This window comes from Ixodes scapularis, unplaced genomic scaffold (assembly GCF_016920785.2).
Source record: "Ixodes scapularis isolate PalLabHiFi unplaced genomic scaffold, ASM1692078v2 PGA_scaffold2__306_contigs__length_199485367, whole genome shotgun sequence".
NCBI lineage: Eukaryota > Metazoa > Arthropoda > Arachnida > Ixodida > Ixodidae > Ixodes > Ixodes scapularis.
In genome coordinates, this window is record NW_024609857.1 from 179,390,503 (window position 1) to 179,462,591 (window position 72,089).

At 43.5% G+C, this 72,089-nt stretch overlaps 1 protein-coding gene across 1 annotated transcript; it reads right to left on the reverse strand.

The window, feature by feature from the left end:
- Window positions 1-1,349: 1,349 nt before the first annotated feature.
- On the reverse strand, window positions 1,350-45,502 carry LOC115318118. The gene is made up of 11 exons (XM_029977831.4): window positions 45,424-45,502; window positions 42,490-42,555; window positions 31,059-31,168; window positions 24,808-24,879; window positions 21,604-21,755; window positions 21,495-21,541; window positions 19,311-19,419; window positions 18,325-18,477; window positions 13,559-13,691; window positions 7,847-7,975; window positions 1,350-1,473 (listed from the first exon to the last, which is right to left on the reverse strand). The coding sequence occupies exons 1-11, from the start codon at window positions 45,479-45,481 to the stop codon at window positions 1,393-1,395; spliced, it is 1,110 nt and encodes a 369-aa protein (XP_029833691.3). The 5' UTR covers window positions 45,482-45,502; the 3' UTR covers window positions 1,350-1,392.
- Between the last annotated feature and the right edge of the window lie 26,587 nt (window positions 45,503-72,089).

The following is a 72,089-nucleotide window of genomic DNA, read 5'->3' on the forward strand; positions in this document are numbered from 1 at the left end:
CCCATAAAATGTGTAGACAACTCGTCCAGTGCGTCGCTGATTAGAGATTTATGTACGCCTGTTTTTACTGAATTAGCATGACAACCTTTCCTACTGGAAACGGGTTTTTTGGCCACTTTTCCGTACTCTCAACCTAAACTCCCCTCCACGTGAATGCGATAAATTGGACGGCGAGACAACGGTTGATTTCGCACATCGTTACGACCGTGCACCGTGCACAAAAGCGGATAAGGCGACGGCTTTGTTACGTAAACCCAGGCAACTTTGAGAACCCGGCGTCCGCGTCGGCGGGGCCAACGTTTAAAACAGCGCGTTCCTTGGTGAAAACGATAGTTTCTTGACGTCAGTGACGTTAAGAAGCGAGTTGATGCGACCAGCTAGCGGAGTCAAATAAAACTTTCGTGATACCGATTTGCCACTTAATTCTTAACCTATCACTATTACAACTGAAGCGCTGGAAGATCACCACGATCCTTCCAGGCCAACTTGGGACTAACAGTACAATATGTAGAAGGAATTCACGGCCACCCCCGGGCTAATAACTTCTCACCAAAGGGCCAGGTCCCTTCGATATATCCCACATGACCCCAGCTGCTAGAAGCAAAATATATAACACTCACAATGTCCAAACTTGACCTAATGAGGTTTGCAAAAGAATCTTTTTCGGAAACGGGCTGCCAAGCAGTTGTTGCTGTTGTTAGCGATATTGGTGAGATATCGGAAACGAGGCAATTACCTGGGAGCTTCATGGCTGCCTTACGATTGCCTCTTTTACACACCCTTCTTCCGGCGACAGAGTGGCAGGGAGTTCAGCTTCCAAAGATAATCCCGAAAGAGGAGGGAGAACAAATTTAATATCAAAGGGAAACACTTGCGAATAGAGTAAACAAAGAAAGCAACGCAAATAATAAGAAAGTCAACTGAATTTCACGAGAACGAGGAAGGCCCTTCATTTATTCAGCTCCAACTGACGCACGCACACAGGCATGAAAATATTACAGGCACACAAACACATACACACCCACACGCAAGTACCGACGCACGCACGCCCACGCACCCGCACTCACACACACACACGCACGCGCACACGCATGCATGCGCAGACACGCGCGAACACGCAATCACGCAGGACGAAACTGACTTGCACGCATAAACACACACACATACATGCACGCAAATACATGCGCACCCACGAATACACGCCCCCCCCCCCGCACACACACACGCACGCCCACGCGCGCGCCAGTGTGCACACACAGGTTTGAGATTGGCAAGTCCTAGCTAGAACCTGGACATGCCACAGTAATTTCAAGCATGCGAACAGTTTATTGCGCCTAAAAAAAGTGTGCAGGTTGCACTTCTAAGGCTTCATAGTGATTTTTTTATTTGGAGTCACGTGTCACTATCCGTTGGAACTGTGCTAACTTCGCTCTTTTGTTCCGGCAGTTTGATGCACACTTGCTGAAGGCATACCTGTTGAGAAAGCAGAAAACGAGAGGTTTGGCATATTTCATAAACGCAACATCTGTTAACAACACTTACGAAATAACATCGCGAAAAAATAGATTTCTAACATCTCGCCTGAAAATTCTTCGAATTCGTTCGTTACAGGCGTAATCTAGACGTCTCAGATGACAAGATTTTACAAATTAGATGGTACAAGAACACTTTCACAGACTGAGCCCACGGAACTGTGGAAGAGCTAATGGATGATCAGTTTTACCTAAAATTGCAGACATGTTGCAAGGTGCATTGTATTACCGCAGTTTATAACAGATAATTGGGGCGAAACCTTGTGGAAAACTACACATTAAATTGTCCGTTTTCGTAGGATTTTAACGAGACCCACAAGCATAGAGTTAGGATGAATGCAAACATTCAGTGGGCGACCGACAATATTTCTTCCTGTATTGTCTGCAGAAGGCAAACTTCAATTTATTTGCATTTGTTAAGCAGTCCTGTATTACCTTTTGCTGCGAACGCAGCTGATCAAGCAGGGCTGTGCGCTCGTGGCATAACGAGTATCGCGCAAGCCTTCCACCCAGAAAGCCAGGGTTCGATTCCTGGCCACGGTGACGCATTTTTGTTGACTCTGACGTAATGTTCTAGTAAATTCCAGAAACGTGTTTCTGATTCAAGGTTAGAATGTTCTACACGCCGAACCTTCCAAACCGATTGTTCCAGAAGCCCACGCGTGTACAAAAGGGGCTCTGCGTGGCAAGCCGGAGTCAGTTTCGCTCCAGCGCTCAACTCTACTCTTTCGCCGACTTCGACGCCCGCGACGCTGTGCTGTTATCTTCTGTTTCCTTTTTATTTTTTGGCACAAGTTCGCCCCCCTTAAACGTTTCAGTTTCCTCAGTTATTCTTTGTTTCCACGTTTGTTCATTCATGACAATATAATACCACCAGTTCACAAAGCGACTTTGCAGGTAAAACCGGCGTACTTCATACGAAAATACCCTGCTTTTGGGTGGGCATACATCTCAATCCACGAAACTTCAATGTCTAAAGAAGGACAGGTTTTATGTTAAGCTTCTGTTGCATCTTGATTCGGCCCATACGTCCATTTAAAGTTATGTGTTAGATCGGGGCATTGTGGAAATTAGAGTGCGAAATATAAATTATAAAGTATCTTGCACATTAGATCTGCTTGAAGCAGTACTAAACACAAAAAAATAAAGACGCTATGAATATTTCTTTTATCTCACTCCTATATCTTCTTTTTATACAAGAACAATATCACTCTGCACCAAGTGCCATTGCGTCCTTTTCTCGAATATGATAGGGGGGCTCTTGAAGGCTGGTATGGTATTCAATTCTATTAAGCGAAGAATAAACGTGGTAATTGAATCGATGATTGGCGTAGTTGGTTCCTATTTTTGATATTTTCCGGATGTTAAACTTTTACCCATATTCAATCTGAGATAAGACTTTTCAGATTTAGGTGCAGTTTCGCCTTGCATATCAGTAGGAGCAATTAAAATTAATGCGTTTAGTCAGCTTTTAATGACGCCCTTTTTTAAGAGTGTGTTTGTACGTAGGTAATGCCAGTGCCCCGAAAGTAGTTAAAATATACGAAGTAATCTTTTCTAAAGACTATTATTTTGCTGTAGCTCACCTTGCTTGTTGTACCTCACACTATTACGCCATAGGACACTCTTCAATCGCATAACGAATAATAGTGTAATTTGTTTAAACAAGCTGGGAGGCGTTTATGAATTTCGTATACGCATCCTATCGCTTTAGATTATTCAAAGCAGAGTTTGTGTATGCGTCGACAAGTTAAAATTTTCAAAAAAGATATGCCTATAAATACTTGCTCCTTGACGTGTTCTAAAGACACTCCATAAAGTGAATAAGAATGGAATATTTTTTATTGTTATCTGGGCTAAATAGCATGTTTAAAGTGTTCTTTTAGATTTCGGCTTAAAGGATACGTTAGTATTATGTACAGTCCTAATCACACTTGTCTATAACGCGCGAGCGTGCGGCTTTCTCCGGGGAGCGCTAGACTGGTGGCATCCGCGGAACTAAGCTAGTCACGTGGCGCAACATGGAGCTGCCCGCTCGAGGGGTGTCGTCCTGCCCACTCCATCAGCTGGCAGCGAACGCGGAAGGCTGCTCGCACGCTTTTTACAAACATCATTAATTGCTCGAACAATAAACACACTAAAGCATGAAGGCGTATAAACGATTTCGTCATCAATCAAAAAAAAATCATAAAGCACTTTACTTTTATCGCTTATCAAACTGCAAGAGTGGGCAGGACACCCCTCGAGCGGGCCGTTCCATGTTGCGCCACGTAACTAGCTTAGTTCCGCGAATGCCACCAGTCTAGCGCTCCCCGGAGAAAGCCGCACGCTCGCGCGTTATAGACAAGTGTGATTAGCACTGTACGTACATTATTTATTCTAGGGAGTCTCGTATGGTTTGCTTACTACCGCGTGCACGACCGATAATGAGCGCTTCTTCTAGAAGATACGGGGCTACACTTATTCGATCGTAAAAGATAAGGTGGCCGAGATGACCTTGCCGAATCAATCTCGCCTTTGTTCACTCCCGAGCATTCTAGGGCGAATACGCTGCGATGTTCGCTTTTGCTGTTTCAACGATCATTCTTTCTTTTTTTTGGCTGTGGCTTAAGTTTGTCGAATAAACCTTCATTTTAATTTTACGCTTCTCGAGATTCCCTCTTTTGTAAGGAGTCTCGGTACGGCGTCTGGTGAACTGGTGGCGTGAGAAACAGTTCGCCGTCGTCGGGAGAGCCTGAGTGTGTCGGCAAGACCGCGCTGGGCTCCTTATCTACTTACTGCACTCGGTATCTGGAATATTCTACCTAGAATGCTCGGGGGCTAGCTAGCGCGAGACTGACTGGGCAAGGTCATGACGGCCTTCTTATCTTTTACACTCGGAGTAAGAGTAAACTCGAATCTCCTGGAAAGCACGAAGACGCGCTCTTCTCCGTAATGCACTCGGGAGTAGTATGTTGGCATAAAACCTGTCCCTATCTAGTGTATAGAAAGGAAAAACAGCACAAAATTACTTTTTTTATAAAATAAAGTAAGGAAAGTGGGTCTTGATAACACTTTTCATCTAGCCAAGATTGTCGGATCTGGTCTCATTAACTTTCGAAGTTTTTGGACTCATAAGACTTATCAAAGCGGAACAACAAGCAGAGACTCAGAGTTTTTTTTAATCTAAAAACAAGAATCACCTTAATAATTTATTTTTTCACACACTATACAATAGGCACACGAAAAAAGTGAATCCTAAAAATATTTATATATCATAAAAGAACACAATATTATTTCAACAGGGACAATGAATAAGAATAAGTAAGATACTAATCTTGCTTTAGTTAATTACAGTTGAATAATTATTTTTGTATGGTTTAGAAAACGACAGAGCAAACTGAATGAATAAAATGTGCAGAGCCTTCAAACATGATCTCGGAGCCAATGGCGCACAGGATTCTTATCGGCGGGTTCGTCCCACGACGTCCCGGCGCGGACAGCGCGGAGCATGAGCTCTTTTGAGCCTGGGGCATCAAGAATTCTATGAAAGGATTCGTCTCCGTTTGCGGGTGGACTAACGGAAATGAGTTGTGGGAGGTGTATTCCCCATAATAAAGTATTTTTTTATAACATTGGTTGCTTGTTTCAATTGCGTAAACCCCTTCTTTTAATAGCTCTGTTCAATTTCTTTATCCACTTTCTGCTCTTGCAATTTTCTACGATTAACACTTCCTAGCCTCTCTAAACCGCCTTTACCACCACTGTATAGTGTGATCCTCTCCCACACAGTTTCTGCATTTGCCTCGAGGTATTTGTCTTCTTTTCAGGGGGACTGGTGGTCGAGGGTGTCAACGCCCTGCAGATCGGGACGCGTTTAACGAAAGTTCGTGCTCCAGAGCCCAGGAATTATCGGTTCAATCCCGACCCGTGCCTGTTTTGATCCGAATCAGCATCGTACCAGCATGCTGTTCAGTAGGACGGTGGCCGCTGCGGGATGCATGCTAAAGACCACAGTAATAGCTGACGAAATCTGGCAGATCACCACGAGAAGCGGCCGCCGAAATGGAAAAGGTGGAGCGGGAGACGAGGCATGAGAGAAGGGGCACGTGACAGGCGCCCCGTTGCGGTGAGACGCCGAAACACACTTCTTCTTAGCGATCAAGTGTGTTTCGGGTCCTAGTAGCTGTGAAAGCTGTGCGCTGACGTCCAGTTTCCCCGAGAAACGGATCTTTGATGCTCTGTGCTACCAGATCCTCGTGCTCCAAATCTGCGACCGGGCACTCTATGGTTCCATCGTTGAACTGCCAGGCTTTGTGAGTATAGAGGAGGCTATACCACAGTCTAGCAGTGCCACTGCACCGGCTAAGTTCCTTATTTACAACGGAGACACGGAGCCGGCCTGCTAGAGACAGTGTCTCAGCTGAAACTTGGTGAAAAAAAGCAGTGCAAAGGGTGGTGCGCGCGAGCGGCTCGAGACGTGGCTTGTGTCCCGCTCAGGTCGCGCGCTGGCTTTCGCAATGCTTTCGTTCCCCAGTCTCAGCTAAGACTCTGTTTACATCAAGTCGGCCCCGATGCTCATCTTAGCCGTCAAAGTTCCTGCCGTCTAAACATACACGCAAAGCAATTATTACTCGAGGTATTTCTATCTTTTTGGCATTTTGTTATCCGGAATCTCTTTCCCGCACATTTTTCAGGCTCGCTGATGTTCGGTTTCAATGTAACTCGTCTACAGTGGGCTTTTTTTAAAAAGCTACTGGCGCCGGCTATTTTGTGTGCTCTTACAATTGCTTTGAAATGATCTCTAGATATCATCCTCAAAATTCAAAGCTACGTAGGTGCAGATTCAGAAAAAAAAACAATTTCTAGAAACCACAATTTAAAGCTCCATCGTGTGTCAACAAAATTTATGGCAAAAAGGTACCCTCCTTGCCAAAGCGCTTTACTTTACAGGGAGTCACAAAAAAAAAAATAGAAGGTTTTGTTTACCGCAAAAATAAACTAGGCATCGCCGAACGCTCGTTCTGCACCCAAAGGTAGCGCCAGAGGTCACAACCAGATGCCAAAGTTTCAGCCCGATCCAATATCTTATTCAAAAGTTATGTGATTTTCTAACAACTTCAAAGGGAAAATAGTGGCCGACGGAGTTTTCGAATACATGGGGCTCTATGGCTACAAGAAACCGAAAATGGGCGAAAATGGGCTCCATTCTCTCATTCAAGTTATCAAAAAAATCACTGATACCTTTTGAATCAGGTATCGGATCGGGCTGAAACTTTGGCATCTTTTTGTGACCTCTACCGCTACCATTGGACGGAGAATGAGCGTTCGGCCATACCTAGCTTAATTTGGCGGTTAAAAAAAAAACCTGTACTTTTTGTGACACCCTGTATTTATATATATATATTTTTTTTTGGAGCGAGTAAAGGTTTTGTAAGCTGTGATCTGTTGTTAAACTTTCTTGTTACTCATAGATGGCGTAGACGCTCTCCCGTCTACAGCGTGCCTTTTGCTCTTCGCGCCTACCATGTATCCATTTTCCGCAAGCGGAGGGCCCCGCAATATATAGTTATATTTTTTTTAGCAATGTTTTGCAATCGCTTCCGGGATCTAAATTTGTAATTTTATATCTCAACATCTACAGCGTTCTGTGGTTGCCAGCGCTGTAAATATTTGATGACTGCACTAACAATTGTTGCAGACATGATTTATGCGGAAGCTCTAGATTTTTAAAAGATCTACGTCATCATAAAAAAAAAAAGAAGCCAGAAGAAGCACGCCTCGGGACGAGGACACGAATGTTTGACGACCGCGTCCGCGTACTAAACATTTTATTTTTGGCTCTGCACTTTTCCAACTTATTACCTCTCTGAAAACTGCCTAATCACTGGACTGTGAATGTATACGCTGCGTTGATATTCCGGAGAAGACTGTGTACTCTCAAATTGCCTTGAACGGCACGGTTGGCGAAGATGGCAGCACGCAGTAGGCGAATATTGGCATTGCCGATTACGCCATCAAGAAGCGTTCGACAAAATTCTAAGCATCAGTGTTGGGGTTGTCAGTGGCTCTGTAATATCGTCCGGTATTACTCAATTTCTATTATCTTTCAACAGGTTTTCCACAAATGGTTAGTTTGTCTAAAACTTTAGTTCACGCAATAAATAATGATTCTAGTTCAGTTTGACTACTGCAGCTGCACGCTGGAATGCAACTTTATTGAACGTGTATATTATTATATATATTTTTTTCTTTTTCTGGAGTACTATTTACCCACCTTTGGGAGTGTATTGTGCTTGTGTTCAAGGAATACTGAGATGAAAAAAACAGCCCACCTGATGCGATCCACATGGCATTCCATCCGGAGCTCCTTTTGTCGTTTTATGAAACTGTTTGTTGTAATCCGGACAACAACTAGTTTTACAGATATCCAGGGTCTTCGAATCTTCTCTCGCTTCTGATGGCTTGGTAAATCAAATGAGAAAATTGAAATTAGAAAAACTTGGTTACACGTATGTTCTAATTGATATCCTGTGAAAAGCTTTGAGCTGGTTCCACTCGAGCATTTTGAGATATTTCGAAATAATTGCCATAAATAGTAGCTTTAGATTATACGCATATTCAATATATATATAAAAAACAGCTTGGAGAGTAATTTACTTACTCAAACCGATATGTGCACGCATTATCGGTTTATGCGCAGCAGTTATGAGCATCTAATAATCAGTGTATCTGAGCGTATGTTGCGTATACGGGTGTTTCAGCGAAGGCTATTGAAAATCCCTAAAAATAGGGCGGCTAAGAAAAAGATTATATATCTTCGGAGACAAACTGCCAGCGACGGCGGACGCCAGAATTTCAAGAAACAAACTAATTAGCTAAATCATTAGATAAAGTTTACTTATTAACTTTTTAAGTAGTGAGAATAAGCATATGGTTTAAATAAGGTTTATGAGCATATGGTTTAAATATGGTTTATAGGTAAATAAATTTTACTCATAAAATTACAATTTTATGAGTAAAATTAGTTTGCACACAATTTAGTTCAAGATAATGTTTTCCGAAGTAATTAATTGTATGTATATATGCATTATTATGAGATATCCACCAAAATATCACCTATTGTTAGTGGTCGGGAAACTGATACGGCCGTAACTTCATTTTTGATAGAAATAATTCCTCTTTTTCACTGATTTGAAATTTATACGTAGCCCCATTTATTTTACCTAATTTTAAACTTCCTCCGCATCTGAGTATTGCAATTTGATTTTCGCAATTTTTTATAAAATGGGGTAGAGCCTGTTTATGTTAACAAAACTAGGCTACAACCATAGGAGTTTCAAGTCTTGCTATTTTCTTGTAGAACTCTTCAGTAAAAATAACAATTGCAAAAGAGTTGTATTTTTGTAAAGTGAAACTGAGTAAAATAAAGTGACAGCCTAATTATTCATTCCTTACTTTCGGGAATATTGTATTTTATTATGTAGGTAGCTTCGAATGAATAAAGTGGATCATGTTTACGTTGAGACACAACAATCTTCCAAGTGTGAAGACCACAAACTAATAAAGCTATTGAAAAAAGGCTGTTACTGTTTAGCGCTAAACCTTGAGATTAAAATTAAGACACTTTAAAACTTTGATTGTGTACTTTTCAAAACCTCTATTTCCATTTCGCTTGTTCTTTCCCGCCATTTGAGTAATGCAGCTTTACGTAACCGGCGACCCGTCAAGCTACCCTACAGCTTTTCTTCCTGCCTCCTGTTGATCGAATAATTTGAAAACAAGTGCATAATTGTGTTACATTGCTATTTTTGAGCTACTACTGTGTCTGAACAAGACTATGCATTTTTAAAGACTTCTTCTTAATGAAGGTACTAGTTTTAAACTTTTCAGGGATTTTGTTAATTTGCAAAACTGATACTGTCATATCTAAATGCATCGCCTGGAAGAGGAGCACCACACAAAACTGTACACTTTGGTCTGCGTCTGTGCCTGCCGTTGACAGTGTGAGGCACGATCTCTTCGTTTTTCTCAAGAAGGAAGCTATGCCTTCAAAGTTTACAAGTTAACATGCACCACTAAAATTTCTATCAAATAAAAATCGAAATATCTAGTTTTTTTTCTCCTGCATTTCATTTAAACATTATCAATACTTTTGGGATGAAATCTTTAATGCAATCATATACACCAAGCAGTATGAGCCTTTGAGAAAACACTGAAATTACCATAAGGAATGCAAAATAGCAATTGCGCAAACAACAGCAACATTATTTGAGGACCTAAAATATTCTTTCTAACAAACTTATAAAGTTTAGGATAACTATACATTGTAAACGAGCGACACCCGTTTGCTTTCGTTGATGATCACGTTTTAAAAATTGGAGATAAAAGCGCACAATTGTTGAATACATTTATAACTCAGTAGCTGCATACTTACACAATGATATCAAACTGTTCAAATTGACATCATGTTTTTCGCCTTCACAAAAGCGATTGATAGAGCCCCTTATCAGTGCCTCATTGAAAAATTAACAGTTACTATAATTTATCCATCCATAAATTATGAAATCACGAAGTTCCTCAAGAATCGCTCGCACTACACGTTCATTAGCAACAAGATGCCTTCTAAGTTATCTTAAACGTAGTGTAGTCCAGTAGTGAATTGTTTAGGCCTATTATAATTTTAACATATGAATGACTTAGCAAATATACAGTCATCCCTGTGCGTTTATCCGAAGATGACTGCGTCATTTACATATCTATCGGAAGCCCAGGTGATCAAGTTGCGCTTCAAAACGACCAAACCATTACCGAACAGTAGTGTCACGAGTGACAGATGAGCATCAACATGAATCAATTTAAGTTAAATAAAGTGAAAGCCGTTTACAACTCCCTGTAACGCCGAATTGGAGCTCAGCTCTTGAGGAGGAGGAGGGAAGGGTACTGAGGGGAGGGTAGACCCCTCCTCCTTCTCCTCCTCCCCTCATTATTTAATATGCTCCGGGGGGGGGGACCTGACCTTGGGGGAGGGGTCACGTGACCTCGGGGGGAGAGGTGGTAACGTGACCTCGGGGGGGGGGGGGGGGTCACGTGACCTTGGGGGGTCACGTGACCTTGGGGTGATTTTGGGATGTTGAGAATTGTACGCCGTTCTTACGGGCAGATCGAAACGGAACACCGTGATAGGCTTCGCGAAAAGTGCCACTAGCTTTACTAACCCAAGACATGAGAGTGACACAGGCATGGTCCTGCTCGGGAGGGGTTCGGCGTGTAGAAGCGACGACTTTTTGGGCCCGCGGGGGGACGTTGGGATAGGCTTTCACGCACTCCTTGCTCGTGCACATCACTCAAGTACACCGTAGACACGAGAAATATTTTGGTCGGTAAAAACCTGATTGGACGTGCAAGAATTATCGCGGCGTGCTAGACGAGTTTTGACGGGAGATTTTTGACACGGACCCGGAGGAGTACCGGAACTTGCGTCGCGTCAGCCGAAAACGTTTCTGCCGTTTCTCTCACTCGTGTAACTAGGAATCGGGCGACAAAGGAAATCAGAAAAAACAAACAAAGGTGAACGTTGTACCGTTGTCAAACTAAACACTTTTCAATTCAATCTCCGGCAAATGTCCGGGAGTTTAAAGGCGTTCAACTTTATGAGCTCCCGCGTCAGGGGTGGAGCAACACCTCCTAGACAGCTTTAAAGCATGCGCGTTACGTCACATGACGTTCCATTCGGGAGTCCCGCACCGGACCTAATTGGATGCCATTGCCGCGTCAGCGTTCGCGTGGGACTAGGATAAGAAACGAGCCCCACGTGAACGCTGAGGCGGCACTCGCATCCAATCAACGCCCATGCCGGACACCCGGACGTGACTTTACGTCACGTGACGCGCAGGCTTCTCTGTCTAGGAGGTGCTGGGACGAGGCGTGGATCACAGGAATGGGTGACGTGACGGTCACGTGGTACGCGGTCAGCGGAGTGGCGGCGAACGACGAGCGTGGGACCTCTACTTCAGAGCAGTTGTTCGCAGTACCTGCGAATCTGACTAGCTTTGAAAGAAAAATCCTTTGCATATCGAAACAATTAGGGTTTCTTCCGTACGACACGCCCAACGACCAAGCTGATTCCCAGGAAGACGTCGCCGATTCGTCGCCCCTTCTCCTGCCCGAACACACAACGGTTGTCTAACGAACAAGATTTAGCAAGAGCTTGAGAAACGCTGAAGGTCGAACACGAAGTTCCTCACTTTTGCGATTTTTGTGCAAGGTGCGTGTTTTTCGGCTGCTTCGCACGGCCGGAAAAATGAAGAAAAGAAAAAAGAAAAAAGAAAGCGCAGTAACAGCGTGCTGAGATTATTACGTTGAAGATCGATTTGAAGTATTATGGAGGCAAACCAGTTATAGAAGAACTGAAGAAAGTATTTTAACCCGGGCTTAAGGCTTATTCAGCGATGTGTGATTTAGAAAAAAAATCTCTTGAGGTTTAGGGGTAGTTATAGTTTCAACCTCTGAAAGAGTTATGTTAGAATAACTCCCGGAGCAATGACAAAGATTTGAAAAGTCGGTTCAATAATTTTCTTGAAATAACTGGCAAGATAACAAACAGATGCAAAAAAATACCAGCTACTGCAAAATTGACCTACAAAGATATAAGGCTCTTCTAGAGACATGCCTGGGATATAGCCTAGCACTGTAAGGTTAACTACAAATGACGATCTTAAAACTTTATCAAATGTACAAGATACTGAGGGTGATACCGTACTAGACCCAATTGGACACTCAAAACATCGCTAAGAAGATGATATGGAATTTGATTTATTTGGTAATAAATCAAAGTTTGATTCGGACCTAACTTCAGAATCTGAAGAAAACGGTGGTTCGGGAGGGCCTACGACCAGCCTAGGAGTGTGGCTGTAGGTAACGTAAACGGTGATGGTAATCAGATATTAGTTTTGGTTAGTCTTGATTCCAACAGAGTTTCTGTATTGCTTCGCCGAACGTATTGGTAGCTTATTAAGCTTGCGAAATAATATTGCCAGAAAGAACCTGCGAAAAAACTCAGTTCCACTCATTAGATATTACAAGATATGAGATGCAGGTGTATCCACGTGACTTCCAGCAACTCTGTCGTCCTCTACGCTTCCTCTTTCTCCCCAGGCCAGTTTCAATTTCGGTTCCGAGTAGTTGCGTTCTTTAACTTTATTTAAAATATACGTGACGCGGTAGAAAAATACTGATTGGAGAGGTTTGACACCATAAAAAATCCACGGCAAAAAGTAAAAAAAAAAAAAAAAAATTGAGGTTTTAGTGTTTCTTTAAGGTGCGCTTTATATTTTTTCAGATTATTCTTCATATGGCAGCGTCACGTCATTTCGTAATTGCGCAGGCCTCCAGACACTTCCTTTGAGACATAAGCTTTCCTGACTACTCCTTCGTTATAAGATATATTATCACCACCCGAAGGGGAAAATGGTACAATTCCCAACATTCCGAACCGCATTTCCTCCCAAGTTGACAATGTGCGTGAAATTAAAGTTTTTTGTGCTTCTTTTTTTGGGCAAATACAACACTACGGCTGGCTATTACGGCAGGGAAACTCTCGCCAATGAGGGCTGTTACAAAAACGAACAAACTAAATTAAGAAAAAAAAATATGCTCAATCTTTTGTAATCATAGTAGTCGGACCTAAAATTGTAATAAGAGCTCTAATTATGTGTTTGTCTCAGATCTATACCCTTACGTGGATCGTTTTTAGAGATTTTGTTATGTATTAGATAATTTAACAATTGCATGTTCTGAAATTACGCCGGCTTGCCTTGTGGCACAGGTTCAAATCTAATAGTTCGTTACCATTTCCTGGAAGAAGAATTGAAATATTTATTGTGGAATACGCCGAGACGGGGCCCTTGTTAAACATAACAGTATCTCGCGACTATAAACATTATATAAACAATATATGTAAATATAAACACTTTTTTTAGTTCAGAAGTTCTATAAAACGAAGGGTGGAAACTAATAGTTTAAAAATGCGCTAAATACAATCTTACCACATTGAGTAGATTGTTTTCACTTTCTTCAGTAATATTCTTGCATGGCTCCCTGCAGTTAAAAAATGTATACGGTGTTCTGCTCTCTGTAGTGGACATCAGGGACATGTTCAACTTGTAGCATGGCCTTAGGCTGTCGGCAAAAGATAATACGAGTCGCGCACATTAGCAGATGCGATAAGAGAGAAATTTGCGGCAGCAAAGTTTATTAATTACGAACTTAGAACGGTATTATGGAATTAGTATATTATTTGTGGCGCAATATAATTATTTCATTAATGCTCTCTTAAAACCTACGAATAGTTCGAAATTTGGCGACCTCACTAAGCAAGGCAGGTACTTCATTTCCATCAAAATATACAAGCATGCGTGGATATCCTAGAATATCCTATTTATCTAAAGGGTTAAAATCGTCAATGGAAGTCTGCCCGCGAACACCGGGTTTAATTTAAGTTTCGCAGGAACCAAGAGTTGCCGAAGTTCACAAAGACTACAAGGAACACGCTGTTCGGAGTATACATATGTTAAAATTTCGGTTGTCAAATTATCTTAGATAAGTGAAACAATAATTTACATTCGCAATTCATAAGCAAAATTTTAAATAAAGCGTCACGGAAATGCTCAGTCGTATGAAGACGCCTGTGACGTTTTTGCTATCCGTACACAAGGCGGAATATATTCACGCGAATTATGTACTACAAACAAAATATTTGCTTTTTGTGACCCATCAGTTCTTTTTTTTAGCTTTTACTTTAAATTATGACTTTTTTACATCTTATTTCAATGAAACATGTGGGGATCTTATCTACCATTTGAAAACTCTGACGACGTGTTAACTGTTAAGGCTCTGTTAAGGGCTCCCTATAATTCGAGGTAACGCGGCCGCGCGCGTACGCGCAGCATGGTTAGGTCACCCTGTCGAAGAGCCGGCACTCTACAGTCCGGCGCCTCGCCGATAGCCATCGCAAGCGGCGGCGGCTTGGGCGCTTGGGCTGTGCCGTCGCGGAATCGGTCCTTCTCTAATTCGCTTTCTGTATTTCGCGCTCGCATGGCTCGCAGCACTTGCGCAGTAACACCTGGAGTTCCGGAGCAGGGCGGACTGTAGGGAGGAGCATCTCTCACGCGCCGTGGCTAGGGAGGTTCCGTAAGAATGCGCGCAACTGCTAGATCGGGGATCACGGAACATGGACGCCATGTTATTGCTAAATTTTGCTGGGGGTCTACGGGGGAAAGTGTCGTTTTATTTCCTAACTCAGGTCATAAGAGCCCACCAATGTGCTTGAATCGTTTACGTAAGGTAAAAATGATTACTTTTCTATAGCCACCAGTTTCGCTCCGATAGGTGAATTATTTATTTAATGCGAAAAAAGATAAATTCCGTCATATTGGACGTTGCTGCTTGTCTGGCAACCCTGCTGTATCCTCTCGACCTTTGCGATTCCCGGCGCGAGAAGGAAGGGAGAAAGGCTACGTCAAGGCGTTCGTTGATTGCAACGGGATGTAAGAGGAGGAAAGGCACATCGGGCAACAATGCGAGCGTCTGCTCTTGTGCAGGCAACATTGGCGCATATCTTTTCCTAATACTCTCCCTCAGGCGCCGCCGTTGAATTGCAAACGCTATGTAGGATTTGAGTTGCTTCCACCCTAACCAGAGCGTCCCTAACCGTGGCCAGCGCAGCAAGCGCCGAGCACCGCTGGTGGCCACGCCGAATACGTCGTACTATAACAAGCCATTTAAACCCCAACATAAGGCTCGCACGATTGAGCGCGTGGCACAACGAGGGTACATTGACGACGAAAAGCAGACACTCGAGATTAGAGGCCGGCGTCCTGCCGCAGCCGACGCGATCGGCCGCATTCGGAGCGCGCAGTCGTCGTCAGCGCGGAGATGGGTTCGCAGTCATTTCGCGCCGGCTACGTCGAAGCCGCGGGATCAGCACGCATTTCGCGAGGGGTTCCCGGGCAGCAGCTGCATGTGGAAAATGGCGACGCATTATACAGACACGACCGGCGGAAAGCCTTGAAGCGATGCTGGAGCGGACGGCCACCGTGCTGGAGAAGCTGCTCGAAGGCACACGGCAACATCCCTGTGTCTATTGCACGAAGTGTAATGACTATGGAGACCAAGGAAAAAAAGTCAAAGCTGTTTACATCTCCCTGTAACGCCGAATTAGAGCGCAGCTCTTGAGGAGGAGGAGGGAAGGGTACTGAGGGGGGAGGAGGAGGGAAGGGAAGACCCCTCCTCCTTCTCCTTCTCCTCCTCCCCTCATTCTTCAATATCCTACGGGGGGGGGGGTCACGTGACCTCGCGAGGGGAAGTCACGTGAGTTCGGGGGAGGAGGTCACGGGACCCTGGAAGGGAGGGGTTACGTGACCGGCGGGGGAGTCACGTGACCCTGGGGGAGGGGTCACGTTACCTCGGGGGTCACGTTATCTGGGTCACGTGACGTCGGGGGGGGGGTGCTTCACGTGACCCTGGGGGTCACGTGACCTTGAGGTGGTCACGTGACCTCGCGGTTCTGCCGACGCCGACGCCGCTCAAGTCGGAAACTGGCCCCTAAGAGCTGCGCTCTAAAAAAAAACAAGCATCGGAACGATTCGGCAGCAAAATGGCATCGCCACCACAGGTGGGATGTGCGGATCGACTGCGCTTGCGGCGCAGGAGATGCAGACACAGTGCCATCACCATCTTTCTGCGTGCTGGGCACATCCAGCCCCCCCCCCCCCCGCCCCCCCCCCCCCCCCCCCCCACACACACACACACTAAACCCGACGACTACAAAAAAAAAACACTCTAAAAAAAAACAACAAAAAAAAACACCCTAACCACTTCTTTTGAGTTTTGAGTGCGAAAGCATTCTGGCTGCGACCTATTGCTTCAACTTCGCGTTGTAAAACTGCCTCCACCTCTTGCCGTCTGAGGCGGTTTGGATCGCGATCTGCAGGCTCCTCCCGACAGCCGAATGTGCGCTCTCGTGAAGTGGCCGCGCGGTGCTGTGCTCGGCCGTGCGGCCACACCGGTGTCTGCCCGTGCGGGCTCTGCGGGCTTCGCGGCCAGCCGCTTTTTCTTAGGGGCGGCCGGGCCGCAGCGCCGTTATGGAGAGGGCTTCTCGTGGGGCGTTCCAGGGAAATACGCCTTGCGAGAGCCAATGGGAGCCTCATTCCTTGAAACTATGACGCGCGCCAGCCAATGGGAGCCTATCTATCACATTTCTGCTACAGACGACAGGCTTGGCTGCTGCAGGCGACTGGCTTCAAATGCTGATGATGTCGGTGCGCACCTGGGACGGTTAATGCTACCGAATTAAAAAAAACACGAACACACACAAACAAACAATGAATGCATTTGGTTAGAGCGAAGCACGGCACAGAAGATGGCAATACTGGAAATTGCGTGAAGGCGCCTCGGAGAAAAAAGGAAAAGCGCGCGCTCGAGGTAGCGTTCTTCGCATGCGACGCGATGGCAGTGCGCCATCGAAGAAGTTGAAGCAGGTAGAATTGTAGACGGTAACGTTTTTCTGACGGGCCCAGCTTAACCGGCGTGACGCAGCAGACTTCAGTCAGCGCTGGTGTGTGCGTGGGAAACCTCGCACTAGAACAGCTCCTTAACGTTTGTGTAAAAATACGACCCGCCTGAAACTTCAACCCTCTGGAAGATCTCAAACCTTTTTTTAGATTTCAGTCCTTTATTTAGAGCAGTAAGCATAAAAGTTTCGAACCTCTTTGTTTCCAGGTTGCTTCAAATTTTACAATATCGCTTTCCTAGGGCATGAAGTTACATGGATGGTGGAAAATTTGAACCTTTATAAAATAAAAAAAAAACAGAAATTGTTATATTTCTAAAGGGAACATTCTATCAACTCGTTTTCGAAATCGATGTTTTTAACACTTGACAGTGAATTTCAACACTGCTTAATGTTGTTGTTTTGAGAATATAAATTTTTTCATATACTGTGCCATTTCAACTTAACTTGAATTAATATATTGGAGCAGTAATAAACATAAATTGAATTGTAATTTCAGATTGCCATTTTGTGATTTTTTTTTAACCTTTTGATAGTTTATTTCGCAGCAATTGTGCGACTCTGATTCACCAACGCAAAAATGCAAGTATTACATGCGCGAACGAGACGCCCACTTTCATGTATTTGTGAAGAGCAGTTCTTGAGATAGGTCGTTCAATCTGCACCTTTCATTGCACTTGTCTCTTTCAGCGTACTTGATGATTTATAAAGAAATCGAGGAACAGGCGAGCCACTATGAATAATAAACCATGCAAAACAAAGTAGCTTTCTCTGCACTGCAGAAGTTAAACTGATTCGATCTAAAAAATTTCGACTGGGTCAAAATTCAACAAAAGAGCCGAACTGGGTCACGAGGTGATCTTAGGCTTCATAGTGTTCCCGTCGTTGTCAAAAATTATTTAAGATTTAGAACAAGTCACGCAATTTGGATAGCGACAGCTCTGGCAAAATGTCTATAGAATAAAAATATTTCAAGAATTGAATGTAAGATTTATTGGCGGACAAACTTATTAATATATTAAGAAAATATGCACTCTCTTGAACTAGGTTTTTATTTTAAAACCCCAATTATACAAGGAAATGCATGCAATCGGCGTGACACAAGTCCTGTAATTTGAATTGGTTATTTGCTAACACCGCTATTGAAATTTAAATAAACGTAGCTAAACGCAATATTTAGAGCGTTAAAATAGTAACTGGTTAATACATACGAAAACATTGCAAAAAAAAAGAGAATATTACCTTAAAGACATCAGAGTCCGTTCTTCCCACGACTCTTTGCTGCAATTTGAGAAGGTTGGGTGCTGGGTGGGTTCACCATTTCTGCTCATCACATGACCATCCTGAGGAGTACACCCCACTTTTTTCCTATTATCGTCCCAATCAACTCCCAACCTGTAAATAAAACACAGAAAAATACATGTTGCCATGCCGACTTAAAAATAGTCGCGCCTTATCATGAAATTTTTTATATAGTAAAAGTGACCCTTGCAGAGTACAGAAGATGGTACAGGTTACGTTTAAATGACAAGCGAGGCTCACGAGGAGTTTATTGTTTAAACTTGTGAATGAAATGTATCATTTCGCAAGTGGTCATGCATGATATGGGTGCTAAAATATGTACCATTTGAAAAGAGCCAGGAATACTGATGTCAGTTCAGCCCGGTTTTTGTAGAGAGCAGTCGTTTTGACTTGACAAGCAGCTCAACATAATGCAGATTTTGTCTTTTCGAATAAGATATATAAAAAAATATATTTTGGGTTTGTGCCGGTTCAATCCTTAATTACACATTTGCACATAAGGTGAATAATTCATAACGTTGAGCGTGTCTCCTCAGGCATGTGGATTCAATTATTATGTCTCTTCATGTCTAATATCTTAAATCATTTTGTGAAAAACTATTTAGGGCAAAATGAAAGGTTGTAGCTTGCAGTGATCTTAATGGTATTTATTTCATGTTTAGATTTCAAAAACTTCAGTACAAACCTGCAAATATTGTTCCTTGTAGTCAAATTCGTATTTACTTTATTCTTTATGTGAATGGATATTTTTAGAATGTTTTAGAGATTTTTAAGGCGGAGTGACATGGGATTTAATACTTGTAAGAATAATGATAAATTAATAATAAGCTTCATTTAAAGAGCCCAAAAATAAACACAAGGGTATCTTGATTGGTGTACCTCCCCAAAACACTATAATAGCAATCTATAGAAAGATATTGACTCACAAGTTGGCGATTTGTTGAACTGCAGCGGGAACGCCCGAAAATGTCTTGCCGTCATCCGAGCTAAGTGCCACCCGCCACCTCGAACACACCCCGTAGGCGTAGGACGCGGCTGCCGGAAATACGGAGATGCCAGAACATTGTATACATCCCACCACAGAGATTCTAGACTCTGTATAGCAACTTACGCAAATGAACCATTTCAATAACATTTGTTTTTAGAAAAATAATTAAGATTAATCAATCTTCGTAGATTGCTATGCGAATTACGAAAATGCATATTCGTCACTAGTTTCTGCGGTCAAAAGCTATTTTCTATATGACGATTACTGTTTAACATGGGAAGGACAACTCAGGTCCGCTTTCTTATTGTCATGTTCGTGCTACACCTTAATGTTTCACTTCTTTGCCCGTCTGCCCGTAATTAGTTAGACGTCTCACGCAACAGATCTAGATGGACGCTTTGCTAGCGGTATATTTTTGTGAAAGCCCGAATCCGAGAAAATATTTAACTTATATTGCCGCGCGCGCAGCTGGTCAAGTAGGCTGCGCGCTCGTGGCCTAACGGTTATCGCGCCTGCATCCCACACGAAACGCCAGGGTTCGATTCTTGGGAGCAACCTGTCTTTTGTTTATTCCTGCAGTGTAGATCTCTGGAAAATTCGAGAATCCTGTTTCTTGTTCCAGGTCCGAATGTTCTACGCTTCGAACCTTCTACGCCGATTATTCCAGAAGCCCAGGCGTGTACATAAGGGGATTCGCATGGCGAGCCAGGGTCGGTTTTCGCCTCAGCGTTCGATCCTGCTGCTTCGCTGCCTTCGACGCCCGTGGCGCTCTGTTGTTGTCTTTCTTTTTTCACTTTTATTTTTGGGCACAAGTTCGCCCCATTAAACATTCAGTTCACTCAGTCATTCGCCGCTTCATCACTTGTCATTCGTGACATTATTCTGATATCTTGAAGTTATAACTAATGCTATTTTTTATGCATTTATATATTTATATTTTTCCCTATGCGAAATGAGTGCTGTGCACTATATTGTTGCTGATTCAAGATGTTATTTGAATTTCGGTAATATATTGCTGATTGTATATAATACATATCTTTCGAAGATTTGTATGATTTTCTGACCTTTCGTTTACAACCCTGGCGAGTGCAAAACGATGGGTGTAAGGTCAGGCAGTTGCACGCCGACTTTCTCACACCCTTTGTTGATTAAAAAATTTAACAATTTTCTCCTCAACTTTGACCGTGACACACAAATTTACTTCTTTTCTCGGGTAACACCGGAGAGTTGGTGGTCTGATTACTGAAGGTAGAATAAAATGTCGCCGTAAGCGTCAAAAGTTTTTTTTTTCTATTTATAATACGGTGAGATCTCCTTTTCTTCTTAACGCCTCTGTAGGATGCGGGCGTCACCGTTGTTTCCCTCGGGACACAGTGGATGGCGATGACGCTCTCATTCTCAAAGAACATGGCTACCATAATTGTGCTCCGCACTGGCAGTAGCGCAAAACTCTGTTTTTAGTTGGGAGTAGCAGTGCTTGTACTGCAGTGAATGACGTTTCGTTGCGAGATTAAAAAACTGCATCCATCTGTTTTATTCTGCTCACAATTGATACAATTAAACCACCATTTATGCCCTAATTAAGCGAAAATATTGCGTGTGCTCACAGACACAGAAAAAAAAAAAGCTGCTGCTCTTTGAATATTGTAGTTCCTGAAAGATTGTTGAGATCGGTAATCGTAACGAGGCTGTGATGACTTTAAACATTTTGCTTTGTTTCGAACTGATTTCTAATAAAATTTTATACGCATTAAGAATTGACTCATTGATTCATACATCATTGAGGAAAAAACATTTTTAACGAGAGTAGAGATTCGGAATATGAATGAAAGTGGTTGCATAGGCTCACAGAGGTAGTGCTGCCTGTAGGACGTAGGTAAATGGAAGATTATATTATCTACCCATTCACAATCCAGGAAAAAAGAATTAGAAACGGATGAGCGGTCTTTGTATTCACGCGCTGCTTAGGTTTGATGGATATATTGACCTACTTTGTGAAAATCCTTTGAAATGCACGTGAAACTGAATAACTGTGCGACGAAAATTTTAGAGTGCAAAATAGTACGTTCACAAAAACTCTGCGACATTGTATGGTATGCCTTTGTTATAAAGCAAGTCTTACCTTTCATCTCCAGTCGGTACGCCATGATAAAGTCGAAAATTTTGTGACTGAAAGTAGTTTTCTCCGTTATTGCGCTCTGACACGTGAATGCACAGAACGGCACACCTACCTTGTTATCAAATAGACGACATCACTATTGTTAAAGAAACTTTGATATGTTGCCCATTCCCTGAACATTCCCAGAGTGAGGTGTGGGTCCAGAGACCTTCCACTGCTTTTGGTTGTGTTTTTAAACATCTCGAATATCGATTCGTCTTCAGCCTATGAATAAAAATAGAGGACGGAATAATCATAGTATTGAATACATGTAAAATTGCTACTAAATGACATTTTTTTTTCAAACTTAGAAGTTATAAACGCAAGTCAATTAAGAAATTTGGATACAGATGGGGCTTTAGCTACCAATCTAACATTTCAACGAGCGAGGATTTGATTGCGCTCACATATAAAATGGTTTAGACAAAATTAAACGTAGTTTGTCGTAAAGCGATGAATATTCTAAAATCCTGCCTTTTACTTTTTGGTCTGCTTTTTTTGGTCTGCGTAGTTTCAGCCAAATAGCGCGACCTCAAGCATCAGTTCTTAATCAGTTGCATTCATGACTTTTCCCCAATCTCTGCACGAATGAGGCATTAAAAAAACATTAAACACAGTACATCGCGTAATGTTGTTTTAATTTTTTTTATTGACTGTCTCTAGAACGGATAATACCTATGTAAAGATGACAACTAAACAAGCGAGTTGAAATGAAAATGAAATCTACAAAGCAGTTCATACACATTTTCTAGTAAATACCCTCGCTAAAGACGTAATTAAAAAAAAAAAATATATATATATATATATATATAGAGAGAGAGAGAGAGAGAAAAGTAGCCAGAATATCGCAGTTTATTAAAAATATTAGCCGTAGTTTTATTAATATTTTTACTGCAACTAAATATTTTACGTTAGAACTCACCAAGTTCCCCATTGTAATATAACAGTCACCCGCGCATTTTATTAATTTTACCTCAAAGCAAAGCACATGCTTTCCTTAAAGTACGAGGCCAGATCGAATGAGGCCCTGTCAACGAGGCGGTAGATTGTTGGAACGCATAATCGGATTCTGTCGACGATAAATATCTCGTCCGTGAACTATTTTCTAACTTTTTGAAGTGAACGTGGTGTTACTTTGATATGAGCACGTGATTGCCATCATCAAATTTAGGTTTTTTGGCAGGTCCAGAAAGAGGTTACATGCGGAGGAGAAATGCGGACTGGTTCTACTCGTTGACGGCGATGGGTGGCGTGCCCAGCGCTCCGTGATAGCTGGATTGGTAGGATTTAACGAGGTTAGGAACACTCTCGATTGATCGCCTCGTTCTTGCATACTCAAGGTACTTATAAACTCGACTCATTACTGCTCGTTGTATACGTTCCGCTAGCGCAGCTTTTTGCTTTGAATACACAAAATATGGCTTAACAGCATTCTTTGCGAGAAACGACCTCACTAATTTTCCGTAAAAGTTAGGACCATGGTCTGTGCATAAAAACTTGCTTTTCTTCATATTACGAAACTATATTTCAAGCGCTCTGGCTGCCTTCCGTCCCGTTCTAATATTATTCTTTTTTTTTCTTAAATGGGGACTGCAAAAAGAAATCACGAAAACGTGCCGATTGCAATTAAAATGCCCCTATTCCCATTGTTAAATTTTTTAAATTTTTTTTATTTCCCCATTGTGTGCGTGATACACGTCTCTGAGGCCCATGGACAATCGTTTGCGGTATAATCGAGGACGCTTAGTTTGCCTGAACAAGGTGTTCGTCTCAGAGCCTTCTAAAAACGTTTCCCCTATTCTCCGCTTTGTGTGTCGCGCGGGTCTATTGATCCCAACGAAGGATGCACGAGGACTGTCTCTGTAACAGACGACATTGCTCCTCTTCTTTGGCGTGGCACCATGTTTTCTTCTTTGGCCATGGGTTGTATGAGCGAGCTCAAAACGGTGAAAGATCCAGGTAGCAATTGATTGCGGGGGAAATGGCACCTCTCAACCAGAGAGGTTGTCGGTTGTATAGCTCGTAAGGTATTAAATCGATGATGTTGGATTCTTCGACAAACTTTCCATCTGAGGTGTACGCAAACACGGACAAAATGGCCTTCAAGAGGGCGTTGACCTTCTTTCTTAGGCGGTGATAAAAGGTAGAGAAGATTTTATTGTCGTCTGAGCAATCTTTTGTGTCGTCGAAAATATCTTCCATGCCTTTCCGGCAAGACGTTTGGACAGCCGGACAGTAGCAGTACCAACAGTGAAGGCTGGCAGCGGTTGCGGTGGCGGCGGTCGCGGCGGCGACGATCCGGTCTTCTGCTTCAGTGAAACTTCACGAAGGCATTCGGTGAAGTGGGCGAAGACGATAATGTGCGCCGAATGGCCCGATTGTGCTCTGGTCATCCTCTTTTTTAAAACGGTCATAACTTACTATGCTCATTGACGGATTTTGCTTCAGCAACAGCGCCGTGACGCGATCAAAATGGGTGGGAACAAGCAAACGTTTGTGCCGTGCGATTAAATAGTGAATCGAATCCACGATGTTCGAATTTTGATGCGGTTTTTCCTCTATTATAATGTCTAAGGTGTGCGGATCCCATGTCAGCACGGTGTTCAGGAACTTCAGAAGTGATCGACCTTTCTCTCTGAACATTTTACTCAGATAATTGGTCGCGGCAATAACGTTGTGGCCATCCTGCTTGTTTTTTTTTTTTCCCGCGATAACTTTTCTTTCGTGAGGGAAGACGGCGTGAGGCCTTCATCGCTGCCGTTGTCGTCAGGGTCATGAATCTCGGTATTGCCGAAACCGTAGGGACGAAAACATTTTTGAAGTGTTTGAATGATTTTTTTTTTCGTTTTCACTTTGATGTAGTCCGGTTATAATTCTGATCATTTAAGATGTCGAGAATTCGCTCTCTATAAGTTACAAGGTGGTAATTTTTTTTTCTTTTTTGACATTGAATGCGTTGGTGATAGCTCTTCTTTCCAGGATTGAAACGAGACCTAGCAGGGCCGGAAGAACTAAAAGAAGGAAACCTCCCTTAGGTATAAACGTTTTTCTTAAATTCTTGTGAGAATTTTTTTTCCATTGCCCACTGTATAGCATGCCATATACTTGTTAGCCAACAGTAACTGTACGCTAGCAAAAACTTAAGATAAACTTCTAAAACAGACTTGTGTATTAAATTGTGCTTTTAGGAGTTTGATTTTGTGAAGATCCATAGTCTTTTTCATGGGATGAAGTTTGAACGTAAATTGTAGCCCGAAATGTGTTTGTTTATACTTACGGTCGAATTTACAACTTGTATTAAGACGAGCTTGACGTTGGAGCATCTGAGTTCCGCGAAATATAGGTTTACCTGGAATAAAGATTTTTCTTTTCATATATATGGATGATTTCCTCTGGCGGATGATGTTAAATAGTCGTTAAAAAATTGAAATTGTGCTTCGCTTGAGCTGCTGTGCATCAAGAGGCTGTAATACAATAGCAAACTGAGTTTACTTGGTAATAAATACAGGACGTGTGATTCTTAATTTCAACAGATTTATGAGGTAAAGCTACACTAATGTGGTTCTGCGCAGATGAGTTATAAGGTCAGGGGGTTTATATAAGTGGCAAACCCTCCCGATTCATTGAAAATAGGTAAAATATGTTATATAATTGTTCAGTGATGCAACATAAAGATCAGGTTATATCTAGAAACTTTCTTAACATCACCGAAACAACAATTTCAGTTAGCTCTAGAACGACCTGAAGCACTTGAGGAGAGCAGAGATGTACCAAAGTTACCACTCGTGTAACAGGTGCACAGCTGGCGATTGGGAAACGCAGGTTTTGTTTCATTTCGTTTATTTTTACTCAAGGCCCGAAGGCATTACACAGATGCGTGAGTTTTAACAAAAGAATATATGAGTATATAGACGAACAAGGCAAAATAGGAACAAATGACTAAGGAACAACAAGACATTTAGTAAGAGCAATGTTACAATCAACAGCACCAGTGATCGAGACTATGGGCGCGGGAAGGCGATTTCAATCTACTGAGGTTTGGGGTAAAATAGACGCATTAAACGAGCGGATGTTACAATGGGGGATGCCTATCTATAACTGGTGATTGTTCGTGATAATATGTAAGATGATTCTATAAACAATGTTTCACGAAGTGTGGGATTAGGGCGATAAATCTCGTAACAAAGACATTAACGAAATAATGTTATTACGAAAAACGTTTTCGAACTTTTTAGAGCGGCGAGGACACCGCAAAAGGGAGCAAGCACGCGGCCAGCTCATTGGAGCTGCGACGTCCACGGCTGCTTCATCACGAGCTGTGCACTACGACGAGAGGAGAAGGCAGAAGAAAATGGCTTCCTAACGGCATAGACATTTCTGTACCTTATGTCCGGCAATTAAAGTAGTTTGTTTTATATTAGATCAAAGCGTCGTCCTCAGACAAAAAGATAGCGAAAGAGAATTGAAAAAAAAATAGATATGCTTTCATTGAGGTAACGCTGACTGTGCGATAATAAATAAAAAAAAAAACACAAAAAAAAAAAAAAAACGAGCGGAGCGATCTTGGATGTTCTCAACAGCAGGCGCAAGGGTGATACCAGGGTTCCAGATAAAGGCTGCATATTTAGGGTTATAGCAAACTAAAGTTTTGTGTAAAAAAAAAGCTTTAGAGGCGCAGGTTTGACCAAAATGATTGCTTTGAGATAGCCTAAACTCTGTTTCACCTTTCTGTGGGGTTATGGGGATATTTATACAGCGTGTAGTTGGTCAGCCATTAAAGTTGCGACGAGTCACACGCTGTAGTTGAGAAATTGAGCCAGTGCAGTACAACCGCTAGACTGGGGTCTTTAACGTGAACCACGCACTAGTGATACACGACCGCACGCCGGTACGATGCTCATCCAGATCGAAACGGACAGGGGTGGGGCTCGAGCCCAGGATCCCTGGGTTCTGCAGCGCGAGCTTTCGCTCCACGCGCGTCGAGCTGGGTGTGCGCTTTAGCCCACTCGGCCACCGATCCCCCCCTTGTTTCACCTGACGTGGTACCGCAGAAGCGCAAGCTCATGGCGTTGGGAGCTGCTCTTAACGCACGAGAGCTTGAGCCCCCGTGATCTGCCCTGGAGCAAGGAGCTCGCGCTTGTGGTCTTTTCTGCCGTACATCATAAGGTGAAACATGGTATAGTATATTGATAAGCACTTTTAGTGACATATTCGACAAGAATATTTCAGAATGGAATATTGGCTAAGCGAACACCAAGATATTTATAGGAACAAACAGAAAGAAGAATTGTATTATTGATTTAGTAGAAAGATCACGTTCTATGTTGACGGGACACTTTCATAGATCTCTTTATAGAAATGTTAAGTCCCTTAAACCAATCTGCACACCAGCGAGCGACATTATTATAAGTTTGAAGGACGTTGGTGTCAGAATCGTTAAGAATTTCCTTGTAAATAACACAACCATCATCATACTGGCTTATTGAAGAGGAGACACGTGCAATACGGTCGTTGATATAAATAAGAAATAAGAGTTCGACCACCACTACCTTTGCGCGTTTTGCGCGAGTTTTAACGCTGGTGTACGCCCGCTCTCCTCACGTGCTTCAAAGTGTTCTAAAATCAACTGATTTAGTGGCTTAAAATGACCTTAGCAAGTGCCTAAATATACCGTATCTCTATTTTCATTATTTAATACGATAAATAGAGTATTTAAGGTAATTATCCGGCTTACCATGAGGACTGTCCTGATATACTAGGTTTATGCAACTTAGAGCCGAAATACTCGGACTCTGGGCAAAGAATATGAAGTTTGGTTAAGTCGTGAAGGTTTGGATTTCAATGTCCGTAAATTAACCGACAAAAATCAAATCTTAGTCTAGAAAGCTGTGTTACCTGGGGCATGGCGTTTCTTACTGTGTTTAGAACAGGCATTCTCTCAAAGATAACGAATGGCTCCCGGAAGTAATTTTTTTTATAATAAATGCTTTATAATAAATGTAAGAAGAATGGCGTAGCCTTTTACGATAAGAATGAGTAAACTGCAAGAAGCACTTTGACAAACCAAATTAACATTAACGTTTAAAAAAAGAATCTTCATCTCATATTTTAAGCGCACTATTTGAATGAACGTTTTTTTCCTAGCTGCATAAGCTGAATAGTAGGCGCAAAAATGTAAAAATAAACAACAACAAACAATCTTGATGGAGCGAGACCAGCGCCCGCAGCAGGCTAGGTTTCTCGGTGAAGATGGGCATGATAATTCGGACGACACCTCACACGTCCACTTCCAAATCGGTATAGGCTAGAAAATGCCGGTAAAATTCAAACACAGCGTGCAACCATAAAATATTCAACTCTGTTTATTTGACATATTTCGCTTTAAACGGTTGGCGCCAGAATATGATCGATCGAAGCGGAGCTTTTAATGTACGCGTGTAGGGTAGGTAAGGACTACTAAATGCACCGTCATAGCAGATGGTAAATAGAATAAGATGTCTTATATTTGTTCAAGAAACATACCATTATTTATACAAAGCATGTAAGTTGTATGTGAGTTATGTTCCGTTACATTTCGTGAATGCATTCCTATAATTTTGTTTTCACTGAAAAATCAATAATATAAGCAGTCCTACGACAAAGTTCCGCAGTGCCGTCATATTTGAAAGTAATGGCTCTCGGCAGACATAAATGTTTGTTATAAATTGAATTCAAAACTTTCCCTCAAGAGGAACGCACGATGTTATAAAATAATATTTGCTTTCCACAGAATATGGTACAGTCAGGAGTACCGCAGGGAGGAGTGCTGGGATCGTTATTATTTAACTTACAGAAAAAAACATTGAGGTTTAACTCGCCTTACAGATCATATGCTGATATCTTTTTGGTGAATATATTTGTGGCTCTTTGCAAAGCGATGTGTTTAGTGTTTTATCGGTGCTGTCAAGATTAGAAAATAAACATCAGCATTAAAAAAATAAAATTTCTCATCCTTAGGAAATAGTATCCAATAAATTATTTATTTTCTAGCATGCAGAGTGAAACTCTGAGCCCATATTTATTTATGTATTTTTTAATGTTAATACCCTCAAAGCCCATGGGGAATTACAAAGAAAAAAAGCATAAAATTCACGCTGAAAAAAAAATAAAAGAATGTAGTGTGAAGAAGAACAATGTAAGACCAAGATAATCGAACATTTTTAATATAACGGACGTAATATATGAATCATCTGGAGTCCTAATAATTTAGATGTAAAATTGGATCTTGGACAGAATGGTCGCCAACATACATAATATAAATAAAATATAATCAGAAGTTGGAGAGCTTGTAAAACAGTGTTGGTATGCGATTTCTTTTAACACAAATCTACAATATCGATTTTTACTATATCCAATGGTGTTCGTGTTTTAATTTGATAGTATTCTAAAAAGGAATGAATGCTTAGAAAAATCGTTGTTTGCCTTCGAATTAAATTTTGCTTGAAATGCTGCTTCTGAGAAACCTATATAAGCGGGCTGTCATATAGCGATTTCAGTTGATATTAACCATGCCAATCTGGAGCATTCAGGAAACTTTAATTGAGCTCATTTTGACGGTTAGAAAGAAGCGGGGCGGGATTCAACAGTCTAACCATATGTAAAGTTCACATTGGTTATCTACTTACACAATGTTTGCTGAAGAAAAAATTAAATAAGTCAAGCCGTTTAAAACTTTTCTCGAATAGAAATTTGTTATAAAACTGTTAGACAAAAAAAGGAAAATAAAAAAAGGCTCGAAGTACACCTAAGCCCTTCTTATGAGTTGTGAATGCGAAAGCACCCACGCTGCTTTTCGTGGTCCATCTTTAATCTTCGACGTGCAACGCGCTGACCTTGGTCATGGAACGGGGGAGGCGCTGCCTCGCGGACACGCAGCGCCATCGGGTGAGCGATCCTTCAAACTATCATGTGCCTTGCGGCACGAGAAAGGAAAGGACAGCAACGTAATTCCCAGCAGAACAAACCCCTTGGTTTATTTCAAGTGCCGAATATATTGCCACGCTCCGTACAACCGATAAGAGGCGAGCGAACGCGGTGATTACTGATAAGGCAAGAGTGTGAAATACATTCAGGATGACACCACACAGACTGAAGCGCAGCGGCCAATGGAAGCCTCGTCGACGCGTGCGAGCCAATGGGACCGAAGTGCAAAAGGTGCCGTTGGCTAACATTGAGCGTGGTTTGGGGTATCGGTGGCCGAGTGGGCTAAAGCGCACACCCAGCTCGACGTGCGTGGAGCGAAAGCTCGCGCTGCAGAACCCAGGGATCCTGGGCTCGAGCCCCACCCCTGCCCGTATCGATCTGGATGAACATCGTACCAGCGTGCGGTGGTGTATCACTATTGCGTGGTGCACGCTAAAGACCACAGGCTAACGGTTGTACTGCACTGGCTCAATTTCTCATCTACAGCGTGTGACTCGTCGCAACTTTAATGGCTGACCAACTACACGCTGTATAAATATCCCCATAACCCAATCTGCTTTTGCGGTTGGTTTCCTTAAGGTGCCGTTTCCGATGGTTTCAAAGCTGATGATATCGGCTCGCTCCATGAGACAGTTAATGCTTTCGCAGCGAAAACAAGCAGTTGATCATGTGAGCTAATAATGGTGTGTAAATTTATAAAAAATTTTAAATAGAACAAAACCAGGTCACCTTCTCTTATCTTTGACTTTCTTGATCAGAAAGTACACCTAACAATCAATTGGTCAATCACCGAAAAAGTTGTCGTTCATCTTTTTTTAGCTATTTGTATAAAAAGCAAGGGTGTTTGCAGACATCGAAACGTTTTGCCAAATTACAATAAAACTCGAAAAGGAATTAGAAAACGACTAAGTAGATGAAAAGAACTAACGGCCCGAAGCTTTGTTGAAACACAACCCTACCAGGCCTACATATCGTGTCTTCTTAATAAAACGCAAAGTAGCCGTATTTAAAGGAATGCGCCTTGAGGTTAGCTTGTGATCCCAGTCTATGTAAAGCATACCTGCATGATAGCACGGAGGGAAAAGTGCTCGATTTCGAATTACGTTAATATGCTGCGTGCCAGGGAAAGAATTGATATTGAAAAGTAACGCACGTGTTGGTGAACAACAAAAACAACATTCCTTGTCTTGACTGCGGTTTCACCATCTAAATTTCATTCTTTATCCCATTTAAAAAAAAAAAAAAATAAGCAGGCTTTGGTACAAAGATCGACCCTCTTTGTTTATAGCTTCAAAAGCTGATACATAGCCCGAGGAGTGAAACGTAGAAAATTAAAATAAGAATACGTTTTTTATTTGAAGCAGTCCTCAAATTTGCCTCCTAATGAAGTGTCGTGCTTGGTATAGTTGCGTGTTCAGTGTTTTATTTTGCTCGTTCTCAGACTCGAGTTCAAGCATCAGGCCTCCGGATTCAGCAGGAGATAGAGAACATTATGCTTATTATTTCAAGGGGGTGTTTGATAGCAAACCTAATTTATATTTCTCCCGTTTGTCACGCGCTACTTACCGTGTCCACAAGAGTTTGTAAGTACAAATGCTGATCGTAACCAGTTTCAGCTTGTGCATTTTGAAAAGCCGCATCTGCTACAATTGTTATTCCCATGTGGTGGGGACGCGCTGAAATTAGGGAATGTCAAAAATTGCAAAAATTAGTCACCAAAAATATGTTGATATTTGGCAGTTCCAAATGCATAAAGATTAAAAAAGAGGTGTTAAGGAAAATTAAACTTTTTTTATTACATTTTAGATCAGAACCCTTTAAATGTTATTGCTTCTTGTTCTTGCAGCTTTTTGACCTGGTTGGTTTCGTTAATTAGTACATATAATTAAAAGCTTTTTTTCTCTTCTACATAGTGTCCCAGTCAAATTAGACTGAACGTACAGTTCATCCCCAGCAAGAGTTTATGAGCGTCGAGATTTCCAAGAGGTAACTTTAAAAGACCATAAAATGATTTTCCATATCTTTTGATATCGCAACTCCAGTTCACGCTTAATATACATTTTACCCAGAACAGAATATTTTTTCGCCGACTAATGTAAAAATAAAACAAGCATGAATGCCCAAGTTTGCTTTTTTATCAACTGAACAGACAAATAAAAAGTCACGCGAATCGTGATTCAAAGTTCTAGCTGTTATCCGTCCGTGTTCCTTGCGACTGGTGGCATGGGTTTTACTCAAAGCAAGAAGCTGCGGAGCTTCTCGAGACCAAAATGAGTTCAAAGTGTATTCTAGTGTATTCTTACACCTAGAATTCGAATACCCAAACCATTTGCTGTGCAAGTATTGTTAAAAGCGAGAAAATGCGAGAGACAGTCGCTGTAAGTGACGTCATCGACGGATCTTTTGTCTACTCAAGGCAGAGCTGCAGCCCTATTTTGAAATTGCTTCGATGGCTTTTCGGCGTGTTGCAATGAAACATAATTGTGATATCTGTTATTCTAGAGGCAATGAATGCATACAAGTTTTTTTTCTCGAACGCAGAAGTGCTCCAACTTCCCTTTAAAGCGTTTGTAGTATAGTCTGTATTATTTAGCTGTTTGCAGAATCTTGTCTAAACATTTTTAGGGTTTATAGAATTGCCCACAAGAAAAAATAGAATAATTTATTCAATAGCACTCCGCATTCTGGTAAAGAGGTGTCCATATCACAAAAATATATTGCAAAATGCATCAGTCAGACGTAAATTGTCCCAACGAACACTAAGCAAATGGCACACTAAGGAAATAACTGACGTCAGGCCACATCTCAAACTAACCCAGGAAACTTCTTTTTAATTTCAATGAACATATGGTAACTTATAATATTGCATAGGAACTTATATGCACCTTATATGTGCCGTCTAAGTTTCTTAATAGGGAAACCATAGCTTAGTCATATTTTGTGACTTCAGCATCTATTAAAAATCGAGCTGTTCTATGCATTCGAGCTAACTCTAAACATGGAAGCATGGCTATAGCCCAGATGGTTTGTGAACATACTGCATCATATAACACCGAAAATAACTGTCAATTGATTGATTGATTGATTGATTGAAGTATTAGTGTACCGCTGGTGTCTCGGCTATAAATACCGCGACCTGTTCCGTCCTGTTCACAAAAAGTGATGTTTTGTCACCGGTGTATTTTTTTATTAACAGTCACAAATTAAACATTCTTCGCGAATACATTATGATTTATATATTTTTATTCTGACGTCACGAACGTCAGAATAACGTCACCTGTTATTTCGACGTCTAGGAGGTCAAATAATGTTACCTCTTATTTTGACGGAAACAGCACGATTTATTTTGGATGCCGCCGACTGCAATTTGAAATGTCGGTCGCTTGGCGTGTGTGTGGTGGGATGCTCGACGGTGTCCGCGCTAACGTGTGTTGTCGACGTGCCTCTCGTGTTCGTCGAGCTCTAACATCAAGGAGTGTTTTACATTCTCAAATTTCGCCCAGTGCCGTCGGTCACTCCTGTTGCGAATGAAGAAGTGTACCGGAGGCGACAGAGCACAGAAGAAGTAATTTTGTACCGATCTTTCTGGAGCTGCACCTCTGTGTAATACGACGGATTATCACCCTTCCATAGAATAGCTGCCAAGACCGTGCAAGCGGAGAGTGAGTAGCCTAAACTGCACTACTGGAGCACCCGCTACAGGCGCGCTCGTGCCATGTCATTTAAAGCATCTAGTTCGCGATTTTAGCACACACGGTACAGTAAATTCAGCTGCCGACTTTCCTTTCATTGTTCAAGTGTCGTGCGTTGCTTTGCGTCTTCGCGTCTGGTGTTGCTCTCGCCGACCTGATGGCTGCTTTGTTATCATCGTTCACTGCGGAGAGCAACTTCAGATGCGAGGCGATCCAAAGGAATCCTTGGTACGGGAGAGCCTAGGCAGGCACCTCTCGTCGGACTCCTACCACGAGTGTGAGCAGCCTGATTATCATCACAGACGATGACCGGCAGAACCGACAAACAAGCAAAGGTGGAACGCCGTGGCGACACATGGCCGAAGAAACCAGCCAGAGACGCCAAACCCAAACAGCCAGTAGCCTATGGTCGACGAGAGCACTACCAGACGCAAAGAGGCGAGGCAGCGCACGACACTTGTAAAAGGGGAGCCGGATGTTGCTGGATGTCGGCAATTGATACGCAACAGAACACGACGAGCACAAACGGCTCGTCGACAACACACACCAGCGCGGATACCGCCGAGCACCCAACCACGCAGACGCCGACCGATCGACGTTTAAATATGCAGCCGGCGGCATTTAAAAGAAAACAAAAAAAAACGCTTACGACGAAATAACAGCGAATATACTTTTGACATGTGTGACGTCACTGACCACGCCCCCTGGACTTCAAATCGATGCCGAAAAAAAGCACCCGCCAAAATAGCAAAATGTTTGCTTTCGATCGTGGATTTTGGATTGTAAAACAGGGTTGCCTAACGCACGTCTCGAAAAATCACGCTTGATAGCCGAGAAACCGCCAACCGCCAACCGCCAACCGCCTCTCGGAGTGCCTAAATCAGGTCGCTCGTAAACCGCATCGGCGACCGCTTCGCGAACGCGGATCCGCTTCCAGTATGAATGCGCCATAAGAGTGCTGGACGATCCAAGTGTAAGGCTGTCACGTTGTTTGGGGCTGGCCAGCTGTACCTGGGGCTCGGGTGGTGCGCGTTGTTCTACTGACGGAGCTCCAGGTTGCCGGTGACGAAATATGCGATGTAGTGGATTATGGCGGAATGTTTGTAACCGTATCCTTCTAAGGGGGGAGACTGACTCGTCTTTCAAGTTAGTCCCCATGGCGATGCCAACTGGTTCCATCTTCCAGAAAAACCTGTGATGAAGAAGCGCTTGTTGGATGTGATAGCGATGCGGGAACCCAGGCAGGCCCCGATCGAAAGTTCTTTGCCCAAGCGTGTTCGCCTGGTCGTGGTAGTGGCTGTCGTTGAGCTCCGTAACTGTGACGTTCTTTCCGTTGCAGCATTCTGAAAAGAACCTTCGAATGGACGTCAGGATGCAGTAAGTCGACTGCAATCTTCGGCCTCCGTGCCATGAGGATTTCGGTAGGTGTGTGTCCAGTAATGTTATGAGGTGTCCTGCGGTACTGCAGGAAGGCGCGTGAAATCTTTGTCTGAATGTCTCCCACCAACGAATTCTTGAGCATTTTGATTGCCTGGGCAGCTCTTTCTGCGGCACCGTTAGATGCAGGGTGATACGAGGGAATTCTCATTCTCCAAATCATGTGAATAAGAATCTTGTGGATGCATGCCTGTTGTCTCTGACAATCATTCAGGCAACCAATGCTTTACAAATGTTTCTCGCAGACATTTCACTCTTGCCTCCACCGAAGTTGTCGGAACGGCCATCACCTTCAGCCAATTCAAATGAGAATTCACGAGGACCAAAAAATAATATCCTTGACGTCCTTGAAATGACTCTCCAATATCGACGTGAAAGCGCGACAGGGTTTTTCGGGAAAAAAACCACGGTGCTGTTGGCACTGGTTGCAGCGCTCGATAGTTTTCATGGCACGCCAAGCAGCTATCGGCCTTTAGCTTTATGTCTTCGTCGACTTCAGGCCAACAAACGTGACCTCCTCTGACCATTTTCGTTTTAACTATTCCCATGTGTCCCGCATGAAAAATAACTAGCACGCTTCCTATCAGCAACCTCTGAGCGACCTCTCTCGGGCCCCATAGTACGCAGATGCCCTGCATGCTGAGCTATTGCGTCTTTTTTGAGGAGGGTTCCCACTACGGGGTACCAGGAAAAGTTGATCCAGCCCATAGAAATTTCCCACACTTTTCACAAGACGGGATCCCGATCCGTGGCTCTTGCGAATAGTTCAGGATAAATACATTTGTAGTCATGTTCTGGGAGAAAGACACTGCAGGCTTGGGCACTTTGGGCACTGTAAATTTTCTAGTTGACAGTGGCAGTTAAATGATGCATTCGAATGGCCCAGGCTCTTTCCTGAACGGTAGTCGAAGTCATACCTGTAGCTTTCGAGTTTCAATGCCCAACTTTGGATTCTTGGTGAGCACTGAGGGGCAGTTCCCTTCTCGTCTCCGAACATTCCCAGCAGTGTCTTGTGGTTTGTGACTGCCTCAAGGTGTCTGCCACATAAAAATTAATCAAATTAAATTACTCCAACCATCAGGGAAAACGCTTGTTTGTCGAGGTGGCTATAGTTTTATTCAACCGATATTAACCGGCGTCATGCGAGCGCAATGAGCTTCTTCTTGCCCATTGATTTCCTGTGTGCCAACACAGCTCTGATTGCGTAAGGCGAAGCATTGGCGAAGCATAACACCAGCAAAAGTCAGTAGTCCTTAGTTTGCTGGAAAGCAGACTCTTCCTTTTTGGACCACTTCCAACCTCCTCCTTTTCCAAGCAGACGATTCAAAGGCTGCAGGACGCTTAACAGGGTAGGCCCTATTCCTCCCATGTGTTTCAGCCTATGTATGTGACCCTTTTTCTCAGTATCTGCTAGGGTTCGAGGATTTATGTTGGTATAATTGTATTTAGCTTTCTGTGTTCTCTTTACTGAACTAGATTTATTGTTATATATATTTTAGTTCTTTTTTGCTTTTGTTTTTACTGGACCCTCCTAATTTTAATGCCAAAATAGACAATTAACAGCTTGTCAAACAAAATTTCCTTGATTAATTTCCATATTTCTAGTTCAGTGGACTCCCCCTTGTGTTGTCTTGTTAGTGGAAAAATATAGTACTTCTAGTTTTTATGGTTTCAGAGAAAAAGGGTCAAACGTTGCAAAAAAATGATGTTTTGAGATAATGGACTTTGAAGTGAAGAAAGGCGCTTTATAATAAACTTGCACTCTAGAAATGCATGCTGATGCATCCGTTCGGTAGCCATCAGCCAGGTTGTCACCTCCATAGTCAATATTTAGTTTCTTTGTTTGCTGTCTTGCTTTGTGGGCCTCTTTTGTGACGAGCTGTGTAGCCCTGTCTGCCAAGTAAAGTCGTCGCCGGTCAACGTCCCGCAACCACTGCACCATGAATCATCCTGGTGAAACGCCAAGTACAGGCTCGAAGTTGTCCGTTTTGACGTCTCCCTAATCAGTGTGTCCAACATCACTTTTCACAGTTCAGAAAGTAGGTGCAACCGACGCCAGCTCTTAGTGCTGCTTTTTCAACCAGCTGCAAGTCCCCACCACACACTTTGCACACCCAGCTTTCGGCGACGGTACAAGACAGAAGGTCGATGTCAATCGGTGCACAGTTGCAGTCACTAACACTTGCCTTGAGCTCTTCAAAGCGTGCTGCCGAGTGCGACAGCTTCGAAGAAGACTCACACGTGGTAGCCGCTGCGTCAGGCATCAGAATGCGTTGCGGGGACTCGGCGGCATAAGAAATTGACCTATGCCGACTACTCTGGAAGCGACGCTTTTAAAATATCTTCTTCGTCTTCGCCATTTTTAACAATCCAAATCTAGTGTTAAAGTAAACATTAAATTACCTTGCCCATGGAAGCATGCCGAAGCAGAAGCAAAAGTATGCGCGTCGCGACTGACACCGGCAGTGTCTGAGGATTTATTGGACTAAAAAAGTAAAAGCTAGACAGCTTTTTGCTGTTGCTTGAAGAGCAATAAACATTCCGCTAAAACTAGCGAAAATCTGCGTTTTTTTACGTTTTTTTTTACTACATAGGAGAGATACAGATCGTGCATATTTGTAAAAGGGGGCGTGGTCGGTCACCACCTAGGTTTCGGAAAAGGTCATTTTTCCTGTAGATAAATCGCGCACGCTCAAATTACACAGTCAGCATTGTCCAGGAAAGACTGGGAAATCCAAATCGCGCAGAAATCTTCTATAAAAGTTAATAAAGCCCAAGAAGCACTGTAGCTCTTTAGTGTCTTGTGGGCTTGGTGCCTTCAGGATTGCTTCTACCCTTCTCTTGGAAGGGTGAAAACCGGTGTGCTCTATCAAGTGCCCTAAGTGCTCTACTTTTGAAAAGGAAAACTCACACTTTTAAGACATCAACTTCAGGCCTGATTCTGTCAGTCGTTGGAGTACCTTTTCGAGGATTCTGGCGCTGTCAAAGTCATCCCCTCCCACTATCAATGTGTCATCAAAGCACATGACCACGAGCTTTATGACGCAAACCAGATTTTTCCTTTCTCGGTGGAAAACTGCAGGCGCCCATGATACACCAAATGTTAGCCTGGTGTACTCAAGTGATCCTTTATGCGTGTATTGTCACATACTTTCTCGGTGCTGGAGATAATATAACCTGCTAGTACACAACTTTGAGATCAAGTTGACTGAATATGACGCTTCCGGACAGATTCATCCACAGCTCCTCGACTCTCGGAATCGGGTATAACACTGCACTGGACGCTGGCTGCAATTAGGGTAACCTTGAAACCTCCGGAAATTCGCAGCCGACCGTCTTTCTTGAGTAGCGGTACAATGTGTGCCGCCCAGACTGACGTCTTTACTTGCTGCATAATTTTTCCCGGTCAGGTCGTTGAAGCTGCTGGACCACCAGATCTTACAGTGCAAAGGAGACTGGTTGCACTCTAAAGAAGCGTGGTTGTAATCCACCTTGGACGCCAATCTCGGCTCCCACGTCCTTGAGCAGCTTCAGTCCCTTGGAGAATACACATGGGAACTTGCGAAGGAGACCCTCCACAGTGTTGTTGTGAATGTTGACGATGTTAGCAACTGGAAGTTTCAAAGCATAAACACAGTTCCGTGCTAGCAGAGTCTGGGAGGTTGCACTCACAAAAAGCAAAGTAAAGGAGGGAGAGCGCCACGATTTTTGTTACTTTACGATTACCTCGGCGCATCATTTAACACGCGGGAGTATCCTCTCAGGGCGATATTGAAGGGAATAACAGGCACTTCTGAAAACGTCGCTCGGAAGTGTCTTTCATTTATTACGGAGACGCCGGCCCCAGTGCCAAGCTCCATGTCGATGGATTGGTCTTGAGCAATGACAGTTAAGATACGTGGTGGAAGACATGCCGCTTTCAAGTGCCTCATGTTGTACGTGGGCTGGTCATCGGCACTGTCGTGATTGTGGGGGTCATCCGGGCTGTGAACTGGAACTGCCGAGGCAGCTTTCATTGGCCTTTCCCCTGGTGAATCCCGGGAGCCCTACGAGGCTTTTCTGCCTGTGTTTACGCCACTTGGCTCGTCACATGGTCTTGCTGTACAGACTGCAGCCAAGAGGCCAATTTTCTTGTAGTTGTGGCATGTCATATTAGCATAACGACACGCGGTCGAACTATGTGTTTTCACGCAGTGGAAGCATCCTGGCTTGGGAGCCTGCGCTGACAGGCGGTTCGCCTCGACAGCTAATGTCGTTCAAGCTTGATTTTTAGTTTCTTGGGCGTCTTTTGTGGCGGCTTCTATGGCTAGGACAACCTTAATCGCTTTATCAAAAGTCAGTTCTACATCCTCTAGAAGGCGGGTCTGCATCATGCCATAAATGATTCCGCAGACTAGCCGTTGTCGAAGCATGTCGTTCTGGACAGTATTGAAGTCGGAGGAGTCTTAACTACCGTATTGACGCAGTGAAGTCGCTCACAGGCTCTGCCTGCTGACGACCTCTCCAGAAAAACTGGATGTGCTCAATGAATATGGAGGGTCGAGGAGCGTAATGTCCATTCAGAACCTAATAATGGCGGGGATGGCAACCTCCCATGGTCTCTACGGGGCCAGGATATTACTAAAAGGTCAGTACGTTCATTTGCCACAGTTTGACAAAAATACTGCACTCTTTTTTGCTCCCGTGACGTCATTAGCGATAAAGTGCTGCCCCAGTACCTCCACATACTCTCCCTGTTCTCTGCTCTCTCCGAGAAACGGTTCGAGCTTAGGCATAGCGCGACTGCAGAAGATCAAGAAGACGTTTGCCTTCCCGAGAACTCTCGTGCTTCTCGGCCCTGGTCCACGGTTTTGATGGCGTAGTTTGTTTAATCTACCTCGTCGCCAATGTGATATATTCAGGAAATATCAGTAAAAGGAGACCAAACTCAAGTGCGTTCGGCTGGGAGTGCAGCCACAACCCGGTCTGCCGCAAGCGTGCTCGTCGTCGTCTTTTATTGGAGACCGGTGCGTGCCGCAATACATAATAGTCACAATCACTGATTGCTCAAAGGTTACGAAAAAGCGGTTACAGTTTTCCACAATCTTCGAAATATTACCTAAAAAATTAACTATCACGTCATCAAGAGAGCTTTGGCCTTGATAGCCTCGAATCGCGTTTACGAGAGGCCAGGTTTGTCCGATGGAAGAACGATTTTCCGAGAACCTTTCAGCGTTTGCCCTCTTCCTATCCGCACGAAACTCTGCTCGTAGTTTAACACTTTCAGGCGGTCGCTTACAACGGAACAAAACCTTTTCTTTATCTGAGCTTGCAGCGAAAATATGAGGGCTCAACCAAGCGCGATCTGACCTTCGCCTTTTAACCAAGTCATTACACTGTGCCTTAGTCTTATATCAATCGTGAGAATGTATGTATTTGGAATAAACATCTGAACAAGACACAGATTCAAGAAGCGAGGCGCATTATAACGCTAGTTTTGATGAAAAATCCGCGGTCTTGCGTCCGTCAGCGCCAGGGAAAGATGAAGAAGGAGGGGGAGAGGGTGACACGTGGGAAGCGCCTATTGGTCCTAAGCGGTGACGTCAACACGCGCTAATTTCTCCTTCTCTCCTAGGCGCTGTCGAACTTACAGGCATCGCTGCGCTCCAGGTTTTCTTCAAAACTAGGCCCTTCCTTCTCGTCAGCCGCGTGCACAGCTGGCGCGAAGACAGAGAGGAGGGGTTGCCGCCCGGCGCTGTGGAATGCGGGCGTGCTCAGTTGCTGCTTTACCGTCAACGGTTGTTCTTCGTTCTTGGTTTCCGTAGTAGTGGTGCGTCGGTTGTGATGTGTGTGTGCGCGTGGAGTTAAAACGATAAATGCGGTTCCCTTCCCGAGTGACATGGATGCAGTTCCTTCCACGAGGGAGTGAGTGAGAAAACGCATTTATTAAAGGAATGGTATACATCACGATTTTCGGATAAAGTCATTCAATCCTGACGGGGGAAGCGGATTATGGTAAGGGCATTGATGTGGTTACTTCCATGAGTAATATGGATGACCGTATTTAAGGTTGTCAACGTACTTTGACCGGCAGAGTACAAAACCGGGGTGACAGAAAACTATAGAAGGATCCATTGGTAGATTCTGAGGGAATCCGTTCGGAGAATCCTTCGAAAACGGAACACACGTCCCCCTTTAGGAAATGCTAAACTGACCCCGTAGCGAGGCCAAAAGCAGGCAGCAAAACATAGAGGAAGCAAAAGAGAAAGCCAAAGAGAAAAGTGAAGGGGTCAGCGTTCGCGTTTTCAGGGGTCATGTTATCGAATACCCTAAGAATCCATCAATAGATCTTCCTGTAATTTTTATTTGTTTTTTAATGGACTTGATATGATTTGAAACAGCTGCCGAGGCAGTGGATCGGACTATCTGGTAACCAATAAAAAGGTGTTCAAACAATGTTTGTGAAATTTCTGACGACTTTATCATTACGTATTGCGTCCGAACAAAAATCTGGTCGGTACAGGATAACACGAGCTTACCGGCCATCAGTTCCTGTCAAGTTGGACTGCTGATGGTAGCTGTAATACCTGCGCTAGCGAGAGTGTTTAAATCACATCCCTCTGACGTGTCATATTTCAGGAGATTTATGTTCATGTCTCGTACTATGCAAAATAAGCTCTGACTACAACGCTCGGAGAGGGTGCCCTTAAGCTCTTGAATAAATTGCCTGTCAGTTTTGGAAGGATGTCTATATAGCATGCTAGAAGACCAAGATAATAATTATAGTTTTAAATATTTAACAAAATACATTCATTGTAATAAAAAAAATAACATCTTGTTTTGAGGCCCATTATTTTCTTAAGGAAACAACAATCCCACCTCCAACTGATCTCGAGTTAGGGCGCAGTATTTAATAAGCAATAAGTCGGGATTCGTCCGCTCTCTTTACTTCTACAGGCCACTCCGGGAGTATGTAACGAGAACATGATTATTTCATTCGCGGGATCTTCAAAACGGACGGAGGTGTGACTCCCAGGCCCGGATCTCTCTAACACGACATAATACCTCAGAACAAGTCTGATAGGAAAAATATACGCTATGCGTTTTTCGCTTATAAATTATTACCTTTGTTTTAGCTTTGTTTAGGAGAAGATTAATGGCTAAACAGAGTTTCCGAGTGCGCACACATTCGCCTAATGCATCAGGCAATCCACATAACGGCGGGCCTCATTGAATATCTTAATATCATCCGCATACTACAGCACTGAAGAAATAATGAAGATTTTTTACACATAGGTCGCAAAGATAGTGCTACTACTACTACTGGCGCTACTGCTATTACTGCCACTACTGCCACAAACAGCTCAGGGCCTTTTGTGCGGTACACATCAAATGACTTCCGAAAAAGCAAGGTGAAAAGAGACAGATGTCACTGCTGAATTTGCATGCAATGGTATCTAAGATAAAAAGTAAACATGAGAAAACAAAATTAGGCATCTATTTGTTTTGCTCTCCTCGTTTCCGCGGCACGGCGTCTGATGACCACTTTTTTTTTAGTGCAAATGACACCGAGTTGAGCGATGTTTTGTTTACTTAACCACTGGAAGCTCTTTATTTTTCTTTTTGTCTAGCGCAGGAAATCCACGGGGGGCCTTAGCCTTAAGGTAGAGTTATGAACCGGTTTGAAGCGGTTCGGGCTTATGTGAACCGGTAACAGAACCGACATATTGAATGCATGGCGTAACCGGAACCGAACCGAAACAAAACCCCGTACCTGAACACAACCGCAATATGACCGGTTCGATACCCTGATCTTAACACTGTGCAGCACACACGGCTATCCTATCCAGAAAGTAACATCATGCAAGGCCGTCACAGAATCATCATACCTCTTTCGCACACCTTCATCCAATAGGACTCCCCCGAAAATTCTTCACTGTCCTCATCATCTGAATCTAGAACAAAATAATATAAGGTTTCATTTTTTTAGAGACGCCAGTTAATGACACAGGACACGACAACTGGCTAAGTAAAAAGTTTGTGACGACATTTATAACTGACAATCGCTGATAACCCTGATAATGTAAGCGTTCTCCTCTCTCCTGCTATTTCACTATATGATAGTTACGGGCTATTTATACGTATCCTATCCATGTTAAAACGGGCGATTACTTTCAGTGATGGAGTCGTGCATCTGCAATGTAGCAAGAAGCGATACAGTAATTCACGTGGATGCCTTTAAAGATTATTAATACAATTAAGTGTTAACACATGAACATTGTAGATTATTTTTGAAATCGAGTGATCATGGGTACTTAGAATAAACAGCAACTTTCGCAAGTTTCGTGATATTTAGAGCTCTAGTAGTTGCAGTCACCAATTCTCGAATGTTGATAAATTTCTTCTGGCGACCAGCAAAAACCGCCCAAGTTAGTCATACCCGGTGTCCATAAACAACGTGACCATAATATTACTTATTCTAGGCTCTTCATGCTGGCCCAGCTCGCGTCGCCAAGTTACGATCGCACACTCTCAAGCTATTTTGCCACGCTAATGCATGCTCTTGCTATCGTCCCCTTGCCCTTTGATCTTCCAACTTGCATTTACGTGCGCGATATTCGTAGGCGACGGCGAATCGGTCCCTTGCGATCTCGTGGTCATCGCTGGAGCTGGTCGCAAGCCAGCCGAAGTCAAAAAGACCAGCATTTATGGCGCGATTCAAACAGAGCAATTTCTCCCAGCAACCTCACGTCACAACACAAGCCAGACGGGCCGTGCCGCTCGCGTTCAGACCCATAGACCAAATTGCTACAATGTGCCATCATCATCATTAAATTTTGTTTCCCACTATATAGACGGAGGTGAACTTAATAAACGTCTTTTTGTATCTCAAAATGGCTTTGAGATTACTAACTCATCTTTCTGAAACGATTTATTCCCAAAAACGATATATTTCAAACAAGAACTATGTTTTTAGTCTCCATCATCATTGCCACAGGGGTGTCACGTAAAAATATTACATCCCCTGATTGTATGATGCCGCTTCAAACATCTACGAGTTGTCAGAGTCGCTCCTCCGTTTCGAGCTGGGCTCTACCTCAGCAAATCGTGTTGCAGCGCGAGGATCTAGATAAAGTTAGGGAACAACTCTCCAGCTGAAATGAAATTGCTGGGAAAGTTTCCCCATGGCTGGTGACCCCCCCCCCCCCCCCCCCCCCCCCGGGTCTTACTTTTAATAATATCACTATCGTTCCTAATCCGATAAGTGTCAGAGACTATTACAAACTGTGTGATGTCGTAGACGTCAATGTCTCGAAGACGCGTCTTCTAAACGCGGAAGGTAAACGTGGAAGCTGAGGCTCGAGGCGCCGAGAGAGTGAAGTCGGCGAGTTCGTGCAAGGGGACGACGCGTGTTGAGCGGATGACGCCACCGACCCAACAATCATGACAGCACTTTTCGAATGAGGCGGATCTGAGGGACCGCATATAAGACAATTTATCCGCGAAACTATAGGGCCATTAAAAAACAAAAAAATCGAGCAAGTTTACATAAATCATACAATAGGCCATAATTAAAATGCAATTAAATGCACAGGTGCAAGCGAGCTGGACAAGAATGTCGGAAATAATCCCTGGAAAAGGGGAACCAGAGGGACAAAGGACAAACACAAATCTCCAAACAGAGCTAGGTGGCTGCTCCTGGGTCCGGGTATCGAACCCGGGACCTCTCCATTACAGATGGAGAGGTCTCGGGTTCAACATCTGTAATGGAGAGGTCCTGGGTTCGACACCCAGACCAGGCGGATTTTTTCGGCCGCGCACCAGTCACCTAGCTGTCATATTTTCGTCATAGGTCATAGCTTTCTAGCTGTCTCATATTTTATTCTTGGGGCGTCGTAACACCCCTAAGTGTATACCAAAGTTACCGAAGCATCCTGAGGAACATGTAACTTTTTTTAAAATCTCAGAAAAGATTCCCGTTTCCCCTTAGTTCTTCTAAAAAGAGGAATTTAAATTTTATTAATCACGAAACCAACTTGGGGAAACTGAGACAGATTCAAAATACACACACGAGAAAAGAACGACAACAATTAAAATGTTTCCAAACCCAAGGTGGGAACTAAACATAAAATCGATCTCCTAATTTTCGTTTGGGTTAGCAGACGCTCACAAAATTTTATCTCAAACATTAATGTGGATTAACTAATACTGAATTTTATGCCACGTATGAAAAAAATATATGTAAATGGTCTTCAAAATTTAAGAAAATATGATTTAAACTTTTTATGGTGTCCTTTCACCTTAAGTCAGACCGAAGTAAAATGCTAGAAGACGAGCGTGCTGAGAACTTAGACGCACATACAAAAACAAAGTCACACAGCCCATTTGAGTTATTGTTTGAGCCTGTGAGAGACAGGGCACGACTGGGCGACGAAACGCCCTTTTCTTTTACGACTTGATCGTGTTTTTTTTTTTTTTCTGCAGATCGCAGCTTCGGTTATGCTCTGACCGAAAGTTAAACAAAATGTATTCAAAAGCTGCGACACTATCTTAGCTATAATACTTCAGTACAGTGGTTGCATACATCATTAATGCGTTTTTTTTCACTATCCTTATTATTGCACCTTTTTGTTTTTCAGCATTGTTATGCTGTTCAAAAAATTATAGAAGCATTCTTAATCAGCCTGATTTCAGGTTACCAAAAAAAAGCACTTTTGAAAATAAAAAAAAAATAAACAAAGTCAGTTACAAATTACAGCAGTAGTTTTACGGCAAGAAGACGGAAGTTCTTGTTTACACGAGTTAAGTGAGATTATACGTACCACAAACGACCACAAGGATTGTTGAGGCAAGGATCAATATTCTGCTGTCCACTTTCATGGCTCCTAGAAAATGTGCGATGATAGGCGAGAACTCAGAACTGCGGATGTGTTACAAGTATTTCTACCATTACAGCAACGTGACCTTTAAAGGTGCGCATGCGCTTGATTCAATCATACTGATACTTGTTTTGAAGAAACTAAAGAGTATGTTTTTTTTAATTTTATTTTATTAGCATCTGCCGGAAATTCCGGAGCTCTCTGTTGTTGTTTGCTTATCATTGTCTGAAAAAGAATATATTTTTTTAAAGTGCCCTTTGAAGCAGTTCATGAAAAGCAACGTGGAATATGCTGCACTCCGCTTGCTCGTTGAAGCTATTGCGATAACTAATTTGAAGTAGCTTTCCGGTGCTCAAAGTGTAGATGTCATTGGTGTAATATAAAGTGGCAATTAAATAACTGCGTTAATGCCCGTTCACACTCTTGCGACCAAGTAGGATTGAGAGAGACCAGACCGGTTTTTAATCCTCTTACGACGTCTTTAAATCATCTCCGCAGCAACGCGCCGGATCCTAAGACGTCGCAATAGGATTAAAAACCGGTCTTGTTTCTCTAAGTCGTACTCGGTTGCAAGAGTGTGAACGAGCCTTTAGAGATGGCGGATTATACACTTTTTCGCGTATAAAAATGACAACCTATCGGAACTAAAATGGTGTCTATAGAAAAGTGTTATTTTATTCTTCACGTAAAATCTTGACGCATCTGTTTATAACCGAATTTGCGTTAAAAAGGAGCCATTGCCCCCTAGACCCAGAGCAAAATTTTGCAGTTTAATGGCACGCATAAACACATGCCTAAATCTAGCAGTTGAACACACTCTTGAGGCTCTCTATTAAATGCTGGCAAGAAGCAGGCGACGACATGCCACCTGCTTTTGCCGCTATGATTCATTAAATACTCTCAGCAGATATGACGTGTTACCGCTAAATGATAAATAGGACTAAGGTACACAAACCACTTTCATCCCACGGTGAGCTTTGTGAGCTAACCCCGAATTACTCGCTCATTACTCCCCACGTAAAAGCGACTATGAAAATATGTGCTCGAGCAAAAAGTGGCCTCTTTCTGAGAAGAGTGCCCAACCCTTAGTTTCCCTTTATTCGCAAGTCCAGCGCGCCGCCCGCCTTCCCGCGGACAAACGGAGAACCAGAGGAGTGGGGACGGCAGCGGCGACGGCGTCGCGGAAACGGTGGCAGGGACTGTCGGCCTTGATGCGTGAAGCCGTTTTAACGAAAAAAATGAGCGGGTTAAAAGTGGAATTCTTGTCCTCCGCTTTGCAACAGCCTTGCACAAAGGACCGGGAGGTCTAATTTCATTAGGGACTTTTTGTGTATCGCATACTCTGTGGGTTTCTGGTCTTGTGCATGGCCGCCAGCTCAATCTGTGCTCAACGTGATTGAAAACGCTCCCGGTAATAATAAATAACTCTATAGTACGGTCTACGGAAAGTCCATTCTTTGCCATAAGTAGGAGCAAACTCGTCGCGCAAGGGTATGACGAGCAATAGTTGGTTGGTTGGGGTTTTATGGCGCAAAAGCATCTTAGGCTATGATGCGCCAGGTACGGTGTCGAGCAATACAAATCGGGAATAGGTTCGCGTTTTAAGGCCGTTACAAGGAACATGATCATTGATTCTAAGCACTTAGAAAGAGAGAATACCCGTACTTGCTTCAGGGAATTCCAAATCAAATAAAAAAAATGTTCGAAGCATTTTAAGCGCGTCTCCAGCCGTTTGTGACGAGAGCTTAGAACGCGCAGATTTGGCCAGAGATACCGCAATGTTGCAAATAACACGGTACAACAAATGTACGGTATATTAAAATATTGTTTTTGATAGAGCAATAAACAAAACCCCTAAACACGCTGATTATAATAATAGGCAGTTTTTGCATAGCGTCCGAATCCCCTAAACTTCAGTTGGACGTACAGCGCACTGACGTTCTACCAGCGCTACCAACTTTCACGAGCGGCTTGATAGCCGAGTTGTGCAACTTATTAAAATAGCTTAAGTAAGTGTAAATGACTGTAGAAAAAGTAATCGGGGCCCTACTGCAAAACTTCGGTGTTTTTTGTTTTGTTTTTTGGTACTCTGATGCGTACGTTAGCTGTTTAATATCTTACATTGCGCCGTCATCAAGCCCCTCGTAAAAGTTGGGGCCGTCAGTTTGACGCCAGTGGGCTGCAGGGCGAACTGAAGTTTTGGAGTGTCGTATATGTGGACAAGAAGTGTAAGGACTACAACATTTCTTTTTTAGAGTGATGAGCACGGCAACGCATCCGGCGCGCACTCAAAGTTGTACTTCAAAGGCGCGGCGCGAGCTTGCGGTTGTAATGCTACACCGCACGGTAGCCTGCGGTAATAAACTTTCTATCAATAACCATAGAGCAGTTTGACTACGTGTAGCAATACACTAAAACCGAGACGGTGAGCAGCGATTTCTGAGGCTGTGACCCGAAGACACCAATACTGTGTATTGCTGCTCTTCCGAAGCTTGACGGTCCCCGTTCCCGGCTCTCTCCTTAGAGCACAAATGGCCAGGCAAAGCGCAAACATATCTTCATCACCCTCAAAAATATTCTGCCACAAACAGTAACGTAGCCGGTGCCTAAAATGCGCTCGCTTACCACAAAGCTTCGCACTTTGAGGTTTCTGAAACTTTAAAATTACAGCATGCTCGTTTTCCTAAGGTACATCAGCATCTCCGTCACCTGTATTATGATCCCTCCCTAACCGCTTCGCACTTGTAGACAAATAAGCCATTTTTAGCGCGCTGAACAGCGTCAGCGAGCAGGCGCACGGGGTATCTAGGAGAATCTATCCCCGTCTCCTCCGCCATCTTGGAACTACCGCCCCGCCACCTCTAGGGCGTTGGAGTTGCGAATAGTAGCCTCCCTACTGACAAAAACCATTTGTCGCTTGTATGAAAATAAACGGGTCCATACCGGTAACAGTTTAGCCATACCGGTCACCAGTTTGCCAAAGGGGTGGCCCGTATGGCTCAAAGGGGTCCCCCGTATGAGCCATAACGGTCACCTATTTGGGCAAACTGGTCACTTCTTTGGCAAACGGGTCACTCGTCGGGGCAAATGGGCGACTCGTTTGGGCAAAGTTGTCGCACATTTGCTCAAACCGGTGAACATGTTGCACAAGCGGGTGACCGGACCGTCAAACTGTACCGGTTTAATCAAACGGCTCTCGGGAGCCCGTTTGATATTGAACGTACAGATCGGCGGCCTGGGCACGCCTGTTTGAGCCGTGGCAGCCAATGTTTCCGGAAGGCTGGCTGATTTCAGATCGTCCGCTTAATGCAAGTAATTGTATTTATATTTTAAGTGCGCTGATGTGCGATTATACAGCAACTAAAACTAACACTTTTTTTTTCTTATTTTACATAAACGCGCGACGTTGGTGAGCCGATATTTTTGACAGAACTTTAAAACTTTGTCCATCTTTTTTGCCTTAATTTTCTTATTCAGCTCGAATCTCTCTTGCAGAAGACGCGACCGCATGAAAGGATGTATTTCTAGAGTCCGTTTCACTTCATTTCAAGACGCGGCGAAGGTAGCGCGAACACGTGCCTGCGAGAACATCGAGCATTGCGAGAGCACACCCGCCGTTGCAGCAGTCAAATTACGAGCTCGTGCTGGGTGCTTTTTTGGCTCGGGCGCAAGCCGAGCTCATGGCCGACGCCATTTCCAGCGTGCGTGCTAAAATACGCGCGTTTCGCCTGCGTTCCAAGGCTGCAAACGCGACGTGCAGTGGCAACTCCAAGAGAGAAGAAAAGCGCGTGTACAGCGGTCCGTGCACCCTCTCCCCTAGCATTGACTGTATTGCCACAAAAAACCAACCGCAAGTTTTTTTTTTTTTTTTTTTTTTTTTTTTATAGAATGCATGAGGAGGGGATTGGCGAGGAAAAGGGGTGGGGTGTCCCGGTGTCTTGCTCCTTGACCTCGCCGTCGCCCCCTTCCTCCTCTCTGGTCGGCTCTGTCACGTGACCAGAGAGAGGGTAGGGCAGGCTCCACGCTGATAAGCATAGCCAGATCCGGCTGCGCGCGCGTTGACAGTCGCTTGATTCTTTGTCTGCTTGTTTTCCGTTGCAACTTCGTTTGTCCTGCCTGCTTCGATCTGCCGCCTTTCCCTGCGGTCTTATAAGAATGTCTCTCGACAACGTATGGGATGTGCATCAAATGTTCGAAAAGTCCTACGCGTATATCGGCGACAAGCGATTCTTCAAAGTCAGGAATTCTTACGGTTTGGCTGGGTTCGGCAAATGACAGCTTGTGCGCCGCATCGTGTTGAAACTTCAACGAGCCTTCCTTCTCGTTTTTGTGTGGTTGTCCTGCTTTGACCGTGACGACAAATATCACGGATTACATCTTTCAAGTCCGCTATTATTATGGTAAGTGCACTGCAAAATACGTGTTGGCAACGATTGACCGCTCTTCTACGTGCACTCTTCCAGGTTATCCGTAGAATTATGCAGCGCCTATTCACGAGGCAGCCGGGAGAATAATTTCCTTGAAAGTCTAGCTGTATAGTCTAGAATTACCTCGGTTCTTGTTTGCTTTGCAATCTTCTCAGTTGTATAAAAGCATAAAGTGCCTCGCACATTTCACAGATCGCTTGCACGTTTGTACTTGTCGTCAGAGGGGGTAATAAACTTCGAGGAGAATTGAAAACAATCCTTTGTGTCTGTTTTCCTGTCCATTTGCAAGCACCTACGCGAGCCCATTCGTTCTACGTGTTTTCTCCATGTTATAAACACGTTTATGAGTTTCGGGACGTCTTAAATAAGTTTAAAATTACCAACCTCCCGGACGATACCCATTTAGGGCTAGCGAATACGAATGGCACGTTCAAACGTGTGGTCACGTGCCAGGTCGAACGGGCACCCGTATCAAACGGGCACCTGTATCAAATGGGTACCGTTTCGAACGGGAACCGTTTCAAATGAGTACCGTTTCGAACGGGTACCGTTTCAAACGGGTACCCGTATTCCATAATAACGTTTGATTCAAACGGATCGACAGGTTTGATTCAAACGGGTCGACCAGTTTGAATTTCAAATGGTTTTTTTCAGTAGGGCTCTCATTGGATGGAACGATTATTGATGCCTTGCATGGGAGGAAGAAAGGTGTCAATCATTGTTCCGGTGGCGTCGATTACTTGAGGAACACTCGTATGAATCTTCCTCCCATTATTTTTATTTTAAGGGAAAAAGCATGTTGTGACATGTGTGGTTCTTTTGCTACGTTAAAATAGTTTTGCTGCTTGGCAGTTGTCGAAGATGGGACTGATGAAGTCATTGCATTGAGATTTAAAGGTAATGAGGTCCTTGCCAAAGTTCTGTGTTTTACTTTTTATCCCTTTTATTACAACACTTTCATCCAAAAACAATCATTTTTCCTTCAAATAACCCTCTGTGTTAAAATTTCAGTTAAAATAGTTTTTATGACACATTGAGGAACTGCGGGGTTTTCTATAATACTTGCATCGCTTTTTACAAGGTGATAAATCAGAATCGCCTCCTCCAAAAGCTCAAATGAGAAGGGCACGCTACAACAGCCGTGATGATGCACTTACGCATCTTTTTGCTGCAAATTATAATTCTGAGTATCGCCAGCAATGACAAAGCCCATGTGCTGGACGGACCGCGGGACGCCACTGAACCGATCGTTCTCGAGCCAGCCACGGGAAAACAAGGCTCCTAGGACCCATCCTGGTGGATTTCAAGTTGGGATGGGAGGCTGCCAACACTGGTCTTCAACTACGATGCCTCTACAAAAGTCGCTATCCCGTGCCAGTTATTCGAGGCACGCTACCACAGCCATGATGAAGCGCTCGGACATCTTTTTGCTCCAGGTTTGTTATATGAATACTTCAGCTTGCCGTCGTTCAAGCTAGTATTGTCTGCTAGTGGTATAGTGCCCCAGTGATTGGTTGTGCCATTTTCGTTGCGTGTGCTCTTGGTTTCTGAACGTCATGTCCACGAGTTTGTAGTGTGAAATAAATTAAATGAAATGTTCGCATGCTACAAAAGCCATCTTTTGGCTACAAAATCTGCTACAAACATTTTTTTTCGTAAGTTTTACCACCGATGATTACATTTTGTCTGTTAATGCATGGCAACATCAGCCACTTGTGCTTCCTTGCCTTTGAAACGTCAAGATAATGATATCGTTTGAAGTTGATCTGGTATCTTTGTTTACTTTTAGAATACAACACTCGTCTCGAATGTTGAACTCGAAGAGCTTCCTGCAACTCCCATCTGCATGGCACGGGGCAAGCCTTTCTATACCTTTTGGCATGCAGGATGCAGCACTACTTTATTTCAATTGTAGGCTACTCTATAAGCTAAGATTTGTACTTAGAGTGTGGTTCGGTACATGGAAAATAGTTTTTCTCCATATGTTCACAAATCTGGTTCCCTTTATTTCCAATTGTATATAAGTGGTTCAGATAAGAACGATTGTAAATAACGATTTTTGAAAAACAGGGAAAGGAAAAAGACGGAAGTGACATTATTTCTAAGTGAACAAAAGGTAAGGGCGCAAACGAGCTGGTGGTGGTTAAACATTTCAGTCTCGGGGTTTTTGTCGAAATGATTATTTCTAAGTTCAAAGTTCATCATTTGCATCTCTGGTCTATTTCAATGGTACGTACTACACAACAAGGAATCACCTGGTGCCACCTACTTTATGTGAATGCTGATTATGCTTGCTTTTGTTCATTGGGCGAAAGTAATCAAGATCCTTTTTAACGAAGAGATGGACCAGATGACGAAGCAGTTGCCGTTGTCACGAGCCAAAATCTCACCAGCTTCCACATATCCTTGTGATTCTATCCTGATAGCCTGCAGTTATCTGATCTTATTGAACTTTTTCATGCAGCCGCTTCAGGTAACTGTACTGCCAAATGTTCATACAACACCGAGGGCTCTCTTTGATGTAGGGATTTGCTTGACCTGCATAGGCTGCGCAAAAGCGGATCATATATTGTTTTCGCCACTCAATGCACCTGGAGGTGTCTTCTCTTCCAATGCTTTTTTTTTCTCCCCTTCTCTAGTCAATACACATACTGATACCCAGGTGGACTAGGTGGTGCCGTGTGATTTATGTTGTCTTCTATATTTTGTGTTTTATTTTTATTTCCTTTTAGCAAAGCTTCACTAAGAGTTACCTTTTTTTTTCGAGTCACTTCTATCCGTACCTGTTTTTTATGTTTCCTTTCCGACGTATCAACATACCGAACTTCAGTTTCAGTCACCATGGATTTTTGTTCTAATTATATTGACGAGTGGGAACACTTGTGGCTTTGTTTTGGTTGTTGGAGCACCATAAAATTCATCACTGTGTTTCAGGAGAGTTACTTCAGGTGTAGAAATTATATTAGCATTAAAATGGTTCCATACTTTTCAGGAATGGAAAAAAAGTGAAATCTAAGTATGTCAGTGAAGCCCATTATATGTTACTATCAAACTGCCAAATTTCTTTATCAAAGAATACATTAGTTTCACACAAAAATTCTCTTTAGTTGTGGGACCCTCGGATCCACCTATTCAGCGAGCCAGCCATGTTTTCAAGCCTTGGTGGCAACCTCTGCCTCGTCCATCAAGTGATTCCAGTCAGTTTCAAGGAGCAAGGCGGTGACAATCGTAGATCTCTTTTATGCACTTCCAGGCGTAGATCAGAAGGCGCCCAGGCATCCTTCGCCCCAAGGTGCTCATTTACCTAACTTTTCCCTCCCAAGTTTTGGGCAGTGTGAATACCTGGCACAACTTGCTCCTTCGAATTCAACGTCACTTTTGGAGGGAGACGGCAGAGGAAGAAACAAGTACAGAGCATGAGTAACAAACATACGTGGCGTGGCGAACGTGGGTAGAAAACAGCAAAGGAGAGAGTGTTCAACGTCTCAATCAGTGTCCCGTGGTTCATGGACGAGCTGCCGTCGCCACATTAGGGGTTGTGTCAAGGTATCCTTGTCAACAAATAGAAACCACGAACATAAAAAAAACAATTTCTTTAGTTATTGGAGATTTAAATATTCTGAAATGCTTTGTGTATGTTCAATACCCTATGGTGCTGTCATGTGACAAATGCTCGAACTTGCCTAATTTCACTGTCCATGCCCCTTTCAAATACTTTCATTTTGGTTAACGGCCTTCTTAAGTCACACTGGCACCTGCAGTGCACTTACGTGTAACTCATAGTTTGCAGATATCGGGAGGTGTGGTTTGTCAACGCATTCTATTAAAATAGCTAACCACATTCCACATTTTTTTTTTGGTTTCCATGTTCTGTAGGTGTTCACATGGACTTGATTGCTCTGGAAGTTGTGAAGATTGCCTTCCATATGAAGGCTAGACGTGACCCACTAATTAATTCTCAATAATAAAGGTATGCACGTGTGTTACTCGCTACCGCATCTTGTGGGCACTTCCTCAAAATTTCTTATTAACACAGTGTTCAAGCACTTGTTTATCACTAAGAGGTGCACTCGGCAGTAACATCTGAAATTAACTTGTAACAGCAGGCTTGAAGAAACTTAATGAACGCGATAACTCCATCTTCTAAGGCATTTTTCAAACTCCCCTTGCTAAAACGGTTTCGTAGCATAAGTCACAAGTTACTTTCACCGTCTGGCGCCTCCCAGAATTAAGCTGAGGTTTATGTACTGCACCTATGTGTAACTCATAGTTTGCAGAAATCGGTAGGTTTATTCTGTCATCGCGTTTTGTTCAGAACCTATTCACATTCCACATTTTTTGTTTTGTTTTCCAGGTTCTGTAGTTCTCCATATGGACTTGAGTGCTCGGGGAGTTAGAGATTGCTCTCCCCATGAAAACCGGACGTGGCCAACTAATTATTTCAAGCATAAAGGTATCAACATGTTTTACTTCGTACTGCATCTAATGTGCACTTGCTTGAAATTTATTAGTACCACTGTGTTTAATTATCTCTGGAAGGTACAGTTGGCAGAAACTTCTGAAATTATCTCGTGACAACAGGATTGAAGTAATTCATTAGACGCGGCCATTCCTTCTTCAAAGGCATTTTACGAGCTTCCCTTGTTAAAATGGTTTCGTATCATAAGTCGCAAGTTGGTTTCACAGTCTAGGGCCCGCCAGAGTTAAGACGAGGCTCCTGCAGTGCGCTTACGTGTAACGGATAGTTTTTAGGAATTGCGAGGTTTATTCTGTCATCGCATTTCGTTCATATCCTAATCACATTCCACATTGTTTGTTTTTTTGTTTTCCAGGTTCTGCAACTCTCCATCCGGACTTGATTCCTCCGGAAGTTAGATGGCCTTCCGCAGCAAAGCTCGACCTGGCCCACTAATTAGTTTCAAGAATGAAGGTATGAACACGTTTTACTTCGTACTGCGTGTTACGTGCTTTTGTTTGAAATTTTTTACTAACACGTAGTCTTGTCCAAATAATAAATTTTGTGTTCAAAGCGAAGAGAGGTTTTGACCTAATATTTTCAATTTGAATAACGAATAGTTTTTCCCCGCCTTTTACTATAATTGCATAATGCTTGGACGAAAACTCAGCTAAACTCGTGAAGGTTGTTCCACTTGTTCGTTTATAAGCCAAGTATATTCTATGTATATTTATAAACTGTGACCTCAGAAGTTCTGATGTCTTGGGATGGGAAGTAAACGATGAATTTGTCATAAAATAAATCCTATAGAGATGGCCAACTATAACTAATTGAGTGAACTTACAAATATTGCTATACAAAATATTCTTTCTTTAATATCGAGTTAAAAAAAAGTTTGAATTGCGCATGAGGAACGCAGGTTGTAAGGGCATCTCTGCCCAACATAGTATACTCTTGCATAACAGTTTAATTTTGAAACTTTTACTACGACGCAAATATACATATCCACGAAGTTTCCATTTATTTTCAAATACAGCCGGCACGCGTGCATCACCCCACTTTCAATATATGCTTTTCTTCCAAGCAGGAATTACGATATTTCTACTTTCCCAATTGTTTATCGCGCGGGTTACCCTGTTGAGTGCGCTTCTTACCGAGCACCGGTGTAACGCAGGGAAGCAACACCCGCGAAGCTCGCTTCCGCGGGTATTGCTTCTCCGCAGTCCAATGGTGCTCGGTAAGAAGCGCACTCAACGGGACTAGCCCACCGCAATCAACACTTCGAAAAACACAAATAGTGCAGTTCTTCTCGAAGCGAATATACAGTAGTGTATTATTCGAAACTACTGTTCGAAATTCCGAATATTCGCACAACCCTACTTACAGCGTCTTTAATTATGTCTGGGAGGCAAAGTTGGCAGTACTTTGAAATTAACTCGTGACAACAGGCTTGAATTAACTCATTGTACTCGGCAATTCTGTCTTCAAAGGCATTTTTCGAACTTTCCTTGTTAAAATTGTTTCGTACCATAAGTCACAAGTTGGAGTCACTGTCTAGTGACCGCCAGAGTTAAGTTGAGGCTCTTTCAATGCGGTCACATGTAGCTCATAGTTTGCAGAAATCGGGAGATTATTCTGTCATCACATTCTGTTCATAACCTAACCACATTCCACATTTTTTGTTTTGTTTGGCAAGTTCTGTAATTCTTCATATAGACTAGATTGCTCTGGAAATTAGAGATTGCCTTCCACATGAAAGCTGGACCTGGCCCAATAATTATTTCTTAAGAATAAAGGTATGAACAGGTTTTAGTTAATACTGTATCGCGTGTGCACTTTCTTGAAATTTCTAACACAGCGTTTCAGCACCTGTTAATCTCTGGGATGCGCTGCTGGCATTGACTCCTGAAAGTAACTTGGGCCCACAGGCTAATCACATTCCCTGGGCACTAGATATTTGATTTGAATTGTTCTCGCTTCAAAAATTAGTTTGCGTGCTGTCTGTAACTTGCGGCGCCAGAAAGCTGTAATTCTCAATCACTGAGCTGCTCGTCATGCGTGACGACGGGAATCGTTCCGACAATAAAGATTAGCTGGCGTGTTGTCAGCACCTTGCAGCAATGGCCAGAGCCTTTTTAACTGCTAGCTGCAGTGATTTAACAAAACGGACATCTCAGTGAACAATAAATATATCAGTAGCACGCTTTATTGATCACTGAGACGTCTGTTTTGTTAAGTCACTGCAGCTAGCAGTTCAACGGGCTCTGGCCGTCGCTGCAAGGTGTGGACAACGCGCCAAGTAATTTTTTTAAGTAGGAACGATTCCTGTCGCCGCGCTTCACTTGCAGCTCAGTGATTGAGATCTATGTTTTTTTCGCCGTTGCAAGTTACGGACAACACGCCGGCTAATTTTCGATGCCGGAACGATTTCCGTCGTTGCACATCACGTGCAGTTCACTAATTAAGAGTTGCGGTTTTCTGCCGTTGCAAGTTACGGACAACACGCCGGCTAATTTTCGATGCCGGAAAGATTCCCGTATCTGTGCATGACGTGTTTTACAGTGACTGAGAAATACGGCTTTCTGTCATGCTTCTACGGCTCAAGTTACGGGCAAAAACCATAGGGCCTCATTACTATTACTATTACTCTCTGGTGACGTCGAGTGGGCACGGGAGCGCCGTAACTACACCGACGCTCACGCACGACATGCTTCCCTTTGTGCAGCTCCCGTTGTTCAAGAAAGTCATCGTCCAAGCGCTGTCACTGGGCTCTGCCTCTTTCATCAGCTGTCCCCATGGGCCACTATCGCCAACGCTTCCAGCCGTGTCATCCATCGAGCCCCGCCAAAACTTCTGTCCAGACACAGTGACGTCAACCTGGCCGAAAACGCCCCCAGAATCCCCGGCCGCCGGCCTACATAAGGACGGACCCAGCGCTGCCCCCTTCAGTGGGCACGGGAGCGCCGTAACGACACCGACGCTCACGCACGACATGCTTCCCTTTGTGCAGCTCCCGTTGTTCAAGAAAGTCATCGTCCTAGCGCTGTCACTGGGCTCTGCCTCTTTCATCAGCTGTCCCCATGGGCCACTATCGCCAACGCTTCCAGCCGTGTCATCCATCGAGCCCCGCCAAAACTTCTGTCCAGACACAGTGACGTCAACCTGGCCGAAAACGCCCCCAGAATCTCCGGCCGCCGGCCTACATAAGGACGGACCCAGCGCTGCCCCCTTCAGTGGGCACGGGAGCGCCGTAACGACACCGACGCTCACGCACGACATGCTTCCCTTTGTGCAGGTCTGTAAACGTTTCTCGCTACATACAAAAAATTCAAGCTACGTATTCATCTTATGGTTCCCGTGCCCCAAAGTGCTGTTTTGTTTTGCTTGTGATTGTTTTCATGTTTTTGCTAAACTACTATTACTCTCTGGTGACGTCGAAACCAACCCCGGCCCTCCAAAGGTTGATCCAAAGCACATTGAGGATTTGCATGTACTGCTACTAAGACTAGACGCCAATGTAACGAGCCTGACGACGGGCCAGGCTGCTCTAAAAACCGATGTTGAGAGGGTACTTCATAACCAGACGCAACTCGAGAACTCGGTCTTTGCCCTTACCACCAAGCTCAATTCTCTTGAGAGAGAAATGGCAACCATCGCGCAGGCGAAAACGGATATTTGTGCCCTTCAGCATTTGGCCACTGTACAAACAGCTGTAACTAAAGAAATAACGTCCCGGCTCGAAGATATGGAAAATCGTTCCCGCCGATGTAATTTGATAATTCATGGAATACCCGATAGCGTAGGTGAATCTTGGTCATCCACTGAACAAAAAGTAATAGATTTGGCCAAAAATAATCTAGGTGTTACGCTTGATAGCTCCCAAATTGAGCGTGCGCACAGACTGGGAGCGCACTCGCAAGAAAAAAACAGGCCGGTTATTGTATGCTTTTCCTCTTACAAGACGAAAAATCAACTACTTCTTTGTGGGCCTAAATTGCGAGGTACACCCATCACTCTCTCTGAGGATTTCTGTGCGAATATCCGCATCGCACGAAAGAAACTTTACTCGTTCGCAAAACCGCAGGGTCTCCCATTTAAACTTCGGTTTGACAAATTGCACATGGGCCCTAAGACCTTCAGCTACGACGCACTTTCGGATTCCGTAATTGAAACTCTCCCATAGGACCGGGCAGGGAGTAGGAGCAGAAATGTTGCCGCTGTTAGCTCCCCCATTGGTGGTGTTGCCGCTGTTACATCCCCAATTTTTTCCGCTGTTAGCTCCAAAATTAGTGTTTTATACTTAAATGCGCGTAGCCTAATGCCAAAACGAGAGGAACTTTGTTCTCTTATTTCCTCTTGTGATGCTAAAATTGTACTCATCTCCGAGACTTGGCTTCATTCCGGTATAGACAGCAATGAAATATTGCCGAGTCACCCTGAGTTTATCATTTATAGGCGAGATCGATGCGGCCGTCGTGGTGGTGGTGTTGTAATATGCGTGCATGAAAGTATTCAAAGTTCCCTTCTCTTTATCTCGAGCCCTATCGAAGCAATCTGGGTATCAAGGAAATGCGGTTTTAAATCAATCCTGCTTGGCGCCTGTTACAGGCCACCCGACGCGTCATCTAATTTTGTGCCTTCTTTGCATGACGAGCTGTCCACTTTATGTGTGCAACTTCCTGACCATCCTGTTCTTTTATTTGGTGATTTTAATTTCCCCGATATTAAATGGAATTCTCCTGATCAATATTGTGTTACCAGTGACTGTCGTGAGTTTGTTAAATTTTGTTTAGATTTCAATCTGTCCCTGATGGCTTCTTTTCCACACGTGTAAATGACGTGTGCTCAAATATATTAGACTTGGTATTAACGAATCAACCTGAGTGTGTCTCGTCGCTGTCTGGATTCGAAGGCATAAGTGATCACAAGGCAGTACATTGTGACCTAGCATTTCAAGCGCCTGAACGTATAAGAACTGTTAAAACGATAAGGCTATACAACAAAGGAAATTATGAGCAGTTTAACATGGACCTCTCAAATTACTTCTCAGTCTTCTTAGATAAGTTTGATAGTAGGGATGTGAACGAAAACTGGTGTAAATTTAAGAACAAATTATTAGAACTTGTTGAAATACATGTCCCAAGCACCACCATAAGTTCCCGATCTTCTAACCCCTGGTACTCGCGCTCGCTGAAAACACTCAACAATAAAAAGAAACGCCGTTTTCGGACAGCCAAAAATAATAACACCACTGAGTCTTGGGACAGGTATAATGAATGCGCAAATGAGTACAAGCGCATGCTTGCGGAACAGAAACGTGTTTTTGACCAGGAAACCCTCCCATCCCTGCTCCTTAATAACCCTCGCCAATTCTGGCAAGTTGTTAATCATACCCCACGCTCGCCACTTAACCTGGAAGATGAATTTAAAAACAAAATAGAGGCGAGTCAATGTGCCTCAGTTTTAAATAACATGTTCTCTGCTCAGTTCACCATCCCACGTCCTTTAGCATTGTTACCAACCATTGCTAACAACGCCCCTTATATGGATCCGATACATGTTGATTTTGACGGTATTGTAAAAATTATCAAATCTATGAAAGTGTCTTCATCCTGTGGCGTCGACAACATCAACTCTAAAATACTGCAGGGCACAGTGTGTTCGTCGAGTCTTTTTTTAACCAAAATTTTCCAGCAGTCCTTGAATACAGCGGCAGTTCCTGACGATTGGAGGATCGGAAAAGTCATTCCGGTCCACAAGAGCGGTAATAAATCATTTCCCTTAAACTATAGGCCTATCTCTCTTACTTCTGTATCTTCGAAAATACTGGAGCACATAATCCATAAGAATCTATCCATTCACCTCGATTCCACTTCCTTTTTTAACAAGGCACAGCACGGCTTCCGTAAAAATTTCTCTTGTGAAACACAGCTTCTTTGCTTAACCCATGACCTTTTTACTAACCTCGACTCCGGTTTACCAACCGATGCTGTATTTCTTGATTTTGCTAAAGCTTTTGACAAAGTACCACATAACCAGCTGCTACTAAAACTTTCATCGTTAAACCTTGACACCAACGTACTATCATGGATTAAATCTTTCCTCTCGCAACGAAGCCAGTTTGTTTATGCTAACGACTCTTCATCTGCCTTGGCCCCTGTAACATCCGGTGTGCCCCAAGGAACAGTCCTTGGTCCCCTACTCTTCCTTATTTACATCAACGACCTTCCACTCCAGGTGTCCTCATCAATGTGTTTGTTTGCAGATGACTGTGTCGTTTATCGTAAAATAGCATCTCCCTCTGATTCTGTAGCGCTACAAGATGACCTTAACTCTATTAATAACTGGTGTAGTAATTCGCAAATGTCCCTCAACGTTAACAAATGTAAACACATGCGCTTCTCTCGTTCCACCTTCCAAACTTCCTCTACTCTTACTCTTAATGATGTTCCTCTACAACAAACTGACACGTACAAGTATATTGGTGTTCTTCTAACAAAAAACCTCTCTTGGGACAGCCATATCAATTCAGTGGTGTCTGCTGCTAACCGAAGCCTAGGTTACCTCCGTCGCAACTTCAGATCTGTCCCAAGTAACCTAAAGCGACTCCTTTACATTTCCTTACGGCCGTATTCTTAAACGGGCCTCGACTCGACACTCCACCTCGACTCACTGGAGTGGAGGAAAGCAGCTCGCCTCCACTCGAGGAGCCATCGGGCTTCACAGACGCGCCTCGGCGTTTCCTCGGCTGAGGAGCTCCTCGAGAACACTTCCTCCACTCGAGGAAACTCGAGGAGACGTGAAAGGCGTCTGGTTACGAGGTTGTAGTAAAAAACGAAGTTGAAAACAATATTGTGGTGTGAATTATGAACATATTAGTTCATTTTATTTGAAGGGACACGTTTTACTAACATTGAATTGGGAGTCTGCAAGATTTCTGCTTCGCAGCGCACATGTTCTATGCGTTGCGGCCGGTTTTCGGACAAACAGCCACAAGCGTTCTCCAGTCTGGCAACGGTGGCGACCGCTCTCCAGCTTTTGCGTCGTAGAGGCAGCTGTAGCTCGCTACCGCCGTTCGCCTCTGCGTCTCGCCCGTTCTTCGCCGTCTCACCTCGTCTCACCGCTTATCTGCTTCGCTGTCACCGCCTAGAACGAGCATTTTCACCCTTCCTCTTTCTTCAGAGTCCTACTAGAGTGCCTTGCCCAACAACGATGTCGTTCAACGAAGGTGACAAGAAGGGGCGAGTGGTTCCACGAAGGAGGGGAGCTTCTTCGTCGTTCTACTAACACCTCCCCGAAAGAAGCTAAAATTGACGCGTAGAAGAGTCTGCACCAAGTATAAGTGCCAGCCGCATGTCCGCCCACGAGTGTTGGGACAACGGTAAACCCAAGTGGAAGAAAACAGACTTCGAGAAGAATCGGGGCATCCACGCAACAGGTGTGTAAGCAATTTTTATATTTGGGCAGAATAACGCAACGGGTTCGCAAAATCACATGACAGGACGTGTGTACTAATTAACTTTGGAAGGGACTTTGCTGTGGCCACCTGCAGCTAGTCAAGCACGTTACTGTCGAGGCCGTAGGTGGGCAGTGACGGTGAATTGGCGCTATCTTTGGTGATTCTTGTGCCGACTTCGACAACTTACTTTGCGTGTTGTGCTATATCCAAGCGAAAATTACGCTGCGAACATTCTGGTTGCGCCACACTACCTTAGCCTCCGGCCCCTTTCTTGAGATTAAAAAAACAACCTGGACGTACAAAAAAACAAAAACAAAAAAAAAACGCGACGCACGAAACTGACACTAGTGCACGTAGAAATTACGCTAAGTAGGAGTTTCCGCTATGTCAATTGGACCTAGCACCTCATCTCCTTGTGTGCTAATCTTTTGAAGAAAAAAAATCTTGTGCAGGTTTAATTGACTACCAGCTCTCATTTCTTAATTTTAACCTCTGAAGAAATGCCATCATGTAAACATGAGACATGCTGGAGTCCAGTTGTTGACAGATGCCTTTTTTTGGGTGTCCACGTTAGTGTGCAACCATTGTCATTTATTTGCTAGGTTAACCAGCGCATTGTACTGGCATGATTAAGCTTGCACAAATTTAATATGGGTAGAAGTATACATTATTGATTTGAAAAGTTGTGTCTACAATATGACTGTTGTCGATGATCACATTAAGCTACTCTAGTATTTTCCATGCATATCAAGAAACAGCACTGGTATGACATCACTTGTTTCGCATTTATTTCTTGCAGTTAAGTGTCGAAAACAAATTGTACCGCATAAGTTGTAGTATGATTTGTTTTTCTTTCTGCGTTGTGCTCTGTACATCTCAACTCATGGATGCTGTCACAGGATATTCTTTGGCCTTTCATTGCAGGAGGGGGCACTGGTATCGCACCCGCTGAACAATGGGCCCGTCCCTCCATCTTGTGGGGGCACTGGTGTTCCACATGGCAATGCGGCTACCAAGCCCGTACAGCAGTGGCAGCGCCCGCGCTGGTTGGCCGGTGCTCTCAATGCTGCCAGCCGCCATTCCCGAAGCCACAGTGAACGAGCATGACGACTGGCATGATGCCTGGTAAAAGTTTTCGATTGCATTTGCTACGTACCCATGGAGGTTGGTTGCTACTTGATCACACAGCTTCCAATGTTTATTTATAAAAAAATCTGTCTATGCTCTTCCGTTTATTATTTCGATTTTGGCATACTGTCTCGTAGGAACGCTAAAAACTGTGACAATGAGCCACATTTTCATGAATGCGACTTGTTAGGGGTGTCACGTAGGAACACGGTAAATTCCTTGGGTCTGGATAATGACATGTTTATTGACAAATACACCACGTGTGCCTGAGGGCCAACAAGGTCCGAGATAACAGCGCTGTTTCTTTTGATGGTATCACCATTTGGAGTCTGCCCTGCCGCTACTGACAGTATCACGGAAAGGAAAGGGTCAGAACAAGGAAGGAAAACTTTCATGTTTACCAACAGTTGGCATTTAACATTTCTGTAATGGGGTTGTTGTAACAGTTTCTAGCAGTTCTCCGGTGTCTTCACCGTGCCTGTAACACTCGGCGTCAATGTGTTGTGCTTGCCTAGAGTCACCTGCCTCACCGCTGCTGGACTGGGGTGGCATCATGGAGGTTGCGGTTGCTGCGCCACCAACCAAGCCCCCACCTCCTCTACCTCCTCAGCCGCCACGTGTGGTTGTCCGAGTGAAGACAACTAAAGGCCGCACCGACTGGAGGAGCTGCACCTGCTGCAGGTGGAGCTACGTCAGTGTCAGGTTGCCTATTAACAGACGCAGGCCCAGGTTTTCCGTCAGCAGCAGTGTAACAAGCTGGTTCGAGCTTGAGCTGTTTCAGCTCAACAAACTAATCACCCTGCAACAACTGCTTGTTCTCGGGGCCCAGCCACAGCAGTAGGCTGATTTATTCAATTTGTTTCATCTTCCTCTTTAGTAATTACCATTCTCTTTCGTGTTTAAGAATGCTTTTTCAAAGTCTGCAACTTGCTTCATTTTATCCCTGACCTGAAGTTGTTACAAGTATTGACCATATCTCGTTCGTTAAAGCCTAGCATTTTTTTTAACTTGTTTCTCGGTTCGCTATTTTTAGTGAACACTTTATGCAAAAGGGCAGTTATGTCAGCTTTAAATCTATTCTTTTGAAACTTAAAAAGTAACCGAGTACTTTTTTTCTTACTAATTACAATGTTTGTATGTTTAGACAACGGGAAGTTAGTCAGCCCCAGTGAGCAACTTATTTCCACTATAGACGAGATATTCAGCCAGTGTCGTACCACAGCTATCCTGGGGTCTTTAACTTAAATCACAGTAGTGATACAGAACCGCATGCTGTTACAATGTTCATCCACATCGATACAGGCAGAGGCAGAGATTGAACTCAAGATCCCTATGTTCAGCTGTGCAAGCTTTCACTCCACGTGCTCCAAGCTGTGATCCGTTAATGCAGTCGACCACCGATCCCCTTGATGGATATTAGGAATCTGTTTGAATGTACAGCCAGGTGTTTCCTAAACATTGCCACTATTATTTATGTAATGTCTCTTTTATTAGTGTGTAGTCCATGTGCAGCCTCGCTCATTAAAAGCTGTTGTCACAGAGTTTTGCCATAGTTTTCATTGAGTTAAGACGTCTCATTTCCTGTCCAGGGGTTTGTGCCTCGCAATCCTCTATGAACTTGCACCGCCTACCAGAGTAAAGTCGACACCACATTGACGAGGCTTGCCCACTGCCTCTTCATTGCGGAGGTGGCGCTGTGTCACAGAGCTTTTGGTTGCTTGTCCAAAGATCCCCAGGTGGTCAAAATTAATCCTCAGTTCTCTGCTGGGGTGTGCCGGATGCCTGTCGTTGGTTTGGCACGTAAAACCCCCAAATTTGACTTCACTGCCTTTTCACTGCACACTACTTCAGTGCCGACGTAGCAATTGGGCCCAAGTTTGCAGCTGGCCACACAGTGATACAGTAATTGAGCAGCGGTTCCAGCTAAACCCTGGTACGGTGCTCACCTCATTCATGCTCGCATTCAGTAATACGTAGTGTGATGCCATCAGTTTGAGTGCATGGGCTCCGCATGCTTGTGTAAGTAACTGTTAGGTAGGACACCCTTGACTGCCTAACATCCGAAGGTGTCCTCACAAGGAATTGCTGCGCTATTGTAATATTTATTCTAACCGAAAACTTTTCATGTGGGGTCACAGCTGCAAGACATCATTTCAGACATTCTCATGTATAAGTTTATTTCGAACAAATGTGCACTGAACAACTCGCTGAAAAGTCTCGAGTCTGAACACGGCAAAATTTTGACTTATTTTAATGTAATTACCTGAAGCTTCTCACTTTCTTTGTATCCTGCTACCCCCCTGCTTTGTGTGATGACAAATATTGAATTGTTCTCGAGCAAAATGTTTCCACAACAAAGAGGGCGAGTTGGTCTTGCTTCTTTTGGAAGATTGGTAAGACAGCAACCACCAGCATAGTTTCAAACACTGTCGTCCTGCGGGAACCTGAGTAGAACAAAGACATTGCAACAATCTGTGGTGACCAACTAGCTGAGAAACCGGCGGATTTGTTTCGGTTCAAATTAGAAAGTGTGTGGCCATAGTATAAGGTTGATTTGTTTCTGGCCCGATTGCATTTTGAGCTTTAACATGGCCAGTGACTTGAATCTTCGGCGACCTAAGCTAAGAAGGACATGCTCTGTATTCAGTTCCTCCTGGAAACGCCACACAACGAGTTGAGCCCGCACCCATGCCCCGTTGAATGTGTCCACAGGGTCTGGAGTCGATGGGAGTTGAGATTGCCTTCAGCATCGTCAGTGGGGGGTGGGACTGGTAGAGCGGGAAGTGGCTCGTTCTGCAGGTGGGCCAAGTTTTGCAGTGCAACTTCACCAGTGATCATCACAGCTGACCATTCAGGCTTGTGCTGCTAGCACATGTCGAGGCACGGAAAGTGCCTAGGCCCGCTGCATCGAGTTCCTAGTCCAGAAGTGGGCCTTTTGGTACCTACATAAGACAAAAATGAAGAACAATTATTGTTTGAATAGAAAATGTGGGACTGGTTTGTGGAGTAGTGTATGTCCGATTACTGCTCAGACTACTGTTTTCGATAGAAAGTGGTGTGTGTGATGACACTCTTCTTCAGATGTACACACAGCTTTTTGTCGTGAGTGGATAACGTCTCTTCGCGCACATCTTAAGCTTCAGAAAGTCTCTTTTAGATGGCTGCAGGCATCAGTCCGGTTTGGGTGGTATGCTGTAAGATATGGACTTTGGTACTAGTTGTATTTTCAGTGCACTCTGCTGCTTGCCGAAGGATGTCAATCTGCGAATGGTATGGTATCGGCGTATGTTTCCTACATTATTGTATATTTCTGTGGACTCGTAAGCCGCGGTCTCATTTAAGCAACAAATGCCAAGAACCAACAAACAACCAACCTCAATGAACAACAAATGTTATTGAGCAGTGGGTGTTCACCGTGCAGTTTGGTTTACACGACACAAGCACATGCAGACACAGAAACTGTTTACATATGGGACTGTTGTAGTTAACAATTGCACAGACAACTTACTGAATGCCACCAAATGAATGCTTTCATGTGTATGTAGAAAGTAAACATTCGCTCATCATTTTCAATTTTAATTTAATTTTATTCTAAGTTTTCATGTCTGAGAATCTGACGATCAAAAAGGTTCATCTGGGATGAGACTGTGTTGCAACACACATCGTCTCATCCACATTCACTGGAAATGTGCTTTGGTCATGATCATTCCTGCAAAGAGGGTGCGCTCGGGCCGCTACTATCATTGTGCTCGGTAACCCGATCGGGAGTTCGTTTTATTTTAACGTATTTCTGTGCTCTCACAAAAGTCGGCAACCATTTAATGACTTTTTTTTTTCTTCATAAGAACGGGAGTACGTTCACGCTCGGTCGTGCTAACTGTCGCTGGATACAGATTTGTTTTAAAGTTTTGATTGATATCGTTACGTCAGAGTTTAGACCTACGATATCGCATCTCAGCGTACAGTTTGATTAATTAAGTTTGGCACTCCTAACGCAAACAACAGGGGTGAACTTACCTGCACGTTGATGGAGAAGTATCCATTTCTGTTTCGAGAACACTTCCACATCGGGACCGCCGCATCCTCTTATCAATGCACCCAGTCGCCCCTGGAAACTTCATTTCGCAGCAGCCCCGCACGAACGCATTGAAGTCATTGAAGTTCCCTGCGGGAGCTTCACCGAGCGGGTGAAAATGGTCCGTGCGAGGAGCCGCGAAACTCGCTCCGCAATCCGGCGCACAGTCGGCTGCTGCATGTTCACATGGTTCCCGTAACAACTTGGAACGTACTGGCACCATAAAAGCTCAAAACAACGAGGAGCTGCACCATCGTTGAGGGCGGTAGGCCTCGAGTACTCGCGCTCCTGGCAGAGACAGCAGAGTGCTCGCCGGTCGCCTTCGTGAAGCGGCACCGCACAGGAAATCCGCGGTCACTGAAGTGTTCCAGCGGGTTCAGGCGTTCTCTGAAACTTCGTCTCGTCACACTTCTCGATTCGCTGTCGTCTGCGTCGTCGTAGAGGATCTCTTCTGCGCTTAAACCGAAGTGCACGAACTCCGCGAACGACTCGCCGGCCGCCATGACACCCCAAACTCAAGTCGAGGAGCGGCTCGAGGAAGCGCCGGACCTACCTTGAGATTCTCGAGGAAAGAGTCGAGTATTTCCTCGAGTCGAGGAGCGTTTGGAGTGGAGGTCGGTTTATGAAGCGCAAAACCGGCCTCGAGTGGCGTTTCGAGTCGAGTTTGAGTCGAGTTCGAGTCGAGGCCCGTTTATGAATTCGGCTGTTAGTACGATCAAAATTAGAGTATGCATCCTCCATTTGGCACCCTCACCTTTCTTCACTAATAGACAGTATTGAGGCTGTCCAAAACCGTGCTGCCCGGTTCATTGCATCTGACTACTCACGTTTTTCTAGTGTTACTCGAATGAAATCTGACCTTTCTCTTCCCTTACTTGCTACCCGACGGAAAATGTTTCGCCTGTGCCTATTGCATAAAGTCTATTATTCCCCTCTACTACATCAGACTCTTCTCACTCCGCCAACCTATTCATCCTCTAGACTAGATCATCCGAAAAAAATAGCCCGGCCACGATGTTTTTCCACAGCTCATCAAAACGCCCTTCTCCCCGACGCAATTGTGGACTGGAATGGCCTTCCCGGTGACATCGCAGCCATCGAGGATTCCGCCGCATTTCGCGAAGTGATTCATCAATATTGTATTACCCACTCCCCTCTTTAACGCCTCACGGCCTTGAGGGTATTGTAAATAAATAAATAAATAAATAAATTAGTGTCATGCACATATTACCTAGTTAATATTGTGACCGTGATGCGACACAACGGTAATTTTACCGGCATCAAAAATTATCTGGAATTTTCTAGTAATTTGACGGGATTGTTTTTACAGTGTGTGCTCGGCGATTACTTATGACTAAGCAGGATGGGCTTCCAATATACTGCACAAAAAGAAAATAATAAAAATAGATGGTTGAACGTGTTGGTTATTATTTTACGATAAGGAAAGGGTGACATTTCTTATTCTGCCAAAAATGTGTTTGTCTTAGATGTCCCTCTTTCCTTATCGCAAAATAAAAGTGGCGCTCTTGCTATTAACAATTTCTTCTGCTCCATCTTTACTAAAGAGGACTTGCTAAATAATCCTGACTCGTGCCGATCCATTCACCCTCTTATGGATCCTATCGTAACTGACCGTACTAGCGTACTTAAGGCTGAAATAAACCAAAGGTGTCCTCCAGCTCCGGATATGACCGAATTAACTCCAAGGTATTAATGAACACTGAACACATTTCTTCCACTTTACTCTGCAACATATTCTCTCAATCTCTTAAACTCTCTGAAGTTCCATCCGATGGGAAAGTTGCTAACCTCATACCCGTTCATAAAACAGGCGATCGCCAACTAATCAGCAACTATCGTCCCAGCTCGCTCACCAGCGTTTCATGCAAACTCTTGGAGCACATTCTCTATTCTAACATGGCAAACTTTCTAGACCACTCATAACCTCCTTTTCAAGCACCAGCGCGGATTTCGCAAGTCCCACTCATGCGAAACTCAGCTAACAGCATTTCTAACTGACGTTTACTCAAATTTCGATTCCAATGTTCAAACTGACGCCATCTTGATTGACTTCTCCAAAGCATTTGACAAGGTCCCTCATCAACGCCTTTTAATAAAACTAAGAGATATTAATCTTCACCCCTCTGTAGACAATTGGATTTCTGAATTCGTCACTAATCGTACACAGTACACTTCTATTAACAATATAAAATCTACCACAAGCACAGAAACGTCTGGCGTCCGTGAGGGAAGCGTTCTTGGCGCCCTTCGTTTTTTAATCTACATTAATGATCTCCACCATGGCATCAATTCTCAAGTACGTTTTTTGCCGATGACTGTGTCATCTATAGACCGATTCCTTCACGCCACGATCAACTAATCTTGCAAAACAATCTCCAAATCATTATTCAGTGATCATAAATGGAAAATGGCTTTAAACTATAATAAATGTAAATCGCGATCGTTTTCCCGCAGTTCACATGTTCTATCCTCCTCTTACCACCTTTCTGGCATCCCAGTAACTGCTTGTTCATCATATAAATATCTCGGAATTCATCTGACATCTGACCTGTCATGAACCACCCATATAACATCTGTCATCGCCGATGCTAACCGCACTCTCGGATTTCTTCGCCGTAACCTCAGACAACCTACATCCCCCGTAAAACAACTAGCTATACTACCTTAATCAGAACAAAACTAGAATTCGCTTCTTCCATATGGTCAACCTGGCAGGCATACCTAACTAACAACCTGGAATCCGTTCGAAGCAGAGCCCTCCGTTTTATTTATTCGGACTATTCCCCTTACGCAAGCATATCAGGATTTTGCCAATCAGCTAACCTTGACACTCTTTCTCACCGCCGCAGGATGTCTCGTCTTTCTCGTCTTCATGATCTTTTATTTCAACAGTCATCTCAGACAAAGTTTTTTATCATCTCCTTACCGCATTTTCCCTCGTCTCGACCATTCTTGTAAACTGCGTCCGATTTTATCGTCAACCGTCACTCACCAAATGTGTACTTTACCATTGACCATTGACGACTGGAATTCACTGCATGAAATTATTGTAAAAGTAACTAGATTATAACGTGTTTTTGTAGATAAATTGTTTTGTTAATTTTTTTAAGTGTTCACTCCCTTGTATAATGCCCCTTGGGCCTTCAAGGGATAATAAATGATGATGATGATGATGATTGCTTTGGTGTTTGTTTTTTTGTTCTGCTGGGCACTAGTTGTTTTATACCTACCTTCAGAAAGTTTCAGTGCCACCGTCTCAAGCACAGCAGGGTCAAGGAAAGACTTCTTTCACCTACCTCGAAAAAACCTCGTAGTGCGTTAAGAATGTTCTGAATATTAACATGCACATGATAGAAAATGCAGACGAATGAACCCTACCTGATCTAATGAATCAAAATCTACGAAGTCGCCGAAAGACAATATCTCTTGGCGGGGCCCGGATTTGAGCTACGGGTCTCCGAATATCCGGTCGGGTACGCTAATCACTACACCACTCCGCCTTTCTTTTTGGCGTTTCCTATCTGGCCTGTTAATTCAAGGAAATGGAAGGTATCCAATTAGATGTGGTCTGGAACCATACGTCGTCGCAGGAAACGTGGTACGGCGCTCGCTGGCACGTCATACGTGCTCGTATACTCTAGAATTTCTCTCACTCTTTGTCTCGTCACGTGTACATGTATTATTGCTCGTTCATGAGCTTTACAGACACGGTATCATCAAATACCATTGACTACCAATACTGGAAACTGGAGCCCAACTACATAGGGTTGTCGGGAGACTCAGAAATGCTGCAATCTCTCGGTGGGGATGGTAAACCATGAGCTCGAAATTAAAAGGATAGCAGTCATTCACTAAACTTTTTTCTCTCACACTGTCAGGGATTTTGAATATATGGCAAATCGGTGTGCCGATTTCAATTGAGCAAGAGCTGTTACACGGTATCTCTAGTAATGAGGTGCGCTTCATATTAGCAGTAAGTGTTTAGATTATATGAACCTATGTATTACACCTGGTGCAAATGACTTACTGGCAATTAGTCACTTTCTAGTAAGTTGAGTGTTTATGGACCACTCTAAAGGCGATGGCTGTTACTAGCTGTAGTGACTGGCTCTTTGCAGTTAGAAATAAAGCACAGCAATTCAAATACCTAATTGCTGCATTGTTCATTATTTTAAATTATATGAGATTTACTTCCAATGAGGCTGCAAATGTTACACAACGTAGTAATTACAGCCAGTAAATGCTACACTTGCTTTTGAACGAAGAGCCAATAAGGAAGTAAAAATAGTGTCCGGTTCAGTATCACCTGTCGTTTTGGGGGCCTGGTTAGCCTCTAATGACTGCAATGACTATTGGATTTTACTTTTGAGTTATTTGAACGAGTATAAACTAGATTGCCTTCCAACGGCTATTAATGGTGCTTTGCCAATATGCTAAGCGATTTCGGGGCATATAGAGCAAGCTGCTGTTTATTAGAAAGTCCCACTTGTCATAGACTTTAATGACCATTAGTGACCATTTCGTGATATTTGTGAGGTTATGTCTCAGATTGGATTTGAATAACTATTATTTGCTTTTTCATTTTATTTTCTACTTATATGGCAGACTTAGGTTCCAAACGACTTTTAATGACTATCCATGACTATTTGTAACTATTCTTAGTTATTTGATTGCGTGCGGACTGGGTTGGCTTTGAATGGCTAATTTTGGCCTTTTGATCACAATATGATATGACAGATAAGTAGTTCAAATGACTTCTAGTCACTTTTAATGACAATTGGTCACTATTTTGAGTTATTTGGTGGTGTGAAGACTAAGTTCGCTTCCAATGGCTAGTATTGGCATTGATATTTTTGAACTATATGGCAGGGTTAGGGTCCAAATAACTTCTAGTGACTATGCATGACTTTTAGTTACTATTTCGAGCTTTTTTATTGTGAGGGGACTGAGTTGGCTTCCAATGGCTATACAGTCTTATTTATTAATTATATGGTAGATTCAGGGCTTCAAATGTCTTCTAGTGATGATCAATGACTATTAGTC

What these genes read in the sequence shown, in the direction of transcription:
- LOC115318118 (XM_029977831.4), bottom strand. Translation starts at nt 45,481, where the DNA reads ATGAAAGTGGACAGCAGAATATTGATCCTTGCCTCAACAATCCTTGTG. An exon ending in TACAAACTCTTGTGGACACG is followed by an intron (nt 24,880 to 31,058) that starts GTAAGTAGCGCG and finishes TCTTTATTCCAG; the next exon opens with GTAAACCTATATTTCGCGGA. An exon ending in TGCCATGTGGATCGCATCAG is followed by an intron (nt 1,474 to 7,846) that starts GTGGGCTGTTTT and finishes CTTTCTCAACAG; the next exon opens with GTATGCCTTCAGCAAGTGTG.